Raw genomic sequence first — 72,089 nt, 5'->3', positions numbered from 1 at the left:
GTACACTGGCATCCTGAATCGACCCAATATACTCAGTGACTCTTTGTTCCTCTCGCTGTGCCTGAGCAATCGCTGCATCTCGATCCGCTGTGAGTCTAGCTATCTCCGCTCTAAACTGGTCCTGCTGTCTCTCTAAAGTCTCAATGTGATCCTGCTGACTCGCTATGGTAGCCCTGCACATCTCCATCTCCTCTATCCTAGCTATCTCCGGCTCTATGGATATATCCTGCAATGCCTCATGTTCGCCTGAATCTGGCTCACCCTCGTCACCCCCACCATCCTCGTCTCTGTCCTCATCATCTCTGTCATCCTCATCCTCATCCTCGTCTCCATCCTCGTCATCCCCACCCTCATCACCGTCCTCCTCCTCATCCTCCTCATCTCCCTCCTCCTCTCCTATGAGTGGGAAGTCCTCCTGTCGCCTAGGTATTGGAATGTCTAGATCTGTCAATGGCACTGGCCGCCGTCGTGCAAACCATCTATCATACTCCTCTGTCATCCCAGCGTCCGCCACATCTGATCCCCAATCCCACTATCTCAGTTGTAGCTATGCAAAGTTGGCATAGGCTATGTGTGGCTGAATCATACTCCCCCACTGACTCGTCTCTCTGTGAGATCGGGCAAAGCATGCCATCCTCCTAGGTACATCCCGCGTCTCTCCAAACTGTCATCTGACTCTCTCTGGCAGGTACATCTCAATCACTCTCTGGTGATTCACTGGTCGCCCAATCAGGTACCTCTCCTGTCTACAATACGGTAACTCCTCACTGTCATTTGACCATCCCGGGAAATCACGATATGGCCTCCATATGAACTCTCTCAGTCTATCTAGCTCATGTCGCCAGTATAATATGTATCCAAATGGACCCTGTCTCAGTGCTTTACCATAGCAATACACATATGGTCGGTGTGGTACAACCTGTCTCTCAGTAATCGGTCGACATATAGCTATGTGCTCAAATGCCCATACCTGAAGCAATGTGACTCCACAACTCAGAGTCTGCACTCCCTGATAAGCTATCTGATGCAGCTAAAAATAGAGCATAGCCAGTACACATGGTCCCCATGCATACACCGTGCCCTCTGTCACCATCCGCTCTAGCACCCTTCCCTAGCCAATAGGGAATCCATGTCCTCATCTATCACCTACTAGAAGACATGCTATCACAACTGCTATCACCACATATCATCGGTCATACTTGGAAGCCATGCTCTCCCAGCCAATCTCCCTGTTGACAATGTCCAGATCATCTATGTCGCACTCAAACAGTCTACACAATGCATCTCTCCCTGTCACTGGGTCGTACTCTATCATCTCCCCATGTATCGGAATGTGGAGGATGCGCCATACATCCTCTAGAGTCACTGTCGCCTCTCCAGTCGCCAAATGGAAAGAGGAGGTCTCCGAATGCCATCGCTCTGCCAATGCGGTAAGCAATCCTGTGTTTGCCCTAATCTCGGGCATGTATGTGATGTAATATATCCCCAGTCCTGCTAATGTGTCTCTCTCTGTGCTCCTGAGTCTATGACGTAGCATGAAGCAGTCAAGTCGATTCTCCCGCGTGATCAACGGATACTGTCGACTCTGCATCACAATTGGGGCATCATTTTGTCAATTTTAGGGTTTGCTCCTATGGGTTGCATTTCCTCATTTTCATGTCCAATCAGGGTGTTTTTCATCTACATTGACCTATCCTACCCTTATCCCCCCTTTTCCGATCATTTGCATGTCATTTTGACCAAAACTAGGGTTTTCATACACTCTTGTGCCTGTGTCAGGTAAATTGCACTTGTGTCTTCCTACACAAGCGCAGAACACTTGACACAAGCACAAAATTAGACTACACAAGCGTAGAAGTTAGTTTCTGCATCCCCTGTGGGCCCCGCAATGTCTCGCAAATGCGTCAAATTCATCAAATTGAAAACATAGGTTTTCGAGATACATACCGCTGCTCCTACGTCCTCCGGTTGTTTGAATGTGCGTACACGTTCCCCAAGGTGATCCGCCATTGGAATGTTCACCATCTCTCTGCACGTGTACTTGTCCAGAGCAATAAATCCTCCTCTTTGGCTAGTGCAAATGAGCAATTTTCACCCTCTTGGTCTCATTTATAGCTCTTTGTCATTGCATAGATGGACGTGCGTCCTCTCCATCTTATGTTGGTCATGGTCTTGTGCACCTTAAATTGCTTGTCCTTCATGCATCCGATCTCCGATTGTCAGTCTGTTTGATCCTATCATTTTTATTGATTAATTGGCCTCTTTCCTGCATGTTTCCAGCCAATTCCTCGAGGGGGCATGCATATGTCATTATTATTGTCCGGGGCATTTTCATTATTGTTCTTTGAAACAACGCTTAAAATCGCATTGTCTCAAAGAGGGGCAAAATGTAGACATCTAAAAATGGTCAAATGCTTGCGAGGTCATACTTTAACATTTGCACATTGCCTCATTTTAGGTTTTTGTGTCGCATTAACATTTCTCCTATGATTTGCACTTGATCTTTATCATTTGCGAGCATCGAGTCATTCTTCTGCATTCTTCAATCATCTCATCCTCAAATTTGGTCTTGTCGACAACACTATCCAGTCATGATTTGGATCGATCTTATCCTATTGTGTCAATATGCGTGCTAATTTGTTATCATTTTGGACATCGTCAATCCTAATTAGGGTTTTGTCCTCCTGTCAATCTTGCGATCGATTTGTCATCAATCGTTTCTCTCTTTTCAATCTTATCATTTTGGACATCGTCAATCCTAATTAGGGTTTTCTTCTCTTTTCAATCTTATCATCTGGCGATCGGTTTATCAATCTTGTCATTTTATGATCGATTTGTCATCGATCGTTGTCATGTTCAATCTTGTCATTAGCGATCGATTTATCATCGATCGTGGTCATTTTTAATCTTGTCGTTTTACAATCTATTTTGTCATCAATCCTTGTCTTTTTTGTCAATCTTGTCATTTTGCGATCGATTTGTCATCGATCGTTATCTGCCTCAATTGTGTCAATTTGGATCAATTTATCATTGTTCCTCATCAATTGGCGCATTTCTCAATCAAATTGTTTATCGCATTGGTCATTTATCAATTCAAAATCATGATCGACATTAATTATCTTCAATCAGGACCTAATTGTCATCCTCGCATTGCTAATTCACCTTCTAGGGTTTCATGATTTAATCATTTAACCTTGTGCGTCATTTCTTCCTTTAGGATTAATAAATTACTTATTTATCCTAAGTTTTCTCATTACAATTAAATATTCATTTAATTGGCTAATTATTCCTCTTTGTGAGTGAATTAATTAATAAATGAAAAATTATTGATTAATTCACTAATTTCTAATTTCCTAATTCCTCTTTTTCTAAATTTTCTAATTTCTTAATTCTTAAATTCAATTTCTAATTCCTCCTCTCTCCTAAATTTATGGAAATGACATAGAAATTTGTCATAGAATTTTTCATAAATTGTCATAAATTCTTGACATAGAAATTTGTCATAGAATTTGTCATAAATTGTCATAAATTCTTGACATAGAAATTTGTCATAGAATTGTCATAATCCTTGCATAGCAATTTGTCATAGACATGTCATAATTTTGCTATTATTGATTTGAATTTCTATTTGAATCACTATCATGCTAATTTGTGCATCTCTCCAATTCTTCTATAAATTGGATGATCTTCATCAATCAAGGCTAATTAATAATCCCTAATCAGACTATCGAATTTACGCTTCTAGTACTCTTGAGCTTTTGATCAATGTCAATCTTGCTTTCAATTGTATGTGTGCACTTGTAGGTGAGATCCACAAATCCATTTGAAGAGGAAAGAAGAACAATGGAGCCGCATGGAAGAAGCATCCAAATCATCATCTGGTTTGCATGATATTTGCTTTTGAATGCTTTGTTTTTTATGTCTCTATTGAGTGTGCTTAGGATTAGATCATTGCAATATGTGTTTGTAATTGAGCTAATAATGATTAATATGTCTTTTTATATATTGCTTTGATGATTCCTATTTCCTAACGTACACCAGCTACCAAATCTCTCTTTGCTCTGCAAGTGCTCAAGAATTCTCTTTCGAATGCATTTAGGGTAAAAATAACATAGTAAAACTCACTTTTATCATCTTTACCTACTACATTAATTGCTCAACAAATAGGGTTACTAACCCTAATACACCACTTAATGATACATTCAATATTAACAGGTGTAAAACCAGTGACAAAATTTAGAAAAACCAATGGACAAAGATATCAAGATCTCTCACAAAATAACTCAAAAATGCAAGATTTCTTACCACTCGTCTTTCAAGGGGTCCAGAAGTAGATTTACCGCTATGATCCCCTTAGCCCTGTTGAAAGGCTCAATTCACTGGTGCAAGATTCTCCACACTGGATGAAGGATTGGGTTCGTCTGCAGACATAACATCACTCTTCTTTTTCTAGATTTGATTCATCTCTTCTCTCATTCCCTCAACATTTACCTTCTTCTTACCCTTTTGGTGTACAAAATGATTGATTGGTTTGTTCTTTCTGGTTCACCAAAAAATTTTCATGTGTCCTAGTTTGTGATAATAATAGTAGGCCATTCTGGATGACCTCGAAGATCCTGCATTTCCTTTTCTAGTTCTCCTTCTACAATTCATAGCCACATGACCATAATTGTTACAAATGGTGCAAATGGCATTAGTTACCTTTTCCATATCAAATGGACTAAATCGGTTGACATAGGGTTTTTGCTAGTTCATGTTTCCTTGGTTTTCATATATTCTCCTTTTGTTACCATTAGGTCTTGAATTCATGTGAGGTACTAGATTATTATCTCCATATCTGCATTCAACTGATCTATGTGCATACATGTTGCATGTGAGACAATGACCTTCAAATCTCCTAGATACATACCTAGTAATTGCATTGTAGCATGTATTCTCATTGGGTTTGTTTCTACACACATTTGCAATATGTCTAGGTTTAAGACAGACAAAGCAAATAGGTTTAAAAACACTCTTACCGGTAGGTTTGTTAGCCTTAGGAGCAGTTTTGTCCTTGTGAATGCTGCTCTTTATTCCAAAGGACTCTCCTTTCTCAGATGTGTTAAAACCTAGTCTAGATGTATCTCCTTTCATCCTCTAAGATTGGATCTTCTCATCCAACATAGAAGAACTTTTAATGAGCTTTTCTAGCTTTCCACTAGCCTTAGTGAGTTCTCTAGTAAGATCTTCATTGTGTTTTGTAAGAGTCTCTCTTAGGGATGATTTTGTTTCAATATCTAGCTGCAAAGCCTCTTTTTCATTTTTTTCAGCATGCCAATGCTCATGGAAATTTGCATTCTCTTGTTTGATCCTAGCAATCTCCTGATCTCTTTCTTTGACAAGGTCTTCAACTGCCCTCCTAGCTTCCAACTCTTGGCTTGTGTGGATAGTTAGGGTTGCTAACTCTCTTGTTAGATTTAGCTTCTCACCATTCAGTTTTTCAAGTTCTTCAGCTAATGCATCAATGTTAGCTTCATCTAAAGAACTATTATCAGATATTTCCAATAGTTGTTCAGTCAAATCTCTCCTCTTGACTTGTGAAGCTTTAAATATGACCCTTAGGGTTTCAAGATATTCCTTGGTAGTATCAAGCACTCTAGCCATATCTAAGTATCTCATATCCCCCATGGTGGCTTTAGGGTTTCCTTCCAAATGATTAAGCCTTAAATAATTTTGGCTCTAATACCAATTGATAGACTTATAAAGCACTAAGAGGGGGGGGGCTGAATCAATGAAAGTAAAAACAATAGCACTTTAACACAATGACGGGTTGAGATACTTAACAAGTTTACTAAACCCTATGCATGCAATCCAAAGTGATATTAAAGTAGCCATAATAAGTAAAATATCCACCATAACACAAGTGTTTATACATGGAAAAACCAAATGGAAAAAACCATGATGAGATGGGACTCACAAATTAACTATCTGCAATAATAGATAATTGATCGGTTAGGGTCTAGAAAAATGCTTTGCTAAGAGTGAATCCTGTTAAAGATCCCAAAGCTTTGTTAGGAGCTATACCCTGTTAAAGGTAGTACCCTGTTAGGAGTAACCTCGGTAGAGGATTTCTGAATCCAAACTAATGGATCACCTTCTTAGAGTATTTGTACAATGAAGCTTGTTAGAGCTTACCCAGTTAGGGGATTTGACTGTTGTAGTGATTAGAAAACAACAGGTGGTGTGATCTAATAGTAGCACAACTTGCTTGAATAGATCCTCTTCTTCTCGCTCAAGACTGCATCACCAATTTCATCACTAAAATATTATTCAATGCCTTCAAATTCTATCTTGCATCATACAATGTTATTAAAATTGTTCATCATAATGTCATTATATAGACACTTATATTTCATGTTGACTTAGAAACTATATCACAATTTCTTAGGTGTAGTGTATCTAGACAATCAAACATAAGTCATCATAAATTTTTGCCAAAATGTCAATTAGGGTAACTCATCACACAATCAATGAATATCGGTTGGAACACTGATACCAGTTTTGGAGTTAACCATTATCAACATGTAAACTGATTGTCCTCCATTTGCTTCTTTGATGGATTCCACTGAATCTCCAAGTTGGTGTCAAGTCATTTTTGCATCTACCAGTTAGACACCTCCTAAACCATCTTAAGCTAAACATCAATATCGGTTGCAATACAAGTAACTTTAGATGTAATATCATTTTTTCTTAAGTAATGTGACATTGTGAATATATGTGTGTGTGTACATGTTCCATCAATGACAACACATGAGGTCATCCATTACAATCATCATTAAGCCAACACGGTGATGAGTTATGATCATTCAACTACTGTAATTGTCTTGTAATTTGTTGTAATGATCAGTATGATGGTTTGTAATGTTCTTATATGATCTATGATGTAGATTCATTGTAAGTTAGGGTTATGTAATCGACCTAATTGTAAAGTCTATTTAGGTCAAGTTTTAGAAGGTTTATTGTGTTAGTGATTAGAGAAGTGTGTGTGTGCCGAACCAGATTGAGAAGTCTACATGAGAGAATCAAATTGGAGCTAACAAGGATCTGTAATAGCAAGTTATGAAGTGTTGAGTCCAGATCATTTATCTATTGTTTCCTAATAGTTGTAGCAGCATTAAAATCCTTTAACCGAGTTGATCGTAATAGGCCCTATCTTTTAAATCCCTTCACCATGTGGCTCATTAATTTGGGTTTAAATCCTCTAGTGAGGTTACTCCTAACAAGGTAAAGCTCTTAACAGATCTGTTATAAAATTCCTTGACTGAGTGACTCCTAATAGATTCTTCTCTTAACCGGGCATTTTTGCAAATCTCCTAACCAGGATAGGCTCCTAATAGGGCGCATTTCGAAAGAGTGCATATTTTGTGGGTACCAATTCCCACTGTCATTTTCCCCATTTGGTTTTCTATGTGAAAAATCTGTGTGTTCATGTTGTGGATGGATTTTTGAGCTATGCATTTGATGTCTTTACTATATTTTCTTAATGATGAACACTTAAGTTGCTACCAGTAATGTTTTGGTAAATCTGATTTGGAGATTGTTTAATCAACTACGGGTACTGGTTATGAACTTTTTTGTGAAGTATTTTATAGATTGGTGAAAAGTTGGAGTTTATCCTTACTAGTGATTCACCCCCCCTCTCAGTAATAACCGGATCCTCACAATAATAGTTGGAATGTGAAGTTTGAATTGGATTCTCATCTAGATGTTGTTGAGTCATCCTGGATATTCATCTAGATGTGGTTGAGTTTTTTCCGAACTTACTATAAATAGAATTTTTTGTTAGAAAACTTACAATAACTAGTAATTTCAACATATGTTGTGCATGTAGTTGTGCGAATCATGCTTACTATATTTAGTAAGTAGTTCACAATTTGGACTCTGCAACTTAGTTGCTATATGCTCCTCAAATTCATGTTTTGATGTACAGTTTTGAGATTGTTGTAACTCCATAATTCCTAAGAATCAATATGGAAGACACTTTTCTTGTGATTTTTTCTTGGCATAATTTTACCAAGTTTTTCCATGTAAATCTGTGTGTTATGTGTTGTTGTTCTTCTCTACAAAATTTCTGCACTTGTTATTTTTCTTACATCAAGAAGAGAGATAAGATTTGGAAGTTCAATGCAAGGCATCAAGAAGTTAACAAAGAGTTAAAAAAATAAAATGAGACTATTGTGATTCTACAACTATAGATTAAAGAAAGCAAGAAAGTGGATGAATGTTGAAAGGATACAATCAATAAAATGATAGAAGAATGTGGGAAGTCGAAACAAGAATTATTGAAGCTAAATTCAATCCTCTATCTATCTCAATCATCTCTCACCTATCTATCTATCTTAATCCCCATCTATCTATCTCAATCCTCTCTCTTTCCATCTAGATCTCTCATCTCTCTTTCCCTATCTAGTTCTCTCACCTATCTATTTATCCCCTCTCTAGTTCTCTCGCTCTCTCTTCCCCTCTATCTCCCTCCCCCTTTACCCCTTTTAATTTTGAACTCTATCCCTCTTTTATCTCTATCCCCTCACCTCTATATCTCCTCATTCCCTAGGTCTTTCACTCCCTCCATGTCTACCTCTCCCTCAATCCCCTCATACCTCTCTCTCTCTCTCTCTCTCTCTCTCTTTATTCTTTCATCTCTCCTCTTATCCCTCCCTCCCATTTTTAGGTATCTCCATTATTTTCTTCCCCTCTCCCTCTCTATCTCCCTCTCCCTCATTATCCCCATATCTCTCTCCCTTCCCTAGTAATTCTTATTATTTTTATACTCTCTACACCATCAGTTTTCCATAACACACTCTCTGCCTCTCTAGGTTTCTCCCTCTTTCCCTCTCCACCTCTGTATATCTCCATCCATATCTCATTACCAACCTCTCTCTATCCTCCTCACTCTCTCTCACTCTAGATATCTTATATCTCTATCTAGCCCCTCTGTAGTTTACTCCCTCCCTCTCCACCTCTCTCCCTACCTTCTTACCCCTATCCCTCTCTTCTTGGACTTATCTTTCTCCCTCACCTATCTCCCTCTCTCCTCTCTAGGTCTCTCACTCAATGCATAACTCTCCCTCCCCCCTCCTTATCCCTCTCTTTCTCTTTTTTCTCTCTCCATCCTCTTCTCTCTCATTCTACTAAGTCATCAACTCTCCTCTTCTATTCCCCCTTATCTATCTCACCCCTCTCTTCCCATCTAGGTCTCTAACTTCTCTCTCACCCTCTAGGTATATCATCTCTCTATATTTTTCTCCCTCCATCCTTACTACTCTCCCTTTATATAATATCTTATTCTCTTATTTTTCTTCCCTGAACTCTCTATCTCTTGCCATAGGTCTACCATTTCTTGTACCCTATTCCCTATAACCTATAACCTATAAAATTTATATACACTAAACCCTATATTAGATACATAGAGAGAGTGTAGATGAAGGGATGTGAAGAAATGGAATCAGTGAGGGACATTGAGAGAGAGACAAAGAGAGAGAGTTCATAAAGGTAGAGGGGTAAGGGGGGATGAGTCAGATACCTATAAGGGGAGAGAGAGGTGAGACACTTAGATAGGGAGAAAAAGAAATGACATAGATAGAGGGGGATAGAGAGAGGTGGGTAATGATACAAGGATGCAAAATTAGAGAGGTAGAGAGGGAGGCAGGGAGAAACCTAAAGAGTAGAGAGAGATATTGGGATGGGGAGGTGATGACCTTGAGAAATTAGGGTAAAGAGGGATGGAGGGTGGAGATTGAGAAAGGGAGAAAGGGAGGGAGAGACCTAGAGAGGGGAGAGAGAGGTGAGAGAGAAGAGAGAGAGATGGAAGAGAGAGGGGTGTATCAATACAACCAATACCCTCAACCCTATGTACCCTAAACTATTAGCATTGAGTTGTAGAGGAGTAAGGGGGGATGAGTCAGATACCTATAGGGGGAGAGAGAGGTGAGATACTTAGATAGGGAGAAAAAGAAATGCCATAGATAGAGGGGGATAGAGAGAGGTGGGTAATGATACAAGGATGCAAAATTAGAGAGGTAGAGAGGGAGGTAGAGAGAAACCTAAAGAGTAGAGAGAGAGATTGGGATGGAGAGGTGATGACCTTGAGAAATTAGGGTAGGGAGATAGATATGAGGGTAAAGAGGGATGGAGGGTGGAGAGTGAGAAAGGGAGAAAGGGAGGGAGAGACCTAGAGAGGGGAGAGAGAGGTGAGAGAGAAGAGAGAGAAGATGGAAGAGAGAGGGGTGTATCAATACAACCAATACCCTCAACCCTATGTACCCTAAACTATTAGCTTTGAGTTGTCATTGACGTCAATCGGTATTGTAGGCTACCGGTAGAGGTATGTCACCTGATATGAAGAATATTGAACCAGCATAAGGAAGACTGACATGAAGGCTTGTCAATCGATCCAAAATGGTGGAAGACAAGTAGCTAATGAGACTATCAATGAATTCACCAATATGAGGTGAGATGCATGTGTGTTAGCATGTTGAATGATAATCGGTAGAGAATAAACTGATTTGTGGGATGGCTACCTATTTATGATGAAGAGGCAGAATGTTAAAATAGTCACAAACAACTGGAGGTAAAGATGTGCTACCGGTGTAGTATGCACTACCAGTCAGTAGAAGGAGAAGGTCTAAACAATAAGGGCTTGTGCTGGTATGAGTTTTCTGAATGGTCAAGTTTAAATCAATCTTGTGTCGGTGAGCTGAGTGTATGACCGATGTGATGCCATGTGGAGCTAAGGTGGCAAGCATGCAGAGGTCAGTGAAGTTTTCCATCGACATGGTTGTCGAAATAGTTAGTCGACATTAATGAAACAAACACAAATCATGGGATGATAATAGATTGGTGTGGCTCAAGGAATAATAAATGAAAAAGAAATATTAGGGAACAGTTGGCTCCTTGATCGAAGCAAATAAATCATATTGCAATAGGATCTTGAGAAGGAATCAACTGGGCTATAAATGAGTTGACAAATTTCAAGAACAAAATCATGGTTGGGATTGATATCTTTAGAAAATATGCATTAGATGATGGAAAATGCATACAAATGTATTCCTCCAATGCATGTCATCGATCCAAGATGGATCATATCAGATCGGATGTAGATTTGGTTGGGAGAAGGAAACCCTAACTACCCTTAATTTGAATTGATTTTTGGCGGGAAAGCTCAAGACTAATATGATGACTTGAGATTGCGACCAGTGTTGCGGAAGAGTGAAGGTAAGTGTGAAATTACCGAGAGCCAAAGAGATAAACACTTTAAGTGTTTATGAGAAAAGATTGTACCAGTAAGGAGAAGCAGGGTAAACCAATGTAAGGAAAAAATGAATAGAGTTAGTGTAGGATGCAGAGGTGAAAATCTGAAGAAAGCAACATCTGATAAAGAGTGATCAGTGTGAGATGAATTGAAAAGGTATTGTGAGAGGAGACTTAGAAAAGTTAGAACCAGTAGCAAGAAAGAGTTGCAGAGTGTGTGGAGGAAACAAAGATCAGTAAGGTTGAAACCGACAGAGCAGAATATTGCAAGGTTACAAAAATTCTTTTGCAACAGGGATCTCATTTATATAACTAAGTTTTATATTTTTTTCACCGAGTTGGTGCTTAGTGAAGGGGTTGTAGCTTCTTTAGGCTGTAGCCTATAAATTGTGCAGGGGTTGGTGCCCAAAAATTGTAATAAAATCTTTTACATTGTGAGGATGGATTGGAGAAGAATATCTCCAACAGCTATTCCCACTGAGGTTTTTCCCGCATTGGGTTTTCCTCATATATCTAGTGTTGTGTGATGCATTCTTGTGTATGAGTTATGTTGATGTTATAGAAAATTATTTCACACACTTAGTTTTCACTGTTTGAGCTACTGGTTAGCACTCATTTTTTTTATTATATATTACCGGTATATCCCTATTGAAGAAAAATTATTTAAATCATTGATTCACCCCCCCCCCTCTCAGTGATCCATTGTGTCTAATAATTTGTATCAGAGCCTAGGTTCCCTATTTTGTCAAAGCGTTCTCTAGCTTGGGTAGATCTTGTCAAGTGTTCACAATGGTAAGAAATGAATCTGCCTCCTCAAAAGCCCCTATGTTTGATGGTTTCAACTATGCATTTTGGAGTAGAAGAATGGAAACCTATTTGTCCTCACTAGGTTTTGATGTTTGGATGTTAGTCAAGAATGGGTATATTGTTCCAAATATTCCTCCTACCGATCTAGATGCAAAATGAGAATATGATAATAATGCCAAAGCTAAAAATGCCATTCTTAGTGGTTTGTCTAACAATGAGTTTGTAAAAGTCATGCACTACTCATCATCCAAAGAAGCATGGGATAAGTTGTAGAAAATATTTGAAGGTGATGCTAGATTCAAGGAGGCCAAGTTAGAGACCTTGAGAGCTTGAAGATGAGAGATGAAAAAAAAAATGATGACTATCTCCAAAGGATTGATGAGACTGCAAACACCATTAGAGGTCTTGGAGAAGAACTGAAAGATGAGGTAGTAGTGAACAAAGTACTTAGATCTCTCACATCTAAGTATGATACAAAGGTATTTGCCATAGAAGAAGCTAAAGATCTGAAAACCTTCACTATGGATGAGTATTTGGTTCCTTAACTCCATATAAGATGCAAAATTCAAATAAAAAGGGTGTGAAGAAAGAAGATTATGTCCCCGATGCAACCAGAGAAGACTCTAATGAAATCATGGCCAACTTTGTGAGAAGACTGAAAAGAGGTTCTAGGAAGTGAAAGGGGAAACTACCTTTGAAATGCTTCAATTGTGGAAATATTGGACACTTTTCTACCAAATGTCCTTATGGTGCAGATGATCAATCAAGTGGTAGCAGATCTACTGGTAAAGACAAGAAGAAGAGTGCTCATTGGTATGGTAGAAGAGGAAACTAGAAATAAAGTAGTCTCTACACTCATGAAAATGAAATGTCTGACAATGATAGTGCCTATGATGATTGTTGTAGTGAGGATGAAATCAAAGAAAACCTTTTCATGGCCTAAGATGTCCCAATACAAGAAAAAGAAGTAGAAGAAGAAGGAGAAGTAGATCTAGAAGTTGAACTCATTAGTGCCTTGGATGAGCTAAATAAAATAGGAAGAGATTTGAAAAACATAAAAAGGGTTGCAGTTGAAGAACAAGAGCTGCTGGAGAAATCTCTTGAAGAGTCCAAGAAAACTATTGCAGATCTAAAACTCCAACTAGAAGAAGCTAAAAGGATATGTGAAGTCACTAGTACTGGTCTAAGTGAAAAGGAAAAGGAGCATTAGAATCTGGAAGTAGAAATAGTGAAGCTGTGGAAGGAATTAGAGAAAAGTCAGGAAGAAATAAAAGTGAGAAGTAAATATGAAGGCAACACTGAAGCCCTAGACAAGATGTTGAGAAAACAGAAGCAATCTAAAGATACCAATGGTTTAGGTTTTCAATAAGGTCAAAGTTCAAACAGCAAAGACACATCCGGTAAGGAGATACAATTCACTTCTTCAAATAAAGGTGAGGAGAAGAAGAAATTCATGGTAAGCAAGGATATCGACAAGATGACATATGCAGATGCTACTAGAAACCACCACACAAACCGGTATCCTCAATCAATGTATCATAGACCATATTCAATATACTGACATGTAGATCGAATGAGAAATGCAAGTGTTGATCATGAAGGATTCACCAAAGTTAGCAGCATGAAAGGAAGACCCCTAGTGAGGCATCCATTTGTAGGATCAAGACAACCTAACTGGTATGTTCCAAATTTCCATGGTTATTATCACTGGTGTAGTAAATTTGGTCATAAAATGGCAGATTGTAGGAAGATGAATTTAAATCCTAGTTAGAGTAGAAACTCATTTTCCGCACTACAAAGTATGAATGTCACATGTTATAATTGCAACGATTTTAGTCACAAGAGTTATGAATGTAGGAGTAATATGCAAATGTCCTACATGAATGTTTTGAGCACATCTTACAATGCTAATTTAAAATGTTATAAGTGTCAAAATTTTGGTCACATAGCAAGGTATTGTAAGTTGAGAACTAACAGGCAAAAGAAAACAGTACCAGATGAGAAGTTAGAAATAAAACCGGAACACAAAGTGATAGAAGAGGAAAAGAAAGAAGAGGAAGAGACTTGGGTAGAGAAGGAGAAAAACAAGACAAAGTCTAGCCTAATTGTGCAAACTACTCTACATGCTAAAAGGAGGAACCTATGGGTAGTTGATAGTGGTTGCTCAAATCACATGACCAGGGATAAGAAAAATTTCATCAAGCTTGATGATTGGAATGGTGGTTTAGTCTAGTTTGGTGAAAACTCCTCCATCAAAATCAAAGGTTGGGGTACTTTGAATATTGATGGCAAGCTCAAGGCTCATGATGTGTACTATGTGGAAGGACTGAATCATAACCTTCTGAGTGTAAGTCAGATGTGTGACAAAGGGTACAAGGTTACATTTGACTCTATCGGTTGTTAGATAAGAAAGCAGAGTACCGGTCAAGTTGTTGCAAAAGGAATGTAGACAGATGGTAATATCTACAATCTTAAGGATTTCTATAAGTTCCAATGCATGATGGGACAGGTTGATGAAAATTAGTTGTGGCATCAGAGATTAGGCCATGTGAACTTTGATAATCTGATTAAGATAAGCAAGAACTGCTGTGTGAGAAACATACCTCAGATCATAAAACCGGCAAGCACATTCTGTGATGAATGTGTTAGAGGTAAGAAAGAAAATGTTATCTTTAAAAAAAAGGAATATAACACCTCAAGACCTTTAGAGTTGATACATACAGACTTATGTGGGAAAACAAGGACAAGAGCATTGGTCGGTAAAAGGTATTCATGTTGCTTATAGATGATTACTCTGTTGGTATTTTGGATATGTTGACATGGTTTTGTCATTGATGTCAACACTTGTCATCACTTGTCAACACTTATCAGCACTTGGAGATCTTTGGTTATGTCCACCGGCAAGTCAGAGACTTATGCACAGTCACAGGTATTTGGTTCACTGACAGATTATATTGTTCACCAGCACTTGGAATGACTTGGAGACTACTTGGTTATGTTGAAGACATTATCCAATCACTTGGTTTTGGCGATTTGGTTATTTGTTTATTTAGGTTTGCATATTTGTTGTTACTAGCAAATAGGTCCAGAATATGCCCTGGCAAGCATATTTATTCCAGATCAGCACGACACATTATGGAGATGATTTATTATTGCAAATGTATTGAGACGACATCATGCATCAGATATTGATTTATTTGTAATTGATTTTATTGTAATATCTTTTAGTGAGACAACCTATTCAATTGGTCTTAGGTTATGGTATAAATGTAAGATCTCATTTGTGAGATTGATATGCGATTGGAAAAAGGAATTGTAAGAAGGTATATGTGAAAAAAGCAGAGTTATACATGCAGACATCATTTGAAGGTTGAAGGAAGGTTTTTGTGAAGGCAATCAGAACTAAACCAGTACTGAATCCAGCATATGAAGATGCTATTTTATGCAGTACATTATCATTGGATTTAACCATCCAATTGTAGTCAATGTGACTCTCATTTTGTGATTGAGCAGTGAGCTCTAGGAAGCTGGCCTTTCTGCATGTGCAGAATCCATATTGTACACACATACTATCTGTAGTAGTATCATTTGATTATGGGTAAGGCTTCCCACCGTGGATTTTCCCCTTATAGGGCTTCCACATACAAATATTTCTATTATGTGTTGTGGATGTTATTGTCTTTCTGTTTCATGCATTAATCTTTATTGGTACTGCAATTAACTGATAAAACTGTCTACCAGCATAAAGTTTGGTTTTGTAACATTAAGTGTTAAGTTTTGGTTAAGTTAATTTTGGTTGAATTTATTGGACAACTGATTCACCCCCCCCCCCTCTCTCAGTTGTCTCCGGGACCTAACATACTCAAGAATGACTTTGGTAACCTGCTTGCATGATAAGTCACAAGCATTTCAGAGATTCAAGATTTTTTAGGAAGATGGTAGAAAAAGAAAGTGGGTACTAGGTAAAATTCTTAAGATCAGACTAGGGTGGTTAATTTTCCTCCAATGAGTTTGTTGACTACTGTGAGAGACATGGAATTCGAAGATAGTATTAAGCTACAAGGACACCTCAGCAAAATGGGGTGGTAGAGAGGAAAAATAGGACAGTGAAGGAGATGGATAGGACAATATTGAATGAGGCCAACATACCAGATATATACTGGAAGGAAGAATTTCATACTGTAGTCTAGACATTAAATCAGGTACAATTAAGAGTAATCAGTAGAATGACTCCTTATGAGTTATGGTATGAAAGGAAACTATCACTCAAGCACTTCCAAGTGTTTGGAAGTAAGTGTTTCATCAAAAAGGATGTTGGTGGATTAGGAATTTTTTATTCCCAGAGTAATGAAGGAATCTTCTTGGGATACTCAACCAACAGTAAAGCATACAAATGCTACAACAAGAGATTGAGAAGAGTGGTTGAGAGTGTAAATGTGAGAATAGATGAAGACTCACATAAAGGAAAGTCTGCACCAACATCTTACATTGATGATTTAGATATTGAATATGAAGATCAAGAAGACAATGGACCAGTAGAAGATGCACCAAACAAGATCCCCAACCGATATGTGCAGAAGAATCATCTAGAAGAACAAATCATAGAAGATAGGAATGAAGGTGTGCAGACCAGAAGGAGATTAGCATAGGAAAGTGAGTAGGTAAATTTATGCCTCATGACTGAAGTAGAGACCAAAATTTTTGATGAAGCTAACAAAAGTGAGAAGTGGGTAGATGCCATGGATGAAGAGTTGAGACAAATTGAGAAAAAATAGACTTCGAAACTTGTCCCTAGACCAACAGACAAGAATGTCATAGGAACCAAATGGATCTACCAGAATAAGATGAGTGAAGAAGGTAAGATAGTCTGGCATAAATTAAGGTTATTTTGCAAAGGGTATGCACAAGTGGAAGGTATTGATTTTGAAGAAACCTTTGCATCAATTTCTAGGTTAGAGGCAATAAGAATTTTTTAGCCTTCTTAGCCTATAAGGGATATAAAGTGTATTAGATGGATGTAAAATATTCCTTTGTCAATGGTAATCTTGAAGAAGAGGTGTATATGGAACAACTAGAAGGGTACCTTTTACATGAAGATGAGAGTTTTGTATATCAGTTAAAGAAAGCCTTGTATGGTTTGAAGTAGGCTCCCAGAGCATGGTATTCTTGGTTAGACAAATACTTGAAGGAGCAAGGATTCCAGAAAAGGAATGCAGACAACAACTTGTATGTCAAGGTAAATGGACATCACATGATTATAGTTGTATATGATAACTCAATGATGAACGGGTAGTACCAAACCGATACTGAGAGGGGGGGGGTGGTGAATTAGTACAAACAAAAACACAATCCTAAAACTAGTTTGTCAGCAGACACTGTGCATAGGCAGACAGACAATAACTTCGGTCTTAAATAGAGTACAACCAGAAAAGCCCAGAATAACTGAGACAAGCATAAATCGGTTGACACTTATCTTCTCATACAATCTAATATTTCATTTCCATTTCACCCTAGTGCATGAATAGGTAATCTATCATCAAAAGATATATAAACAGCTAGATCAACATGATTTACCTTCAGACACAAATTACTCAAACCATCACATGAATAACACCACACATGACACACTAATTTTTCATGTGGAAACCCAATTGGGAAAAACCACGATGGGGATGAATACCCACAAGCTATTTTTGAACTCTTTAGAAGTCCGCTCTATTAGGAGCCTTGTCTGGTTAAAGACTTGTTAGGGGTCCCATAGATACTGAGAGGGGGGGTGAATCAGTATCTAACTGGTAATAAGAATTTCTTAAGTTAAAACATGTAGAACATAATATAACAGTGTACCAGTATGCAAGAAATAATGCAATAAATAGAATCAAGAATATCCACATGAAAAATACACCATAACACAAGATGTTTAATGAGGAAACCCGGTGTGGGAAAAACCTCAGTGGGATTTGTGACCCACAATATTCACTCACTAGCCAATAAGAGAATATTACTTACAATAGGGGCCTGCACATGCAGGAAGGCCAACTGCCTAGAGCTCACTACTCAATGGGAAGTCACACTGACTTACAATAAGGATTATACAAATCCAATGACTTGTACTGCTTTACAATAGAATCTTCAATGCCAGATTTAGTACCGATTCCTGCTCTATTCTTTACATATACTCTTTGACCTATATTTCGCACATTAGGTCTGCCTAATATTTTCTTTTATGCTTCTTACATTATTATTACAAATGTCTACAATGATCTCCTTTATATATAAGAGTCATTTTACAATTTGCCAAGTCGGATTACAATAATAAACAAAAATCATGTCGGCCTCTGTGCCGGTATACTTGTTTTCTTCTGTGCCGGTGTCAGTGTCCTGAGTGATCTACAGATGCCAGTGCACTATCTTATCGGTGTAATGCTTTGCTGGTATAATGTCTTGCCGGTGCCATAGGATTGCAAGGTTTCCATCAATGAAAAAACCTTCAATCACATACAATGTCTCATTGGAGTGTGCATATGCCAACAATCTCCCCCTTTGGATTGATGGCAACACTCATGAGAAATTTCAAAACGTATTCAAAAGTGTGCAGTCCAAAAATGTTACCAAAAATGTGAGAGCTCCCCCTAAGCATATGATTCTTGTGTTTTGAACTTTCTCATTCCAGTACTCCCCCTTTGGCATCGATGACAAAGGTTGTCAAGATGTCAGTAGAGTTTGTAGGTTCAACTATCCATAACCTCAACCTTGTAGCTAGGTGGTTATAATCTGAAAAAGATCTCCCAAAATTAAGTTTATACTATCCATAAACTTCTTACTATATTTTATTGTTGTCTCAGTTCTCTTCTCTATACCGGTGAGATGTTGCAAATGCTCTGCCGGTGTTTTGCTGCCCTGTGTTAGTGCCTCAAAAATTTCCTTCCGTGGAGATGCTAAATAGTCCAATCTTGGACTTAGTTTAGATCTCAAATGTTTTGCCTTATTTATTGTCCTTTCTTTCTCCCTTTCCAATTTGAGTAGTTCTTCCTCAAAATTTGCTATCTTCTCTTCAAAAACTGATAGTGAATCAAGTGAGTTGACAAAGTTGTTTGCAAGTTTATTTATCTCATCCTGTGCCTTGCTTATTTTCTTGTCAATATCTATAGTCAAAAAGTTTGTTTTACATGTATCTTTATACAGATTTTTGTATTCTTTCAACAAACTACATAGTTCTGGTAGAAGTGTGTCAAAAACTCTGTTACACTTCTTTATTTCCTCATCAAAGAATTTTTGCTTTTCAATCTCTACCTTATCCTTCACTGAATCTTCCTTTATTTTCTCAATATTTTCTAAAATGTATTTACACAATGTATCCAATTTTCCTAAAGAATCTTTATTATCTATATTATAGTTGGGAGCTATTACCTTCAAAATTGGTATGGAATCATCAATTGCTTTATAAGCCTATGAGCTGCAGTTAGTTATTTTCTTGATAGAATCAAGTAATACCTCAATCATATTTGTTGACTTGAATGTTGATGATGATCCAACAATCTGAGTGCCGGTGGTAGTAACCATGCTTGTATTGACCTCTGGTAGGTCAGTTTGTGTCTACATTTCTTTAAGCACTGGTTTTCTTACTTCACTGGTTACCGGTGGCACTGTTTCCTTATGTACCTGTTCCAGAGCTTTTAGCTTTGTTGGTTTCTCTTTATGTTGTGTTGTCTCTGTTTGTGACTTAGTCTCTACCTTTTTCTCTGTATCTTCTGCCAGTTTTTCTGTTTCCCCTACTATCAGAGGCTCATTAGCCATATCTGACTTGTCAGTTGAATCCTTGTCCACTATTATGTTGATCTTTTGAGTATCAACATTTATAGTACATAGGACTTCAGAATTAGGATTGCTATCCTCTACATCCATATTTTCTACTGCCAGTTGATCTTCAATAGTTGTTGTTTTCATCGGTGGAGGTAGGTTGTCTTTAACTTTGATGCTTGGTGGTCCACCAACTTTGCCTTTCCCCTTGTCTCTGTCTTTCTGATATACCTTTATAGGTTTAGGGTTCCTATACTCTTCTTGTTTTTCTTTGTCAACCAGGAATATATCCCATCCATCTTCTATTTCCTTTGTCACTTCAATGACTCTTCCTGCCATTAGTGAAATATGCCAGTGTGCAGTAGAGGAAATTGACCGGTTTGCTTGAGCAATCAAGTCATCAATTTCCTTTGGAGAGTTTACCGGATATACAACAAGTAGCTTCTCAATTTTTATTTTCTTATCTAATTCTATCACTGCTTGCCTTCTGGCCTCAAGTCTTTTGAATAAATCATCAGGAATTTCATTTGCTACTTCCATCAAAAATTTCTTGTACATGTCCATATGCAATATAACACTGTTCTCAACTTGTTCTTTCTCATCAGCAGTTAGAGTGTCATAGATTTTCTCTATGTTCTTTAGTTTTCCTTCCTCTGTGATTTCATTTAGTAGTACATCAAGAGGGGCCAAGTCTCTATTTGTCCTTTTCTTCTTCTTAGGTGTCAGTTTCTTCTTTGGTGTGGCCTTTCTAACCGGAGATCTTACTGCTTGTTGTTTTTGCCTTGTTATTCTGGGTGAAGGAGTGGTTGCCGATGGGGAATCTCTTTTTCGTACAACTCTTTTAAAATTTGCTGGCATGTCACCTTCCAAAGAGGTACCTACTGGTGATAGGTGAGTTTCAGGTTGTGGAGCTTCCAACTCATCCTCTGTTATGCCAGTTTTCTTCAATACATCTTCCTTAATGGCTTTTGCTTGCATGTATCCTTTCCTTACAAATGCCTCAACCTTCTTTACTCTTTTCTTTGATTGTATTTGGATTTCTATAGTCTCAGCACTACCAAATACTTCTTCCTTAGGTTCATTGGGGGCTTCCAGAAGTGCTTTAGCATATGTTTCAACTATGTGGTCATCTATTTCATAGCCCATATCGGTTACCCAAATTGTCCTCGGGATGACCGCTTCCATCCAGATTTCATCTTTCTTAATGACAAAGCATATATCATCTTTGTATTTGTCTACTATTTTCTGAGATAACCTTATTCTTTTCTTCATTTCGGTCTTTAATGCTTAAAAGAAGTCATTAATATTGTTCTCCTTGTTCTCACCCATGTTATTGAACAGTTCTGTCAATTGCTTTCCTACCGGTATGTCATATCCAAGTTCTTTATAACCTATACCAGGAACCTATTTTTTTATGTGTAGCATTAGGCATACTAACAAATTTCCAAATCTGAAAGTTCCTTTCTTGTCCCTTTTGATTTTTCCAAGGTTGTCAATTAGTTCATCCTTTAACCATTCAAATATGTCAATTTTTGCATTGTCTATTACCATATCATAAGCACTTTTAATGCATAAACTTGAAACTAAATTAAGTCTATTAGCATGAGTGGCTTTATAACCTAATATCATACTGATGAATCTCACATTGATATCTTTTACATCATTAACCCTTAGAGACCTCTTGTCAAATGTTGCACCAGTTAGTTTTGTAACTAGGTCATTGGGAACCTTCTTGGTTTTATCTGGTCTCTTAGCAGTGGTCGGTAACCCTGTGATTGCTTTCACAACTTCCTTGGTGATCTTATGGATTGCATCTAACTAGAAAAATTCTCCATGTACTCTGCTTAAAACTATCCTAATCACATCCTTAGGAAATTCAGGAATGCTAAGGATTTCTATAAATCCTAGGGTTTCAATAATCTTGTGTTCATCTTTAACATTGTCGGTGTTATCACATGATGGTTTTATACATGGTTTTGATTTCCTCATCTCCTAACTCTTCAATGTTGTAGTGGATGTACATTTTGGGGTCTTCAGCATATACAACTCCCTTAGGAATTTGAGAAGATGCACCTAAGGTATCATCCTTCTTGGCTATCTTGGGAACTAACTGAAATATGGGCCTAGTTCTTTTTATTACCTCAACAATAGTAGGGTTTGCTATGTATTTAATTGCAGAGGTGGATGCCATGATTAAATACCTTTTACTACCTTGGTTGGATGATTGCTTGGAGTGTGCTTGCTTCTTGCTCGAAATGCCTTAGCTTGGAATCTTCGTGCTCTCTGAAAATTTGAAATCACAGTGAAATGAAATGGAGCCAAAACCTTAACTTTATAATGTCTTTTCACCATCTACCACATCAATTGCATGCCAGTTAAGTATTCACTTAACATTGTTTGTCGATAATAAGTAATTTTCAACTTCTTATCTCTAACCGAGGGAATAATTAGCACATGTGTCATTAGATTGCCAAAGCCTCAAGGAAATTTTCTTCAATTAGATGAAGAACTTCCTACCGGTGGAGCACTACTCTGTCTTGCCGGTGAAGTATCACTTTGTCCTATCGGTGAAGTATTGGTTGGTTCTACCAGTGGAGAAGTATTCCCAATATTTAGATTAGTTTTTCTAATCCATTGTTTTGAGAATTCTTGCTTAACCTCTTCAACTTTTTCTTTACCTTTCAAGCTAGCACTTTTGTTGTCTACCGGTGTCCCTTTACTTCTACAAAATTTAGCAATATGCCCAATCTTGTTACATGCATAACAAGTTACATTATACTTCTGAATAGCTTTCCCATAACCTATGCCAGTTTGTGATTTGCATTGATTTGATAAGTGTCCAAATCTTCCACAAACATAACATCTCACATTCATTCTGCAGTTTTTAGAGTTGTGACCAATTTTGTTTCATTTTGAACATTGACCGGTGGGTGTGTTGATATTCTGATAATTCCTAGATCTACATTCATTTTCTCTGTGACCATACTTATTACAATTAAATCATTTTCCATTGAATTTATAAGCATTAGGTTGTCTTACCGATTTGCTATGATCCTGAGTATTTGCAGTATTGGAGCTTTCACCAACTTCAAAGCCAATTCTAGAAGTGTCACCTTTAGGTTTTTGATTCTTCAGCAAGGTACCAAGTTCCTTTGAGCTTTTCTTGAATTTTTCTTTGTGTTGATTTGTAGTTTCTAGTTCTCTTTCCAAGATTTCTTTTTGTCTCATCAATTCATTTGAGTCATTCTGAGTATGCATCAGATCTGTCTTCAACATGTCATTTTCATAGCTAAGTCTTGTGTTCTCATTTGCTGCATTACTTAGTCTTCTGGTCAATTCTTCTTCATTCTTCTTCCTATCCTCAATCTCTTTGCAAAATCTCATAGTCATATCTTGCATTTCATGTTTTGTTGTCATGATCTCTTATTTCAACTTGCTTATCATATCATCAATTGATTCCTTTTCATCATTCTCATTTTGCAGTTTTTCACAAAATTCTCTTCTCTTATTTCTTGTAACAATAAAATTTTCTTGAAGTGCCTGAATGATATCCTAAGCTACCCTTAAATCATCTTCTAATTTAAAATTTTTCAATTTCTCTACATCATAGTCTGTAAGAGCTCCTTCAAGTTGCTTCATCAGATTTTCCATTTTTACCGGTGTCAAGATCTTCCTCAAGTTGTTAGGCTTTTGAAAAATAGAGGACCAAGCTCTGATACCAATTGTTAGGGGTCCCATAGATACTGAGAGGGGGGGGTGAATCAGTATCTAACCGGTAATAAGAATTTCTTAAGTTAAAACATGCAGAACATAATATAACACTATACCAGTATGCAAGAAATAATGCAATAAACAGAATCAAGAATATCCACATGAAAAATACACCATAACACAATATGTTTAATGAGGAAACCTGGTGTGGGAAAAACCTCGGTGGGATTTGTGACCCACAATATTCACTCACTGGCCAACAAGAGAATATTACTTACAATAGGGGCCTGCACATGTAAGAAGGCCAACTGCCTAGAGCTCACTGCTCAATGGGAAGTCACACTGACTTACAATAAGGATTATACAAATCCAATGACTTTTACTTCTTTACAATAGCATCTTAAATGCCAGATTCAGTACTAGTTCCTGCTCTGTTCTTTACATATACCCTTTGACCTATATTTCACACATTAGGTCTGCCTAATATTTTCTTTTATGCTTCTTACATCATTATTACAAATGTCTACAATGATCTCCTTTATATATAAGAGTCATTTTACAATTTTCCAAGTCGGCTTACAATAATAAAAAAAATATTATATAACAAAAATCCTGTCGGCCTCTGTGTCAGTATACTTGTTTTCTTTTGTGTCGGTGCTGGTGTCCTAAGTGATCTGCTGATGCCGGTGCACTATCAAGTCGGTGTAATGCTTTCTGGTATAATGTCTTGCTGGTTCCATAGGATTGTAAGGTTGCCATTAATGACAAAACCTTCAATCACATACAATGTCTCATTGGAGTGTGCATATGCCAACAAGACTGATACAATAGGTTCTGTTAGGAACCGATCCTGTTAGGGATCACTTGGTTAGGGATGGCTAGAATACCCGATTAAGGGTTAAACCCTGTTAAAGGTTACCTTGTTAGAGGATTTCAAGAACTCAATGGTTTTGAGTCACCCTGTTAAAGGATTTATAGTAAGCCGGTTAAAGCTACCCTGTTAAGGGATTTCCCAACTGTTGAAGTGGTTAGAGATCAATAGGTATTACAATGATTTGGTAACAACATTCAATGCCAGTGCAGATCTTCTTTAACTCCTCTTCACCTTCTGTACTTACACTCTGCAGGTATCACTTCTCTCTTCCAGTCTAGCAAGAATCATGTATCTCTTCTCTTGGATACATACACACAACTTTTGCCAACAACCTCAGAAAGAAACATAACATCGACCTTATAGGAAATAGATAGGTTGGTAGCATAAACCCTAAACCCTAAACTTGTTAAGTTAAGCAATTCAAACGGTTCAATCCTGACCATTGAGCACATTTCATTAAATGCAATAGTCTTGAGCCAATCTCAAGACGTTCTCCATCATTCATTTTCCACCGATTTCATGGAGGTTGATAACCCATCACATGTTATCACCATTTACAGACTTTGCACATTCCCGAGGTAGATAGGAACAATCTCCTTCATGCAAGATCATTCACGCGCACAAGGCTGACATGGAAACATGATCTATTCTTCGTTACAATGCTAACTCATCACACAAAGTCACTAATTGAGTCATACAGGCTTGAGGCACTTCAACCGGAAACCCTGAAGTTGAGACTACCAACCGGTAGTCATACAAAGCTTCCATGTGTCGGTTCCCATAACCACAAGCCGGTTCACCTTAAACAAACACACCACTTCACTTTGGCATAAATGTCGGTTCACAGTGTTATACCGATTCTTGGTAACATACCAGTTATCACATATATTGGTTCTCTCCTCTTCAACATATTGACATCAATGACAACATACAATGTCATCATGTCCTCATACTGGTTCACATAATGCCAACAATCTCCCCCTTTGACATTGATGGAAATATACAAAGATATCTCTCCACTTCACATATTCTCCCCCAATTTCTGCAGATATCTTCTCCGCTTCACTTCTTCTACCCCTTTGACAATAATGCCAAACTAGAGGAACAAGCTTCCCTGTTCCATTATGTTGCTCCCCACGAGGAGTAGCATCCTTCAACACATCAATCCTGAAGAAAAATTTGACTAGGCAATACTTGACTGATGTGGAGCATATACCTTTAGTTTACCTCCTGAAGGGGAAACACCCCTAATTCACCTCTTAAGTACATAAATGTAGCCTTTGGGAGAGGCTTGGTGAATATGTCTGCTAACTGCTCCTTACTGGAAACATGTTCTGAACCTTTTCCCTCAAGAAATGATACTTAAGCTCAAAGTGCTTGGTTCTAGAATATAAAACCGGATTCTTGGAGATGTTAATTGCACTAGTATTGTCACAAAATATACTTACCGGTTCAGATACAGGAACTTTGAAGCCATTTAATACATGCTTCATCCAAATTGTCTGAGTGCAGTTCATGAAAGCTGCAACATACTCTACTTCCACTGTAGACTGAGAGATACAACTTTTCTTCTTACTCATCCATGAGACCAGTCTACCACTGAGAAAGAATGCACCACTGGTTGTGCTCTTCTAGTCATCCACATTACCTGCCCAATTAGCATTTGTGAGTACTTTCAAGTTGAGATTCGTGCTATATGTATACCACAATCCATAATCAATAGTTCTCTTCAGATACCTAAGAATCCGCTTGACTGCAACTAAGTGGGATTCTCTTGGACTTTTTTGGAACCTTGCAGTAATGCCAACTGCATGTGCAATATCTGGTCTGCTATGCACTATAGAATGCAACTTACCAATCATTGATCGATATTCCTTCTCATCAACCAATGTTGAGTCATCCTCTTTGGATAGTTTACAACTGGTCAGCATCAGTGTACCAACTGGTTTTCTATCTTCCATGCTAAAGGTCTTCAACACCTCTTTGACATACTTGGACTGAGTGACAAAGATTACATCTTTCATCTGCTGAATCTGCAGTCCAATGAAGAACTTAATATCCCCTATGAGTGACATCTCAAACTCTTTCTTCATCTCATCTACAAACTCATAACTCATCTTGTCATCTCCACCAAAGATAATGTCATCAACAAATACTTCATAGATCAAGAACTGATCTCCTTCAGACTTCAAGGAGATATTGCTATCTTCGCTTGTTCTCTCAAATCCAATCTTCACAAGATGGGAATGCAGGTGTTCATACCATGCTCTAGGTGCCTGCTTTAGACCATATAAGGCTTTATGTAGCCTACACACCATGTCACTGTCTTCAGATAGGGAAAACCCATCTGGATGCTCTATATACACTTCCTCTTCAAGTACACCATTTAGCAATGCAGATTTTACATCCATTTGATATACTTTGAATCCTATAAAAGCTGCATATGCAAGAAGCTTACGAACTCCTTTCAATCTGGCTACAGGAGCAAAGGTTTCTCCATAGTCTTCTCCTTCTTCTTGGGCATATCCTTTGCACACTAGTCTGGCATTGTTTCTAATTGTAGCATAGGAAATAGGAAATCATCACAAGCAAGATAAACATACTAATCTAGCCCAATCACAAAAGCACAATTGCAATGATCTATCCTAATTACATCCAATAAAGACATAAAGATAAAACATTCAAAAGTAAATACTATGCAAACCATATGTAGATCTGAATGCTTCCTTCATGCGGCTCCATTGTTCTTCTTTCCTCTTCAAATAGTTTGGTTGTGGATCTCACCTACAAGTGCATACACATAATTGAAAGCAAGTAGACAAGATCTATTGATCAAGAGTACTAGAAATGTGATTGACTAGAAATTTGATAGTCTGATTACCAATTAAGAATCAAGGGATTTGATTGAAGAAATTCATCCAATTTATAGATAAATTGGAGAAATGATCAAATTAGCATGATAATGATTCGAATGGAAATTCAAATCAAGAATAGAAAAATTATGACATGTGTATGACAAATTTCTATGCAAGGATTTATGACAATTTATGACAATTTATGACAAATTTCTATGTCATTTCCATGAATTTAGGAGAGAAATAGGAGGAAATTAAAATTAGGAATTAGAAAAATTAAGAAAATTGGGAAAATAGGAAATTAGGAAATTTAGTGAATTAATTAATAATTTTTCATTTATTAATTAATTCACAAAGAGGAATAATTAGCAATTAAATGAACATTTAATTGCAATGAGAAAATTTAGGATAAATAAATAATTTATTAATCCTAGAGGAAGAAATGACAAACTAGGTTAAATGATGAAATCACAAAACCCTAGAAGATGTATTAGCAATGCGAGAATGACAATTAGGTCTTGACAAAGGATAATTGATATCAATTCGATTTGATTTTGGATTGATAAATGACCAATGTGATAAATGATTTGATTGAGAAAATGCGCCAATTGATGAGGAACAATGACAAATTGATCCAAATTGACATAATTGAGACAGACAATGATCGATGACAAATTGATCGCAAAATGACAAGATTGACAAGAGGACAAGAATCGATGACAAAATAGTTTGTAAAACGATAATATTGAAAATGACCACGATCAATGACAACTCGATCACAAAATGACAAAATTGACAAGAGGACAAGGATTGATGACAAAATAGATTGCAAGATGACAATATTGAAAATGACCACGATCAATGACGAATTGATCGCAAAATGACAAAATCGAACATGACAACGACCGATGACAAATCGATCGTTAAAACGACAAGATTGAAAATGATAAGGATTGATGGTAAATCGATCGCCAGATGACAAGATTGATAAGAGGACAATGATCGATGACAAATCGATCACAAGATTGACAAGAGGACAAAACCCTAATTAGGATTGACGATGTCCAAAATGATGACAAATGAGCATGCACATTGATGCGATAGGATAAGATCGATCAAAATCATGACTGGATAGTGTTGTCAACAAGACCAAATTTGAGAGCGAGACAACTGAAGAATATAGAAGAATGACTCGATGCTCGGAGATGATAAAAAACCAATTGCGTGACATAGGAGAAATGTTAATGCGATGCAAAAACCTAAAATGAGGCAATGCGCAAATGTTAAAGTATCACTCCGCAAGCATTGACCATTTTTAGGTGTCTACACTAATCACTGTGCCATCCTCATTCAGCTTATCCTCATTCAGCTTATTTCTAAAAACCCATTTGGTACCAATGACATTTTTATGCTCCAGTCTAGGTACCAAAGACCATGTACCATTTCTTTCTATCTGGTCAAGTTCCTCTTCCATTGCCTTGAACTAGTCTTCATCTTTATGTGCCTCTTTGAATGATTTAGGCTCAAATTCTGAGATCATACATGAGTTTTCTCTAACCTTTCTTCTTGTAAAGATTCCTGCATCCATATCTCCTATGATCTGCTTAGGATCATGATTCAGCTTAACATACCAAGGAATGGTCTTGATAGATTCCTATTTCTTTTCTTCTTCATCCTCATCTCCATTAGTATCATCATCTACATCTACCGGTGTAGGAACACTATTACTGATACTTGGTTGACTGACAACTGGTTCCCATAAGGTTACAACTGGTTCATTTACCACTTGCTCACTGCCGGTTTCCTCAATTTTCTTAGATGTTTCATCAACTCTTACATTGATGCTTTCCATAATTCTCTGAGTCCTATTATTGAAAACTTGAGAGCTTTGCTCTTGGTGGAATATCCTACGAATATTCCCTCATCACATTTCGGATCAAATTTGCTCTGGTATTCACTCCTCTTGATGTAACATTTGCTACCAAAAACTCTAAAGTAGCTAACCATAGGTGTCTTACCGGTCCAATACTCATAAGGAGTTTTATCCTTACGTTTCTTAATGAGTACCCGGTTCTTTGTGTAGACTCCAGTGCTCACCACTTCTCTCCAAAAGGTGTGAGTTGCCTTTCCTTGAATCAACATAGTTCTAGTTGCTTCAACCATAGTCTAGATATTCCTCTCTGCTAGGCCATTCTGCTGTGGAGTCCGGGGGGCAGAAAGTTGCCTCTTGATGCCATGTTCTTCACAGTACTTCTTGAATTCACTGGAAGTGAATTCCCCTCCTTGATTAGTTCTCAAGCACTTGATCCTTTTACCGCTTTCCTTCTCCACTAATGCTCTAAAAGCTTTGAACTTTACAAAGGCTTCAGACTTATCTTTCAAGAATGTGACCCACATCATTCCTAAGCAGTCATCAGTGAGAATCATGAAGTACCTATCACCCTGCACACTCCAAGTTTTCATAGGACCACACAAATTAGTATGCACAAGATCAAGCAAATTGTCAGCAATGAAAGGTTTACCTTTAAAGGTTGAGGAAGACATTTTCCCCAGTTGACACTCTCTGCACAAGGTATTTTCTGGTTTTCTTAGCACCGGCAACCCTCTAACTACCTTGATCTTACTAGCCTTCACAATGTTATCAAAGTTGACATGGCAGAGTCTCCTATGCCATATCTAGCTATCATCAAATTTAGCCATAAGACATGTACTTATATTTGCATTCTGCTGAAATAGGTTACCTTTGGTCTGCATTCCGGTGGCCACCAATTCACCATTCTTTCCTTTGATTCTACACACTCCATTCTTGAATTCCAGAGTGAGACCACTGTCATTCAGCTGGGCAACACTCAGAAGGTTGTGTCTGAGACCATCAACCCAATACACATTGTCAGCACTACTCTTTCCATTCAAAGAGATGGACCCTCTGCCTTTGACCATACATGGTGCATCATTGCCAAAGTGAACCACACCAGCATCATACTCTTCCAAGGATAGAAACTTGCTCCGGTCACTAGTCATATGGTGAGAACAACCACTATCAATAATCCACTCATTGGAATTATCAAAGTGGGAGACAAGAGCCTTCTTGTCTAACACATCTTCCTTGACAACAACAAACACAATATCTTCATTTTCTTCATCTTCTGATTCCTCATCTATGACACCTTCATCAACTGCCACAAAATAGTTTCTCCAGTTTCCTCCTTTGAATTTCTTGAACCTTTCTAGTTTGTCCTTGTTGTCACCATTAAGACAGTTTAATGCACTATGTCCTATCCAGTTGCAAGAAAAGCATTTGAAATGGAGCTTACCTTTGCATTTGTCGGTTCCTTTAGGAAGTTTCCTAGCAAGAAGAGCTTCAAATGCCATCAGAATCTCCTCATCATCCATTTCTCTACTTTGTCTTGGTTTACCACTAGTGCTAGCTTCTTTTTCTTTTCTGGATTGTACAATAGAAACTTTAAAAGTTGATTCAGTCTTTTGAACACTGCCATCAAAACTATTTAGCTCATAGGTTGTCAACTTTGCAATGATGGAGTCTAGCGATACCTTAGTCTTGTCTATTGATCTCAACTCCTGAATAGCAACAACCCTTATTGCATAGACCAGTAATAAGGATCTCAGGACTTTGCTTACCATAGTGGAATCTTCCATTTTACCACCTGCACTCTTGATATCTCCAACAATAGTTTTGATTCTTATTCCATACTGTTGAATGGTCTCACCTTCAACCATCCGCATGTCTTCAAAATTCCCTCTAAGGCTTTCTTCCTTAGCTTGTTTTACATGCTCATCGCCACCATAGATATTTTAAAGAGTATCCCATACCTCTTTGGGATTTACCTTATCTTTGACATCAATAAACTCAATGTCAGATAAACTACTAATTAGGGCTTCCATGACTTGCCCATTCTCCTGCATCTCTCTCTTTTGGTCATCGGTGAGAGTGTCGGTAGGGGCAACATAGGAATTCTCAACATAGCTCCAGTGTTGAGTACCCATGCTTTTGGTGTATATCTTCATTCTATCTTTCCATATACTAAAATTTTCTCTGTTGAACTTTAGACCTTCCCTCTTCATCATTAGACTGGGATCTTTACCTCAAGCGGTTAAGCTTATAACATAGAGGATGTGGAGGATGCTCTGATACCAATTGATAACTCAATGATGAATGGATTGTACCAAACTGGTACAGAGAGGGGGGGGTGAATCAATACAAATAAAAACACAATCCTAAAACTAGTTTGTCAGCAGACACTGTGCATAGGCAGACAAACAGCAACTCCAGTCTTAAACAGAGTATAACCGGCAAAGCCTAGAATAACTGAGACAAGCATAAACCGGTTGACACTTATCTTCTCATACAATCTAATATTTCATTTCACCCTAGTGCATGAATAGGTAATATATCATCAAAAGATATATAAACAGCTAGATCAACATGATTTACCTTCAGACACAAATTACTCAAACCATCACATGAATAACACCACACATGACACATAGATTTTCATGTGGAAACCCAACTGGGAAAAACCACGATGGGGATGAATACCCACAAGTTGTGTTTGAACTCTTTAGAAGTCCACTCTGTTAGGAGCCTTGTCTGGTTAAAGACTGATACAATAGGTTTTGTTAGGAACCGATCCTGTTAGGGATCACCCAGTTAGGGATGGCTAGAATACCCAGTTAAGGGTTAAACCCTATTAAAGGTTACCTTGTTAGAGGATTTCAAGAAGTCAATGGTTTTGAGTCACCCTGTTAAAGGATTTATAGTAAGCCAGTTAAAGCTACCCTGTTAAGGGATTTCCCAACTGTTGAAGTGGTTAGAGATCAACAGGTATTACAATGATCTGGTAACAGCAATCAATGCCAATGCAGATCTGCTTTAGCTCCTCTTCACCTTTTGCACTTACACTCTGTACTTCTCTCTTCTGGTCTGGCAAGAATCACATATCTCTTCTCTTGGATACATAAACAACTTTTGCCAACAACCTCAAAAAGAAACACAACATCGACCTTATAGGAAATGGATAGGTCGGTAGCATAAGCCCTAAACCCTAAACCTATTAAGTTAAGAAATTCAAAGGGTTCAATCCTGACCATTGAGAACATTTCATTAAATGCAATAGTCTTGAGCCAATCTCAAGACATTCTCCATTGTTTGTTTTCCACCGATTTCATGGCGGTTGATAACCCATCACATGTTATCACCATTTACAGACTTTGCACATTCCTGGGGTAGATAGGAACAATCTCCTTCATGCAAGATCCTTCACGCGCAGAAGGGTGATGTGGTAGCACGATCTGTTCTTCATTACAATGCTAACTCATCACACAAAGTCACTGATTGAGTCACATAGGCTTGAGGCACTTCAATCGAAAACCCTGAAGTTGAGACTACCAACCGGTAGTCATACAAAGCTTCCATGTGCCGGTTCCCATAACTACATGCTGATTCACCTTAAACAAACACACCACTTCACTTTGGCACAAATGTCAGTTCACAGTGTTATACCGGTTCTTGGTAACATACCAATTCTCACATATACTGGTTCTCTCCTCTTCAGAATATTGACATCAATGACAACATACAATGTCATCATGTTCTCATACAGGTTCACATAATGCCAACAGTATATGTGGATGATATTATCTTTGGAGGAGACAAGGACATCATGTGCCAAGAATTTGCAGAACAGATGAAGAAAGAATTCGAGATGTCCATGCTTGGTGAGTTGTCCTATTTTCTTGGTTTACAGATCTCATAATAGGAGAAAGGAATTTTCATATCCCAAACCGAGTATGTGAAAGACACACTAAATAAATTTCAAATGGAAGACAAAAAATTGGTAAGTACTCCCATGGTTACTGGTTGTAAGTTTAGAAAACTAGATGAGTCATCGAAAGTTGAACAAACATTATGTAGGTCTATGATTGGTAGTCTGTTATATTTAACAACATCTAGACTGGATATTCTACAAGTTGTTTGCATGGTAGCAAGATTCTAAGCTGCTCCTAAATAGTCTCACCTAAATGCAATCAGAAGGATCTTCAGGTATCTACAAGGAACTATCAATTATGGTTTGTGGTATCCAAAGGAGACTTTTCTTTGTAGGTTTATACTGATGCAGATTGGGTAGGAAGTATAGATGACCAAAAAAGTACAAGTGGAGGTTCTTTCTACTTAGGAGACTGGTTAGTATCATGGCACAAAAAGAAGCAAGATTCAGCGTCATTATATACTACTGAGGCAAAGTATATAGTAGGTGCTACATGTTTTTCATAGGCTTTATGGATGAAGCAGACAATGAAAGACATACAAGTGGAGATACTAGAACCTATTTCAATCCAGTGTGATAACTCAAGTGAAATCAACATCTCCAAGAATCTAGTAATGTATTCAAGAACAAAGGACATTGCAATCAAGTATCACTTCTTGAGGGAGAAAGTAGTAGACAAGGAGGTCATAGTAGAATATGTTCCAACTAGTGAGAAGATTGCTAACATATTTACCAAGCCACTTCATTTAGGCCCATTTGAGCACTTGAGACAAAATATGGGAGCTATCCCACCATCTAGAAACAATTAAATGCATAGGATAATGTATGATTCAAGGGGAGTCAACCATTTTTACTATCATATGACTCTTGAATCATGAAGCATGGACACAAGGGGAGATTGTGTCCTAATTGGATGTAGTCAAGGGAGATATTATTGGTGTCAGACTAAGGTTCACTTTTCTAATGCTATAAAAGGGGGATAGAAACCAGAAAAGACAATATTGATATCAATGCCAAAGGGGGAGATTGTTGGTATTGAGTTGTCATTGATGTCAGCTGGTATTGTAGGCTATTGGTAGAGGTATGTCACCCGGTATGAAGAAGATTGAGCCGCATAAGGAAGACTAACATGAAGGCTTGTCAATCGGTTCATAATGGTGGAAGACAAGTAGTATGAGACCATCAGTGACTTCACTGGTATGAAGTGAGATGCGCGTGTGTGTTAGCACATTGAATGATAACGAGTAGAGCATAAACCTATTTGTAGGATGACTGCTTGTTTATAATAAAGAGGCAGAATGTTAAAATAGTCACAAGCCACTAGAGGTAAAGATATGCTACTGGTGTAGTATGCACTACCGTTCAACAAAAGGAGAAGATCCCACCAGTAAGGGTTTGTATTGGTGTGAGTTTCCTGAATGGTTGTGTAAACCAATATTGTGTTGGTGAGATGAGTGTATGACCAATGTGATTCCATGTGGAGTTGAGGTGCCAAGCATGCAAAGGTCGGTGAAGTTTTCCATCGACATGGTTGTTGGAACAATTAGTCAATATTAATGAAATAACCACAAATCACGAGATGGTAACAAATTGGTGTGGCTCAAGGAAGAATGAATGACAGATGGGATGCAGATTTGGTTGGTAGAAGGAAACCCTAACTGTTGGTATTTTGGATATGTTGATATGGTTTTGTCATTAATGTCAACACTTGTCAAACACTTATCAGCACTTGGAGACTCTTGATTATGTTCACCAACAAGTCAGTGACATGCACAGCCACTGGTATTTGGTTCATCGATAGGTTATATTGTTCACCGACACTTGGAATGACTTGGAGACTACCTGGTTATGTTGAAGACATTGTTTGGACACTTTGTTATGGTGATTTATAAATTGGTTTATTTGAGTTTGCATATTTTCTATTACTGGCAAATAGGTCCAGGTTATGCACCAGCAAGCATATCTATTCCAGATCAGCACGGTACATCATAAAGATGATTTGTTATTATTGTAAATGCATTGAGCCGACATGATGCATCAGATATTGATTCATTTGTAATTGATTTTATTGTAATATCTTTAGTAAGTTGACCTACTCAATTGGTCTTAGGTTATGGTATAAATGTAAGATCTCTTTTGTGAGATTGGTATAGGATTGGGAAAAGGATTGAAATAAGGTACATGCGAATATAAGTAGAGCCATACATGTAGACATCATTCAAGATTGAAGGAAGGTTTGAAGAAGGAAAATCAGAGCTAAATCAGTACTGAATCTAGCACATGTAGATTCTATTTTGTGCAGTAAATTATCATTGGATTTAACCATCCAATTGTAGTCAGTGTGACTCCCATTTTGTGATTGAGTAGTGAGCTCTAGGCAGTTAGCCTTTCTGCATGTGCAGACTCCATATTGTATACACATACTATCTGTAGTAGCATTATCTAATTGTGGGTAAGGCTTCCCACCATGGTTTTTCCCCTTATAGGGTTTCCACATACAAATATTTTTGTTATGTGTTGTGGATGTTATTGTCTTTCTATTTCATGCATTAATCTTTACCGGTACTACATCTAACTGATAAAACTGTCTACCGGTATTATGCATTAAGTTTTGGTTAAGTTAATTTTGGTTTGAATTTATTGGACAACTGATTTACCCTTCCCCCCTTCTCAGTTGTCTCCAGGACCTAACAATTTGTATCAGAGCCTAGTCCTCTTTTTGCAAAAGTTTAACAGCTTGAGGAGATCCTATGGCTTCTAACTATTTCAAGAAGGATAGTCCTAAACTTGATGGAACTAACTATGGAATATGAAAGATCGGGATGGAGACACATTTGAATTGAATTGGAAAGGACATATGGGATGTTACAAAGAATGGTTATACTACTCCTACTCAAGGTCAACCTAATCCACCAAACTTGGCTAAAGATGAGGAAAATGATTGCAAAGCAAGAGAAGCACTTTTGAGCGCATTGTCAGATCAACAAATCATGGGATTATCAGATAGATCTAATGATAAAGCTATTTGGGACAAATTGGAGACATTGAATGAAGAAGATTCCATAGTCAAAATTGCAAAACTTGAATGCTTCCGGGCCAGGTATGAAAATTTGAAAAATGGAAGAAGATGAAAAGATTTCTGCTTTTATGGAAACAGTAAATGAAATTGTTTTGGGTATACAATGTTGTGGAGGAACCTTAAGTGAAAATGAAATTGTTTCTAAAGTTTTAAGAGCATTGCCACTAGCATATAAAATGAAAGTTACTACTATAAATGAATTGAGAATAATGCCTAATACATCAGTATCTAGAGACACTTTGGTTGGAAAACTTTCAGCTTTTAAACTTGAGGAATTTGGTCCAGTTGCTATAATAAAGATAGATTTAGCTTTCAAAGCATCAGCATCATCATCATCATTTGACAAATCTGATTGGAAAGCCTTTTATGCAAGAGAACTTAAACAAAGTGGGAGAGAAAATAAAGAATTGGAAGAACTTGAAGCACTATTTGGAAGGAAAATACCTAAAGGGCTAGTTGGAAGTAAGTATGAAGGTAAAGCACCCTTTAAATGTTTTAAATGCAATAAATTTGGTCACATGGCACCTATATGTCCTAATAGACATGCAAGATTGAAAGAACAAGCTAAAAGAACATATAAGCCTAACCCTGAATATCAGAGATACAGATTTAAGAAGAATAGAGACAAATCTTGTTACAATGTTGATGAAGGAGTTACTGATGATTCTGATGAGGATCTGACAAACAATGGATGGGATTTTGTTGCTATAACAGAAGATCAACCTACACCTACTGTTCAACCAGTAGAGTAGGCTTTGGTAGCTAAAATTGAAGATAAGGATGAATGGATCATTGATTCAGGATGTTCACATCATATGACTGGTGATAGAAGTAAATTCTTAACCTTTCAGGAATACAATGGAGGTCTAGTGAGATTTGGAGATGATAAAGCTTGTATGATCAAAGGAAGAGGGACTATATCTTTTGATGGTAAGCACAATACTGATAATGTTTACTATGTTGAAGGTTTGAAGCATAATCTTTTGAGTGTTGGTCAATTAGTTGAAAAAGGATTTCAGTTACAATTCAAAAATGGTAAATGCACAATCATAAATAGAACTAGCTTGGAAATTGCAATCGGTAATCAGACTAGAGGTAATAGCTTTCATTTGAATAACTATGAGAAGGAATGTTTGATTTCTCATATTGATGAAAGTTGGCTATGGCATAAGAGACTTTGTCATACAAATTTTGATTGCATTGTGAAAATCAGTACAACTAAGGCAATAAGAGATTTACCAAAGATTGTTAAACCTCACAATCTAGTATGTAAGGAATGTCAATTTGGAAAGCAAGTTAGAGCATCTTTTAAGAGTATTCTAGAAAAATCCAATAATGTTCTTGACTTAATTCATATTGACTTATGTGGTCCTTCAAGAACTAGGAGTTTACAAGGAGAGGTATTTTATGCTAATCATTGATGACTATTCTAGAATGTGTTGGGCTACTTTTTTCAGGGAGAAATTAGAAGCTTTTGGGAAATTCAAACTATTCAAGGTAATGGTAGAGAATAAAACCGGTAAGCAAATCAAATGTTTGAGATCAGATCAAGGAGGGTGAATTCACCTCTAAGGAATTTAATACATTCTATGAAGTGAATGGAATTAGAAGACAACTATCAGGACCCCAAACACCCCAGTAGAATGGAGTTGTAGAAAGGAAGAGCAAAACTGTTTTGGATGCAACTAGAAGCATGATATCAGAAGCAAACCTACCTCATATACATTGGAGAGAAGTAGTGAATATAACAGTTTATGCATTCAACAGAGTTCAAATCAAAGGTGAAACCGGTAAGACCCCTCATGAACTATGGTCTGGTATTACTCCTACTCTTAAATATTTCAGAATATTTGGAAGTAAATGCTATATTAGAAGAGATGATTATATTGGAAAATTTGATCCTATAATTGATAAAGGATTATTTCTTAGTTATTCATCTAAGACCAAGGCATATAGAAGTTTTAACAAGAGATTGCAGAAAATTGTTGAGAGTGCAAATGTGAAGATTGATGAACAGTTTAGAGGAAATTCAAGGTACATAGACTCTGAACCAGCAATAGAGATAATACCAAATAAACCTACAATACCAGTATAAAATGTTGATCCAGTCACATCGGCATCATCTAAGGATTCCATAGTGACTAAGGAATAGCAGCAAGCAAAAACACCCCAGTATGTAAGATTAAATCACTCTGAAGATCAGATAATTGGGAACAAGTATCAAGGAGTTATGACTAGAGGAAGATTGGAAAATGAAGAGGTATGTCTTATTTCTCAAATTGAACCAACATCACTTAATGAAGCATGTGAAGATAAACATTGGATTAAAGCCATGGAAGATGAATTGGAACAAATTGAAAAGAATAACACATGGACCTTAGTTCCGCAGCCTAAAGACAAAAATGTAATTGGAACTAAATGGGTATTCATAAATAAACTTAATGAATATGGTAAGGTAATCAGAAACAAGGAAAGATTAGTGTGTAAGAGATATTCACAGAAAGAAGGAGTTGATTACAATGAAACCTTTGCACTGGTAGCTAGAATTGAGGCAGTCAGATTATTCTTGGCTTTTGCAGCACACAAGAACTATAAAGTATATCAAATGGATGTAAAATGTGCATTTTTGAATGGATATCTTGAAGAAAAAGTTTACATTGAACAACCTTATGGATTTTGTTTAACAGATGACAAAGATATGGTTTGTAGGTTAAGGAAAGCTTTGTATGGACTAAAGCAAGCTCCTAGAGCTTGGTATGCTAGATTGGACAAATATCTCTTGAATATTGGTTACACTAAAGGTAATACCGACAAAGATCTATATTACAAAGTGACTAATGATGACATCCTAGCTATAGAATTTTTTGTTGATGATATAATCTTTGGAGGAGAAGATGGATTATGTAAAGACTTTTCTAACAAAATGCAGCAAGAATTTGAAATGTCTATGATTGGGGAGATTAAATTCTTTTTAGAATTGCAGATTTCATAGACTGATAAAGGTATATTCTTATGTCAATCTAAGTACTTGAGGGACTTACTAAAGAAATTTGGCATGGAGAACTCTAAACCGGTAAGCACACCTATGACTATGACTGATAAATTATCATTGAAGGATGAATCAACACCTATTAATCTGACTAGGTACAAGTCTATGATAGGAGGTTTATTGTATTTGACACAAATAAAACCTGATATTATGAATGCAGTATGTATTGTTTCAATATTTTAGAGTAATCCTAAAGAAAATCATGAATCAGTAGTGAAAAGGATTTTCTGGTACCTACAAGGCACTACAAATCTTGGCTTATGGTATCCTAGAGATGAAAACTTTGATTTATGTGCATACACAGATGCAAATTGGGAAAGAGATGTAGATGACAGGAAAAGTACCACCAGTGGAGCATTTTTTCTTGGCAACAAATTAATTTCTCGGTTGAGTAAGAAATAAAGTTGCACATGTTTATCAATAGTAGAATCAGAATATGTTACAGTAGCAACTAATTGCACACAGGTATTATGGATTAAACAAATGTTGAAGGACATAAAGGTAAAATGCAAGGAACCTATAACTATTTACTGTGATAATTTGGTAGCAATTGATATATCTAAGAATCCGGTATTCCACTCTAAGACTAAACATGTTTCTATCAAATTCAATTTTCTAAAAGAAAATGTTGAAGCAAAAGAAGTGAAATTGGTTTATGTGAATACTAAAGAGCAGATTGCAGATAATTTTACTAAGCCTTTGCCTAAGGAGACTTTTAAATATCTCAAAGAGAAGCTTGGGGTTCTACCCCCACTGGTAGAGACTTAGACAGATGATGTTTTGTCATCAACCAACAGAATTAATAGAGAAATCTTTTATTCTGGCTTTGATGAGGAGAGATACTTCTTAGGGGGAGTAGTTGGTATTTTGTAATGAGTTGGTATTTTTTATTTGAATCTGGTTTTTATATTGCTTTGTTATTTGATGTCAAAGGGGGAGAGATTGTTATGGAAAAACACATTATCCCTTGGGAGATACCATTACTTTGGGGAGAGATTGTTACTCTCTATATCTGTATTTTGGTTTCTGGTTAATGATCTCTTTGGGAGATTGTTGGTTTTTGGTTTTTGGTTTTTGGCATTTCTGTTTTGGTACTTTGATGGTTTTTCCATCTTGTATTGCCATCAATGACAAAGGGGGAGATTGTTGGTATTTTGGATATGTTGATATAGTTTTGTCATTGATGTCAACACTTGTCAAATGCTTATCAGCACTTGGAGAATCTTGATTATGTTCATCGGCAAGTCAGTGAATTATGCACAGTCACCGGTATTTGGTTCACTGATAGGTTATATTGTTCACTGACACTTGGAGACTACTTGGTTATGTCGCAGACATTGTTTGGACACTTTGTTATGGTTATTTTTTCATTGGTTTATTTGGGTTTTCATATTTTTTGTTATTGGCAAATAGGTCCAGGTTATGCACCGCCAAGCATATCTATTCCAGATCAGCATGATACATCATAAAGATGATTTGTTATTATTATAAATGCATTTAGCCGACATGATGCATTGGATATTGATTCATTTGTAATTGATTTTATTGTAATATTTTTAGTAAGCTGACCTACTCAATTGGTCTTAGTTTATGGTATAAATGTAAGATCTCTTTTGTGAGATTGATATGGGATTGGGAAAAGGATTGTAATAAGGTACATGTGAATATAACAAGAGCTATACATGTAGACATCATTCAAGATTGAAGGAAGGTTTGAAGAAGGCAAATCAGAGCTAAATCGATACTGAATCTAGAATATGAAGATGCTATTTTGTGCAGTACATTATCATTGGATTTAACCATCCAATTGTAGTCAGTGTGACTCCCATTTTGTGATTGAGTAATGAGCTCTAGGCAATTGGCCTTTCTGCATGTGTAGACTCCATATTGTACACACATACTATCTGCAGTAGTATCATCTAATTGTGGGTAAGGCTTCCCACCGTGGTTTTTCCCCTTACAGGGTTTCCACGTACAAATATATGTGTTATGTGTTGTGGATGTTATGGTCTTTCTGTTTCATGCATTAATCTTTACCGATACTACATCTAACTGATAAAACTATCTATCGACATAAAGTTTGGTTTACCAATATTATGCATTAAGTTTTGGTTAAGTTAATTTTGGTTTGAATTTATTGGACAACTAATTCATCCCCCCCTTCTCAATTGTCTCTGGAACCTAACACTAACCACCCTTAGTTTGAATTGATTTGTGGCATGAAATCTCAAGACTAAATATGATGACTTGAGATTGCGATCAATGATGTTGAAGAGTGAAGGTAAGTGTGAAATTACTGAGAGCCAAAGAGTTAAACACTTGAGATGTTTATGAGAAAAGATTGTACCAGTAAGGAGAAGCATTGTAAACTAGTTTAAGGAACAAATTGATAGATTTAGCATAGGATGTAGAGGTGAAAATCTGAAGGAAGCAACATCTAATAAAGTATGATCCATGTGAGTTTAATTGAAAAGGTATTATGAGAGGAGACTTAGAAAAGTTATAATTAGCAACAAAGAAGAGTCGCTGAGTGTGTGGAGGAAACACATACTGATAAGGTTGAAACTAGTAGAGCAGAATATTGTAAGGTTGCAAAACTTCTTTTGCAACAAGGATCTCATTTGTATAACTGAGTTTAATATTGTTTTCACTAAGTTGGTGCTTAGTGTAGGGGTTGTATCTCCTTTAGGTTGTAATCTATAAATTGTGTAGGGTTTGGTGCTCCTTTGAGTTGGTGCTCAAGAATCAGGGGTTGGTTCTCCTTGGGTTGGTGCCCTAAAATTGTAATCAGATCTTTTACATTGTGAGGCTGGATTGGAGTAGAAGATCTCCAACAACTATTCTCACCGAGGTTTTTCCCACATTGGGTTTTCCTCATATATCTGGTATTGTGTGATGCATTCTTGTGTATGAGTTATGTTGATATTATAGAAAATCATTTCACACACTTAGTTTGCACTATTTGAGCTACTGATTAGCACTCATTTTGTTTTATATATTACCGGTATAATCTCTATTGAAGAAAAAGTATTTAAATCACTAATTCACCCCCCCTCTCAGTGATCCATTGTGTCTAACATAAACTATCTACCATCAATAATGTACCCTATACCCTAAAATTTATATCCTACAACCTATTACCAAATCCTCTAAAAGGGAGGGAGAGATGATGACCGAGAGAGGGGAGGGAGAGAGAAGAGTAGAGAGGGAAGAATAAAGAGAAAGAGAGAGCTAAGAAGAGAGGGCAAGGTGGGTAGGGAGTGATTAAGAGACCTAGAGAAGGAAGAGGTAGATAGATGAGGGGGAGAGAGAGAAGAAAATAAGAGAGATAAGTTCACAAAGAGAGAGTGGGGGGGGGGGGGGGGGTAAGAAGGTGGAGGGGAAAGAATTAGAGAGGATTATTAGCACCCCTAAACTTAAAATAACCACTACCATTGGATTATGTCCTATTAGTAAGACCTCAAAACCTAGGAACTATGTTTCAAAGTCCTAAGATCTAATTTGACCCAATGCCTTGATTCCTAAGGAATAGATGATATCTATTGGGTGATCAGGTGGTAATAAAAAATCCACACCGTTCCCATTTCCTTTTACTTCCCGGTGTCTGATACTTCCTTATAGGTCGATATTGGGGTATTGGAGAATTCAAAAGTCTTTTGGAGACTTCCAAGTCATCTTGTTGCCGCACATCACATGACTCCCAAGAAAAAAATCAAATGAAGATTCATGAGTACCCTCTTTAATAGTTTATTAAATGGCCAAAGGCATGTAAAGGTGGTAGTGTAAGTTGTAGCGTTTGATATTATCACCTTTTATAGATGAAATTTAACACATTACCCTTTGAAACTTGCCAAAGTAACACATACCATCATGAGCCTCCTTTGTCAAAATGGTTTTGTCTTGTGATAACCAGTTACCAATTGTTAACCTTGACCTAAATTGGTTGCAAAGTGAATGAGAGAATATTATCCAAGGGCTGCATGGTCTTGCATGGAAACATGGAGCTGATTTTTTATAATATAAAAAGATCATCACCCTATTGGGAAAAATTATGGAACAAGCCGAAAATAAAAAACAACATTTGCAAGAAGAAATAATTGCGACAAGAAATCCTGGTAATTAGTTTTTCAGATGATAGAGAAGATGGTTCTCAAAGGGAAAGGTTCGGTGATACAACTAGTTGTTGATTATATGCAAGATGACATCCTCTTTGACCTAACTGACTTTACTCGAGAATACATACAAGACGAAGATGAATTTGCAATACTCTTTGGGTACTAATTGAAGAAGAGATAAAGGTCGAGATGGTTAAAAATCAAATTGCTAGCACAAACCCCATACTTGATGAAGAAGCGTGAAATTAGAGGTTATTTATAATATGCGTTTAGTGTTAATGACATTTTTTTTGGTGATTTTGGTTTTACTAAGGATAATGTTTAAATCGGTCATTTTCAAGCCTATTACTCTTGCAAAAATCATTGCCTTGAAATGAAAAATAGGGTTTTAGTTATAAAAATGAGTAGGAGATATAGTAAATCGGGTGGGAGGAAGTTTTTGGAAAGGCAGACTTTGTATTGTTTTTTGAAAAATTCTTGATTTAATAGATTCTTTTGCTTTAATATCAAGTAAAGAAAATTTTGAATAGTTTTTCTAGATATGACTAGACTTTGTGATATGTTAGATAAATTTTCAATCTTCTTATGATGGTGCTCCTCTATTCAATTTTTTGTGTTCTGAGTTATTAAAGTATTTGTTTCTCCTCCTTAATTTTTATATAGCATTTATCTTTGAATGAATATGGATTAATAGTGGTTGCAGTTAGTAATCAATTGTGAATTTCTTTTTGCATGGTGTTTCTCTCCTTTTTCTTTTCCTTTAAGGCTTTCCAATCAAAAGTCCACCTTTCCTACTTTTTGGTTAAAAGAACACCTAGAAAAACCCCAAATTTGTATCATAGGAGGGAGTTATACCTCTCAAATTCATAGGAAAGTAGAAAAAACACTTGTGACTTCTCCAGTTGTTGTTAATAGTTTGTTCTCTTGTTTGGGCTAAGGGTCAATATTGTTACATTTTAAAGAGAACAAAATTTGCTTACCAACAAGAAAAAAGATATAGAGGTGAGATATCTATAGAATAGGATGAGAGAGGTGAGAGACCTAGGGTGGAAAGATAGAGGTGAGGGAGATAGAGGAAGAGAGAGAGGTGGGTAATGATACAAAGAGGGAGAGGTAGAGAGGTAAACATGGAGGGAAGGAGAAACATAGGCATTGAGAGAGAGGTTGGGAGGGAGAGGTGGTGATCAAGAGAAAAAAAGAGAGAGTGGAGAGAAACAATAGGAGGAAAAGAGATATCGAGGGAGGGAATGTGGTCTAGGGTACACATCACTCCAAGCAATTTTGGTTTGTTCTAAGTCTTTTTGTTGTCTTTCAAGTTGTAATAATGGACCAACCATTTGGGACTCAATAGAGCCATGGTTGAGTTGTCCAAGTTTTTGATATGTTCAGGATGTTGATATCCTAGAAAGTTGTAATGTTGAGGTTGTTACAAAGTCATCATGTAATAGGGTGCAAGGAATTGTTTTAGGTCTCTTAGAATGCATTGAGGGTCTTTTGGAACCTTCAAGTACACCTAGGAGTTGCATCTTAAGGTTCAAAAAATGTTAAAGTTGCAAAGCAACATTTTGCAACATTTTGCAAAAGTTACATTTTTATGTTGGTGGTGAAGAAGTTGGTTCTAACCAAATGAACTAGGTAGTTTAAAGCCCAAGACATCATCATTGTATGGGTTAGAAGATCTGGAATGCAAAAGCAAGTTTTTGAGTTGAAGGAAAATCTTGTTTGACACCGTTTTGGACTATTTTCTTTGTTTTTGTTGCATTGTATGGTCCAGTACGAACTTGTCAGGGGAATTTACTTGCAGGGGATAAAATATTGTTGAGTCTACTTTCCAATAAGGTAGATTAGCAAGTTTCATTGTGTTTGGTTACAAAAATTATGTCCATTCTCTGTGACTGGGTGTAAAACCCTTGGCAACTAGGGTTTAAGCAAGAAATTGCTCTAACCTGAGCATCCACTGATAGCACCAATTGTAATATTGTGGAATTATAGGTTAAGGTATGTAAATATGTTTAGAGTAGATGTTTTGGTTTTGCAAACCTTTGAGATGAATTTACAATGATGCCCTAGGCTCACAACTAGGAGTTGGTGAGACTAGTACAACAAAAGATGTGCGATTTTACAACACATATGGATTGGTAGAAGGTAAGTGGATACATGTTTGGAGACCTGATAGAATTTCCTTTGATATTCCTTGATTGGTTTTTGTATAAGTTTTGACTGGTGAAGCCTTCCAAGACCAAATTTACAAGTCACCCGGGTAGGCCTAAAACCCTTGAAAATAGGACATTTTTTATTACCCAATGTGTACAAACAACCCAAACGCAATTTTTCAATATTGTTTGTAACATTGAAAAGGGTGCTCAAATATGTAATTTATTTGTGGCCTTGTTTGGGTAGATGTGAAACTAATCCCTGAAAACCGCAATAGGAGGGCTAATTGTATTAGGTCTACTTGGAGCCCGATAAAGACATAGGAAGGTTGAGAAGACTTGGCGATGGACTAGAAGGTGATAAAACCCCTAAAATACATGAAAGACGCTATGTAAATGCATTTTGAATACATAGAACAAATTGATGGATAAAGATCCTTAGCAGAGGTTGTTGGAGTACCAGGAAGGTGTGATAGGGATTGAGGTGGAATCCTCAATAGGAAGAGTTGAGTAAAGAACTTATGGCTATACCTTGGAGGAAAGATAAGGTGCATTAGGACTTGGAGGTCTAACTATCAAAACTTATAAGAAGTACCATTGGAAGGGCTTGAGTAGTTAGTAGGTTGGGGTGAGAAGAAGAAAGACAAGTAGGTGATTTGCGTCTATTCCAAGAATCTTTGTGTCAGAGTGGTATCAAAGCCACACTTTTTTAAACATTAGTGTATGTCAGACATTGAGGAATTAGAAGAAATTTCAATGCCTCCAAAGGTAATGACTCTAGAATCCATTTGGCAAATGGTGGCAGAGATGCTAGAAGGATTGAAGGCTCAAGAAGAAAATAAAGAGAGCCTAGATGTTAAGAAGCAGAAGGGGAAGGTTGACACAGAATGGGGAGATGAAACATATGAATAAGTGGAAGATGAGGAGGACCAGACAATAATAGCAATGCCTTATGACCTAAAACTATTCTTGGATGCAGTTAAATCCATTTCCAAGGATAATTTGGATGGATTACCCACCTGGGGAGGAAATCTCAATGGAGAGGAGTTACTAGGTTAGATAGAAGCATTAAATAATCATTTTGATTATAAGGAGGTAGAAGAGGAGAAAAGAGTAAATGTGTCCATGTCAAGATTGAGGGGATAAGCCCTGGTTTGGTGGAACATGATGCAAGAGCAAAGGGTACAAGTTGGCAAGAAAAAGATAACTTCATGGTTGCATATGAAGATTAGGCTTAAAGTTCAATTCTTACGAAGAGATTATGAAGTTCAAATTCACAAGACTGCAAAATCTAAAACAGAGAGAACTAGATGTCAATGCATACACTGAGGAATTCCACAAACTAAGTTTGAGGGATAGGAAGCATGAGAATGAAGTGGAGAAATTGGCAAGATACATGAATGGACTTAGGCAAAACATGCAAGATGAAATAAGCATCCTCACACGGACACTATTCATAAGTGTTTTCAATTGGCATTAAGGGCAGAGGAAAAGAACAAGAGGAGAAGTAAGAAAAATTAGAAGCATAGAGGTGGTAAGAATTTCAGAGGTAGAGGAACCTTTGGCAGAGGGAAGAGTACATCAAGAAGTGAAGAGCATCAAAACCAAGAAGGAAGTGGGGATTCACAAAGAGGAACTTTCAGAGGATCCTCTAGAGGGGGAAGCAATTTTAGAGGCAGGTTTGGAAGCTCAGGGAGAGGAAATATAGTCTTCACTGGTAGGTGTTACTACTGCAACCAAGTTGGACATACCATGAGTAGGTACCCAAGAAAACCCTCAAGTTCATTAATCTCATACATGGGTGAAAGAAGTAATCAATTAGTGCAAGAGGAGGATACTCAAAATATGACCTCACCAATAAACAATGTAGGGTTAGTGACAGGTGGAGAAAATTTGAAGATGAGAAGAACAATGCTAAAGATACCCCAAGCTCAAGAGCCACCACAAAGGAAAAGTTTATTTAGGACCACTTGTAGGTCACATGGCAAAATTTGTAAGGTGATTGTCAATTCAGGTTCCATAGAGAACATTGTCTCAGTTGAAATGGTGGATAAGCTCAAACTGAAAATATTGCCTCATCTCACTCCCTATAAGGTATCATGGCTCAACCGGGGTCAACATATCTTAGTTGATGAACAAGCATGGGTGGACTTTGAAATTGGTGAATACAAAGACAAACTTCTATGTGACATATTGCCTATGGATGCCTATCATATGCTTTTGGGCCGTCCATGGAAATATGATGTGAAAGCCATGTTATCACTGATTAAAAATAGGCTTTTCTTTTTCCATGATTGGCTATGAGTTGTTGAAATTTTGAATAGGGTGTAGTTCCAAATGCTTCAGCTTTGTTCTAGACCTCAAGGGTTTAAGGGTTTTTGATTTTAGATCCTCTTGTGTTCGTTTTAAACCCTCTGGTTTCTAATCTTTCGTTACTTTATTCACTTAAGTAATGGGTCATGGGGTCATAGGAAGTGTCCCCCTTTGTTGTTTGCCTAGGCGGTCATGTTAATTAATCAAAAAATTTATGCCTTATATGTTTTCTCCTAAAGTTGTCAGGCCCAGTAACTAGTGCGCATCTCGCGGATGGATCCACGGCTTGCATTATTTTGCTAGGTGAAATTGCGCATGGTTTAAAACCAACGAAGTTGTGAAAACCACATGGCATGCCACATAGACGGTCCAACTAGTTGTTGACAGCAAGTAAAATGGTGGCGCGTGCCACAAGCCACAACAGTCAGTGGGTCAGGATTAAAGGTGAGTCAGTAGGCCCACCCCTCTTGAGAGCCTTTTCAGGCGGTTAAAAGCAGATCAACTTGAGAGATGATCAGACAACCCGTGCTATTTCGCAAAGGTAAGATGCTCATTCTTTATACCCCACGAAATAGAGAGAGTGCACGAGAGCCATCCACGTGTCATGATGATGACTTGGAGGATATAGCTGTTAAGAAGAAAGTGGGGCCCCGTGGTTTCCTTCCGGCCTATAACAAAGTGACAAGTCAGCTCCGAAAGTGACTAGTCGCCAAGTGTTCACAATGAGTCAGCGGGCCCACCCCTCCTGAAAGCCTTTTCAGGCGGTAAAAGCAAATCAACTTGAGAGATGATCCAATGGCCCACGCTATTTCGCAAAGGTAAGATGCCCATTCTTTATACCCCGTGAAATAGCGAGAGTGCATGAGAGCCGTCCACGTGTCATGATGACACATGGTCTAAGAAGAAAGTGTGGGCTCGCCAAGGTGGAACTTGTGGTATAAAGGAAAGACACGTGGCCAGTGTTAAGTTGACTGTGAAGGAAATTTCAAGGCCAATGGTTAGGTGCCACGTGGTATTATATAGCCAATAGAGAGGCAGGACCCAGCACGGAGCCAAAGTTGTTAGTTAATCTAACGCTCGATCATGTTTCTTTTGATTGGACGGTCGGCGCTATTTCATAGGACTAAGTTGCCCGATAGTTATGCTTTGCAAAGTTGCAAAAGAGCAGAATGAAACACTTGCAGGAATGTTGTGACCCATTGGAGCGAAAAATACGAATTCTTGTAGGAATTCCATTTTGAAGGGACAGCCAAAGCATGTGGGATCAATGTTGTAGTTAAGGCCCAGAGTACAAAATTTGATTTCCTATCAACCGGGTGAAGATATCTTTAAAGGATTTTGCAGAAGAGCAGATGCAGAGTTATTTTCTTCAGGTACAAAGCAAGTTGGTTCAGTTGCAGAGAAAATTCCTTCAAGCGAAGAACAGGTTCTCTCATATTTTTGTGTAAGCAATTCTTGTGTAGTGTTTTAAGAAAGATAATTGATTCATCACAGAATTGTTTAGGAGTGGTATTCATTTATTACATTTTCAAAATGGCTCGTAAAAGAGAATTTTCTGGTAAGGTTAACTATTCAAAGAGGAGTGTTTGTGATGATTTTTTAGAACAGTTGACATTGTCAACTAATCAGGCATCAAAGGCAAAAGAATTAGTACCCAAAGCTCCCCGTTTAAAGATAGGAGAAGGATTATATGACAAGGGTAACTGGTTGAGAGACCCACAGGTTGGATTGTCTGGGTTGGGGTTGTTTAAAGTTGGATTCAGAATGAGAAATTCTCCTGCCCCACAAAACTATATCTAGGAGTTAGATGTCGGGAAGTTAGTTGTCCCAGGGGTATTTATGGACACAGATTTGCTGACCTAAATTGCGCTCAACTATGATCCAATCACAAGAAGCATTCGGGATGTAAATGGGAAAACCCTTGTTGAGATTAATGCTGAAGAGTTCACGACAACTTTTGGGCTTAATGAGTTCACCAATTTTCTATAACCTATAAATTTCACATCATTAGCCCAAATTTACGGCGCTTAGAGGAGTCATCTCAGGAATGGGCCTCTCAAGGAAATTTTTGTAAAAATAGGAGGATTAACAATTGTAGGACCCAACACATAGGAGCCCTTTTGATTAAGTATGTTCACCCTGAGGGCTAAAGGAATGTATTGGGCACTTTGCCAAGTTTTGGGAGAAGAGGCTGAAGCAAATATGCAAAATCATTACTTGTTAATGATCGCTCAGATTTTGAATCCTTCTCTTGCAATCACATTTGATTATGCCTCTTATATTGCTGATGCTATTCATGGAGGGTTAATAGGAATCAAGAATGGAAAGGTGGATAAGCCTTTTGGATGGTACTCACTCCTGATGCATCTTTTTCTCTTCAAAGGTGGTGATTACTTTGCCAGTGGACTGGACCTTGTTAAGGAAAAGGAAGGAGAAAAAATGCTGGTACAATTATGGAGTACTCTGTTGTCATGGGACAGAGAGGATGCTAGTTTTTTGAAGTTTGATAAATATTTTGCATCAAAGATAAGAACTCTCCTTTGCTCTGAGAACCCAAGAATCCCCTAAGTTCTTCTGGAATTCATGAGACCAAAAGAATTAGCAGAGAACATAAAAATTGTTCATAACTGGGGTGACATTTACTTGTATCCAGTCTCCACAGTTTTCAGAGTTTTTGGTTTCAGGGGCACCCCATTTTTGTTACCTTACCAAGTCCCTCTCAAAGTTGGAATCACGGAGATCCTTAGACAAATTGGTGGCTTGCAAGAGGCAGAGTTGACAGGCAGGGGTAAAGGGACTATTTTCCCTGTAGCTACCATAGCTCACCAATTTGTAATAACAAAAGGAGGTTGGAATTACTTTGAGGATTTCCTCAAGACTTATCATTTGTCCACTGCAGTGTCCAGGTGTGCTGATCCAGAAGACTTCTTCAATGGTATGTTTAGGAAGAAGGTAGCATGCAGAGGTAGGCCTCATCAATTCTAGTTTCCTGAAGACCTCATCAGAAATGAGTTTGATCTAGAGTAGCAGGAGCTAAGGAAAGAGAAGTGGGTGGCTCATAAGAAAGCCTTGGATTTTGTGCATCAATTTGATGCTAGCTATGACCCATTGTCTAGTTTTTTTCCACTGGAAGAGAAAATAAAGTTTTTGATTGTTTGCTTTGAAAATGTCATGTAGATACTGAAGGAGAAAAGGGAAGCTGTAATTAAGAGCAACCCTGAGAAGGTAACAATGATCCTTACTAGATCAACTTCCAGCAAGGCAATCCCTCCTGGTGATTACACACTGCATAAGAAATTAGGTTATAGTGTGCTGGTGCCTACAACAGGGGAGCCCTCTACCTCCAAAGGAAAGAGGAAGATACAAGATGTCATTGACATCCAAGAGAGCCCAAAGAAGCAAAGGGTGGGGAAAGAAATACAATCAGATACACCTTTGTATTCCCCATCCCAATCCCCTATCCATATAGGAAATGAGCAAGCAGTAGCTGAGCAACTCCGACAATTGGGTAGTCTAGGGGAAATTGCATACACCTATGATGAAGTGGAGGAAGGGATGCCAGAAGAACCCATTTCTCTTGAAATGGATATTACCTCCACTGAACGTAAAGGCCAGGAGTGGGATCCTGAGATAAAGCAGGCAAGTAGTGCCTTTCTAGCTGATAACAATTTTGTCACATCAGAAGCATTTATGCAATTTATATGCAAACAACACATAGATAGATATAATGCTAGATGTGAAACAAGAAAGGCTGAGCAGCCCAATAAAGATCCAGCCCTGGTGGAAAAAGAAATAAAGCAAGAGATGATGGAAGAATTCAAAACCATCACCCCTGAGTAGGGAAGAGATATGGTAGCACAAGCTGGAGTGCTTATATTACCCGAATGGGATATTGCAGATGCCCTGGTACTAGATGTAGTAAGGAAAGTAACTAAACCTATGGAGGGGGTTACTTTCAATAAGGACAATGTTGCACTTGTCATGTGGTCTCTCAAGAGAAATGAGAGTAAGAAAAGCAAAGATAGCCCAGGGTAAAGTTACCTCAGTGGAATGATGGTGAAGAGAGTACAGAGTACAGGGGTAGTAGAGGCTTCTAGCACTGTGTTAGAGACTACGAAATTTAGTGTTGCAGTAGCAGAGAAGGAAGCCAAAGAGAAAGAGGCCCTCCAAATTAAGTTGGAAATAGTTTTGAAGGCTTATAACAATGCTAAGGAGGAGGTAAGAGGTAAGGATAGCATCATTTCCAAATTGCAGAGTCAGTTGACTGGACAATACCATCAAGGTGAGTCTTCAACACTGATGATCTCCTCTTCTCCTGCAAGACCTCCACCTACCAGCCCTATCATTGAATTTGCACCATCTCCAGCACCCTCCAACTCTCAAATGATTGAAATCACTCCCCAAGAATTAGAAAATTTGAAACAGGCTCAGGCCTTATATGCAAAGAAATATGAGGAGAAAGTAAGGGCCACAATTTCTAGTTTTGCAGATACAATAAATGCCTCATTGCTCTACAACAATGTAGGTAAAATTATGGAAATATGGAATGAGCTCAGGAGAGACAAGACCATTTTGACGCCTATTTTTGACAGATGGAGGCCTAGGGAGCAAGATTTAGAGTTTATGTGTGTATCCTGCGATGAAGCAAGGGCCAATCCCATCATTAAATCCACTTCTGATGTCGCTAAAATCTTAATACAATTAGCAGCAGAGGTGGATAATGTGGATAGGAAGGTTAATCTGTGCAAGAAGGAATACACTGACCAAGTTTTTGAGTTGCTCCCACGAGTTTTTGCTAGCTCGGATCAGTTAAAAGACAAACAAATGTGGGTTAAGGAGATAGAAGCTAAATTGTCAGCAAGAGTTAAAGGAATTATTGATCTTGATGATGCTTCTTTCTTTGTTGTGACAATACAAGAGATAGAGAAAATTAAGTCACATTATGCTTTTCTCAATTCAGAAGTCAACAAAATGAGAAATTCTTGGAAAAGGTTGACTAAGACTAAAGATAAAGTGATTAATTTCTCATGGCCGACAGAAGAGGTGTATGGTGAGTGGACAATTAAATATGCCACCCATGATTCAGAATAGTTGGAGAGCGCCCCTGAAAAGGTAGAAGAGGTTGCAACTGAATAGCTTGTTGAAGAAACCGTAGAGGCCGGAAAGAGTTTGTAACTACTTTTGCGAAAATTTTGTAACCTCTTTATTTTGAAAGAAATGCTTGTAACAAACTCTCCTCCAGAAGTCCTAAGCTTTGGGCATCCATGTTGTTATAAATGGATACCAGGACGAGAGGAAGAGAGATCGCAAAGAATTGTAAGAAAAAGCTGCAAAAATTTATCTAAGCTTTTCTAAGTTTAATGGAGAATCAAAATTTCTTGTAATATTTCTTGAACCAAATATCAATATACAGACCATCGGTTTTGAGTAAAGCTCTATGTTGTCTTCAAGTGTGTTTGCAAATTTGTTTACCGTTTTCATTCTGAATAATCCAGGGTTGTTTTGTTTGAGTGGAATTGTAAAGCAATTTTAGTAGAAGTGTTTGTTAGCTTTTCTCTTTAGGAGGGAAATTAAAGATGCGGGAATCACTCATACCGGTAAACTCTTTTGGAAGAGACTTTGAATTTTGATGATCATAGCTTAATTTGGGATGCGTAAATTCTTGTAGGTGTCAGGCATATACAAGGATTAATAGAGACCAAGCCATTGGGAAGCATAAAATGTTTTGTTTGAGAAGTCTTAATTGAGTTTAGATGACTCTGTGACCTTGGATAAGGCACTGGTACTGATTGAAGTTGTTTATTGCATGTTTTGATGATCAAAATACTGAATTTAAGTATAACTTCCATTATTTGTTTTCAGTTGATTTCAAGGTGAATAAATCCACTGATTTTCTGGACTGGTTTACTGTGGGTTTATGTTTGAAAGTGTGAATTCAATTCACAAAGGTATACCCACCTGGGCTCTGAGTAAGCCCGAAGTGTTGAAGGTTTAATCAAACCTTGTCATATGTTGTCTTGAGAATTTCCTTATCTTTGATGTCTTTTCTGCACCAAGCTTAAATCATATTATTTTAAGGATGTTAAAGGGAATCAGATTTTGAAGACAACAAAAGTGGCGACTCTACTGGGGACAGTTACAATAAAGATATAAACACAGATTTGTGTTGAGGCTTACAAAGAAAATTGTTGTGTGTTTGTGGATAAGATTGCTTGTTTTCATTATTCCCATAGTTTTGTGGGTGGCGACTCTGTTACTTTTGAACCAATCCTTGTGAGATACAAATTTTTCTAAAAAGGAAGACAAGTGAGATGCAAGGAACAAAAAACACAAGATTATTCATGAAGAAACATCCTCGTGAAACTTTGCAAGAAGGTCTGCCAGAATAGTCACGGAGAGGCCAAAAGAGATCTGTGTTGCATGAGCCATCAAATGCTACTTGGGTGCAGAAAAACAATAATACTGGTAAGATGCCTGATCAACCTGTCTATGCAAAGTCTAATTCATCTTCTAGAGATTCAGAGCATGATATTTTAGGTTTCCATTTGGGATTGTTTGGAGATATTAATGATGCACCTATTTTAAATCAAGATTTATCTCAGGCTAGTGTTTCTGCAAAAGATAGAACCAGTTCAAATGCAATTAGGCATTATGTTCCTAGGATAATTGATGGGAACATTAGTCTGATTGACATAGATCAGGTTAATGCACATAGATCAGGTTAATGCATCAAACTCTGAAGAAAACTTCCCTGATGAGGATAAAGTGTGTCAAGAGATTGAAGATTTAAATAGAAGAGTCCATCATTTAATATCCTTAAGAGCCCAAAAGGAGGCAAATAAGGAAAAGGAAGTTAAAGCCAAACTAATGGAAAGAGATAGGCTTCTTAGACAAATAGCTGATCTTGAAGTACTTGCAAAAGAGAAAGAAAAGATTGACAAGGAAGGCCCTGTGATTAGAGAAATTCTAATCCCCAAAACTAAACAAGCTTGTAAGTCAGTAGCCTAGCCAACTAGGGAAGTATTTAATGACTCGGTTTCCTAAATCCAATCTAGATAAAGGAAAATAGAAATGGGTAGATGATGGACTAGAATCTAAAACTGCAGAAGAGATCTCTCGTAGGATTCTAGCATATGAGAGAGAGATGGAAAGGATGAGGAAGGAAAAGGAAGACCTCCAAATGGAACTGGAAAAGGCTGAGTTAGAAGCAGCGAATCAAAAAGTAAAAAGAAAGATTAATTACTTAAAGGCTCCCCCTATTACATTCCCATCAGAAGATCTTAGCAAGCCTAATCCCCAACACATTTCCTTTCCTCAGGCTAATACTCAACCTACAGTACATGCTAATATTGCCTCAGTAAGCCAAATACCTGTGAATAAACAGTACACCCAAGCACCTCAATCTCCAATCCCAAAAGCTAAAATGACCATGGGAAATAATAGTGCTATTACCCCTTTTCAAAGAAGGCCAATTAATCTAGAACAATATAGGCAATTGTTCTTTGATGGGATCCCAGGATATCCAAATCATGTTCCCACTGAGTTAAGAGACAGACTCCATAAATTTGCTGGGAACAATGCAATTAGTGCTGAGGAACATCTGAAATCTTTTGGGGATCTAATAAATGATTATGAGATAGTAGATGAAGATGTTATTATGAAACTATTTGTTCAATCCCTGGTTGATGATGCAAGAGATTGGTATAGGGTTCTTCCAGTAAATAGCATAGGTTCATGGGAAGATTTTAAAAATTGCTTTCAAGAGCAGTATGGTGACAAGACTAATGTGAGTTTCATGCTAAATGAGTTCAACAATATTAGAAAATCTGAAAATGAAATGGTCACTGATTTCAATGCCAGATTCTAGAAAGCCATGCACAGATTGTATCAAGTGATGAGGCTAGATGATAACATGTGCCTTAATACATATTACAATGTATTTGATTCCAAAATGGCCTATATCTTGAGAGATAAAAATCCCCATAACCTGAGAGATGCTTTTAGAATTGCCATAAATGTAGAAAGTAATAGAAAAGCATCTGGAAAATTAGGAAGAAGGACTGATGGTAGATTATGGCAAGAAACCAAACAACAACCTAATAAAGTTGCTAAAGAGGATGATAAAATAGAGAAATTTGTTACTGCTATGAAAGATTTGACTGCCAAGGTTAACAAAAATGATAAGCCTCATTATAACTGGCAAGATAGGCCTCCTAGATTACATGATATGCCATATAATACCAATTGGAAGGATGGTAAACCCCAAATTGAGAAGCCCAAAATTGCCCAAACTCAAGACACACCAGATCCTTTGAAAGGGAAGACTGTTCACAATATAGAAAATACTCCCTGGTGTATTGATTGTGATGGACCACATTCTCCTCATCAGTGTGCAGTGGCTCAAGCTCTGGAAGAGTCTATGAGACCAGAAGCAGAGCCTGACATTAATATGTTTGAAACCATTGTAGAAAGTGATGAGGAATCCATGCAAAGTGAATACAGTGATGTGCTGGATAGTGAAAAGCTAGTGCAAGGACAGTTAGCCTTAGGTTGGCATCCTACATTGAATGTGGTAATAATTGAAGATGAAGAGGTTCATCTTAGGAGGCCTAGTGAAGAAGAAGTTAGAAATCTCACTAAGGTTGCAATTGCCAAAGCAAAACATAACTATAATCTGAGAAGCACCAAGAGAGACACTGATCAAGGTGAGCCAGGTTCTATGTTTGTAAAAGAAGTCACAAAAAGGGGGGCATCAAGCAGTGCTTCTACTTTTCCTAAGGTCAGTCAAGAAAAAGAGGAACAAGTTAAAGATGTACCTAAAGGCATAGAGGATAAAAATGTTGGTGATGTGCAAGGAGTAGAGACAGTGAAAAGGGCAAATCAATTCAAAACAAAAAAAGTTAGGGTTAATAATGAAAAATGCAATAATTCTACATTTGATATGGCCCAAGCTTTAACTCAAATGAAACTCACTATTCCATTAGTAGAATTCCTAAAGATTAAAGAACATAAGGATGCAGCTTTGTCTTTATCCTCTAGTATATCTGATAGTGACACAGTATTACCCACTGGTTTAGCTAAAGTTGGAAAGGATCATGAGTTCTGAACCCCAAAGGTTTATGTTGGAACCACTATCACTCAGGAGCCTTCTCAGGTAGATCCCTTCTATGTTACTTTATTAGTCAATAACCGGTTGATAAAAAATTGCATGATAGATTTAGGAGTTGCTGCTAATGTAATGCCCTATGGTGTTATGAAAGAATTAGGGTTATTAGTAACCATTGTGTATGGGAAATGCTATGCCATGGATAACAGAGAAGTACCTGTGATAGGTACAATGAAAGATGTAGAAGTAAAAATAGCAGCATTTCTTGAAGCCACTTACAAGATGGATGTTATTGTTACTGACAATAAACCCCACTATGGTATGTTACTTTCCAGACAATGGGCAGCAGCAGTAGGGGGAAATGTTCAACTGGACTTATCTTATGCTACCATTCCTATTGGTGGTAATCAGGTCAAATTATATAGAGAGCCACGAGCTCCTAGGGTAATTGAAAATGTAGACCCTAGTATGCTTAATTGTATGATTGATGTAGATTTAGATAATTTTAGACTTCAACCAATTTCACCTCAATTGAAGAATACTGACCCAATTGTAGTCGAGCTACAAGCACAACAGTATGGGTTGTGGCATATGTATTTTGATGGAGCTTGCTCCAAAGAAGGATCTGGAGCAGGGGTTCTTTTTGTGTCCCCGTCAGGTATAACTTTTAAATACTCATTTTTATTGGCATTCCAGTGCACAAATAATACTGCAGAGTATGAAGCCCTACTACTAGGACTTGAGGTTGCAAAAAGGCATGGAATCCAACTGTTGAAAGTAATGGGGGATTCACAATTGGTTGTCTCTCAGGTGAGATCTAAATATGCATCCAAAAATGATAGATTGAAGCAGTATAAGCATGCTGTTTGGGATGTTATTGAGCATTTTGATGCATTTTCTATTAATTGGATAGAGCGAGCAAAAAATATTATGGCAGATTTCCTAGCTAATGTTGCTTTGAAAAATGATGATGCAACGCTAACTGGTATTTCCATTGTGGAAATAAAATCTAGGCCTGCTATTCCTGATAATGTGTACAATTGGCAAGTTTTTGCTGATGATGAAGACATTCTTAGGTTTATTCAATGTGTTGATGATTATGACGGACAAAAGATTGATTGTAATGCATTGGTGGAAGTGGTAGACAATAGAGAGACAATATTTGGAAATGATGTTGTCCAGTTGGAAACCAATGAAATACCTAAAGGGCTGGTAGAGCTGGAGAGCATGTTTAGTTATAATGATAGTCATTTACATCAGTAGTCTACCACCAAGTTGGAAGAGTTAGAGGAGGTAAACCTGGGGACAAAATCATCCCCTAAGTTGGTATATATTGGAAAAAAACTACCCCCTCATGTCAGGACTAACCTTATTAATTTATTGAAAAGGTATAAACATGTCTTTGCTTGGTCTTATGAAGACCTAAAGGCGTATAGAAAAGATCTTTTTCAGCATGAAGTTCCTTTACTTCTAGATGCTAAGCCTTTCAGATAGAAACGGAGGCCTATCAATCCCTTGTTAGAAACTAAAATGCAACAAGAGTTGACCAAATTGAGAGAAGGGGGGATTATCAAACCAATAAGGCATTCTTCATGGGTCTCCAACTTGGTCCCAGTGAGGAAGAAGAATGGAGACATCAGATTGTGTGTAGATTTTAGGAATCTAAATGTTGCTTCCTTGAAAGATAATTACTCATCCCCAAATATGGAAGCTATGCTACAAAGAGTGACAGGATGTGATCTTTTATCCATGATGGATGGTTTTTCAGGATATAATCAAGTGTTGGTAAAGGAGTCTGAATAGTTTAAAACAACTTTCACTACTCCATGGGGAACTTATATATATGTGAGAATGCCATTTGGATTAAAAAATGCAGGAGCTACATTTCAGAGAGCTATGGATGTAGCTTTCAAAGAATTCATAAACATCATCATGGTGGTTTATCAAGATGATTTAACTTGTTTCTCTAAGAAAGTTGATGATCATTGTGGGCATCTAGAGAAGGTGTTCAATAAAGCCTTGGAGTTTGGTGTGTCACTGAATCCCAAGAAATGCCATTTTGGGGTCACTAAAGGAAAATTACTGGGACACATAGTCTCTAAGGAGGGGGTGAGAATAGACCCTGAGAGAATTGAAGCAATCAATAGGGTGTCTGAACCTAAAAATGTGAAAGGTATCCAATCCTTTTTAGGTAAAGTAAATTTTGTCAGGAGATTCATTGCAAACTTCGCAGAGATAGTGAAGCCTATCGTCAAATTGCTTAAGAAGGACACAAAGTTTCATTGGGATCAAGAAGCTTCAAAAGCTTTTGTTGAGATTAAGAAGTCAATCCAGGAAGCACCAGTGTTGAAATCTCCTGATTATAGTAAGCCTTTTTCTCTGTTTTCTTTTGATTCATATCATATGGTGGCTGTAGTATTACTACAAAAGGATAATGAAGGATATGAACATCCCATAGCCTTCTACAGTAAATCTTTGTAGGCAACAGAACTAAAAAATGAAACCATGGAAAAACAAGCTTATGCCCTAGTTAAAGCTATTAAGGCTTTTAGGCCATATTTAGTGAATGCAAATATCATTGCCTATGTCCCACATGCTGCAGTTAAAGATATTTTGTCTCAATCTGATGTTACTGGAAAGAGATGCAGATGGATTAATAGAATTCAAGAATTGAACTTGGAGATAAAGATCACCAAATTGGTGAGAGGTTTAGGTTTGGCTAAGCTCATGACTGAGTCAAATCTCATGAATGTAGAAATACACAATGTTGAGATTAGAGATGCTTTGGTCACTAGTATTAAGAGGCAACCCTAGTACACAGAGTTAATTCAAGTCTTGAGAGGTGATACACTCCCAGAAGAAATGACATATAATCAGAAAAGAACTCTAAAACTCAAGTCCCAAAAATATGTGCTCATTAGGGGTGATCTTTTCTGGAGAAAAAGAGATGGAGAGTTACTAATGTGTTTGGATGAATTTCAAGCTAAACAGGTGTTGAGTAAAATGCATGATGGAGTATGTGGAGGTCATTACTCTGCTAAGACTACTGCTGGTAAGATAATACGGGCTGGGTATTATTGGCCCACCTTATTTAAAGATACCCATGCATATGTTCAGAAATGTGACCCATGTAAGAGATTCTCATCCAAGCTCAAGTATGAAGGAGCCTTACCCCTAAATCCAGTCTCTTTAGAAGCTCCTTTTGTTCAGCGGGGCATTGATTTTATTGGAGAAATTGTTGAGAAGTCAGGGAGAGGTCATGGATGGATTATAGTGGCCACTGATTACTTCACCAAATGGATAGAAGCCATCCCTACAAGAAGAGCTACTAGTAAAGTTGTCATTGATTTCCTGATGGATAATATTGTAACTAGATTTGGAACACCTGCAAAATTGGTGATGGATAATGCCATGTGTTTCAGATCAGAAGAGTTTGTAGGCTTTTGTACTAGTCATGGTATCCTTATGTCATATTCTTCACATTATCACCCTCAGGGGAATGGACAAGCAGAATCCAGCAATAAAAGCTTGTTGAATATCATCAAGAAAATCCTAGAAGAGAATAAAAGATCTTGGGATCAAAAGTTGAAGTTAGCTCTATGGGCAGATAGAATGACAGTTAAGAAATCCATTGGAATGTCACCTTTTGAATTAGTTTATGGTGCTCAAGCCAGATTGCTGGTAAATAACCTTCTTCCAGTGTATAAGTTTTTGCAAAATGAGGACATGGAGGTATCTGAACCGATGGAAAACAGAATGATCCAAATTATAGAAATGGAGGACCTTAGGGATTTTGCCCATAAAAAAAATCAAAAGATCCAGTTACAGTCAAAGTATCTTTTTGATAAAAGGACATCACTAAGGAAGTTTCAAATTGATGACATGGTTCTTCAGTGGAATGCAAAAGGACAGGATAAGGGGAAGCATAAGAAATTTGAATCACTATGGATTGGCCCTTTTGTGGTTTGTAACTTAAATGGTAAGGATTCATATTTCTTGAAGAATATGGATGATGAAATGCAGGAATTTCCAGTGCATGGACAATTCCTGAAGCATTATTTCTCTTAATGTCCATGCACGGTAGGTCCTTTGTTTGTACATACTTTGTTCCTTTCCTACTTTTCTATTTTGTTTTGTGTTTTGGTCTGTTTCTCTAGAGTTTCTGAGTTTTCTTGTGTTGACCTTGTGATCAACCATCCCCAGTCAGAGCCGTTGTTATCACTGATTAAAAATGGGCTTTTCTTTTTCCATGATTGGCTATGAGTTGTTGAAATTTTGAATAGGGTGTAGTTCCAAATGCTTCAGCTTTGTTCTAGACCTCAAGGGTTTAAGGGTTTTTGATTTTAGATCCTCTTGTGTTCATTTTAAACCCTCTGGTTTCTAATCTTTCATTACTTTATTCACTTAAGTAATGGGTCATGGGGTCGTAGGAAGTGTCCCCCTTTGTTGTTTGCCTAGGCAGTCATGTTAATTAATCAAAAATTTTATGCCTTATATGTTTTCTCCTAAAGTTGTCGGGCCCAGTAACTAGTGCACATCTCGTGGATGGATCCACGGCTCGCGTTATTTCGCTAAGCAAAGTTGCGCATAGTTTAAAACCAACGAAGTTGCGAAAACCACATGGCATGCCACATAGATGGTCCAGCTAGTTGTTGACAACAAGTAAAATGGTGGCGCGTGGCACAAGCCACAACAGTCAATGGGTCGGGATTAAAGGTGAATCAGCGGGCCCACCCCTCCTGAGAGCCTTTTCAGGCGGTTAAAAGCATATCAACTTGAGAGATGATCCGATGGCCCGTGCTATTTCGCAAAGGTAAGATGCCCGATCTTTATACCCCATGAAATAGCAAGAGTGCACGAGAGCTGTCCACGTGTCATGATGATGACTTGGAGGATATAGTTGTTAAGAAGAAAGTGGGGCCCCGTGGTTTCCTTCCAGCGTATAACAAAGTGACAGGTCAGCTCCGAAAGTGACTGGTCACCAGGTGTTCACAATGAGTCAGCGGGCCCACCCCTCCTAAGAGCCTTTTCAGGCAGTTAAAAGCAAATCAACTTGAGAGATGATCTGACAGCCCGTGCTATTTCGTAAAGGTAAGATGCCTATTCTTTATACACCACGAAATAGTGAGAGTGCACGAGAGCCGTCCACGTGTCATGATGACACGTGGTCTAAGAAGAAAGTGTGGGCCCCCCAAGGTGGAACTAGTGGTATAAAGGAAAGACACGCGGCCAGTGTTAAGTCGACTGCGAAGGAAATTTCAAGGCTGATGGTTAGGTGCCATGTGGTATTATATAGCCAATAGAGAGGCAGGACCCGACGCAGAGCCAAAGTTGTTAGTTAATCTAACACTTGATCAAGTTTCTTTTGATCGGACAGTCGGCGCTATTTCGCAGGACTAAGTTGCTCGATAGTTATGCTTTGTGAAGTTGCGAAAGAGCAAAATGAAACACTTGCAGGAACGTTGTGACCCGTTGGAGCGAAAAATATGAATTTTTGTAGGAATTAAATTTTGAAGGGACGGTCGAAGCATGCGGGATCAATGTTGTGGTTAAGGCCCAGAGTACAAAATTTGATTTCCTATCAACCGGGTGAAAATATCTTTAAAGGATTTTGCAGAAGAGCAGATGCAGAGTTATTTTCTTCAGGTACAGAGCAAGTTGGTTCAGTTGTAGAGCAAATTCCTTCAAGTGAAGAACAGGTTCTCTCATATTCTTGTGTAAGCAATTCCTGTGTAGTGTTTTAAAAAAGATAATTGATTCATCACATAATTGTTTAGGAGTGGTATTCATTTATTACATTTTCAAAATGGCTCCTAAAAGAGAATTTTCTGGCAAGGTTAACTATTCAGAGAGGAGTGTTTGTGATGATTTTTTAGAATAGTTGATGTTGTCAACTAATCAGGCATCAAAGGCAAAAGAATTAGTACCCAAAGCTCCCCGTTTAAAGATAGGAGAAGGATTATATGACAAGGGTAACTGGTTGAGAGACCCATAGGTTGGATTGTCTGGGTTGGGGTTGTTTAAAGTTGGATTTGGAATGAGAAATTCTCCTGCCCCGCAAAACTGTATCTGGGAGTTAGATGTCGGGAAGTTAGTTGTCCCAGGGGTATTTATGGACATAGATTTGCTGACCCAAATTGCGCTCAACTATGATCCAGTCACAAGAAGCATTTGGGATGTAAATGAGAAAACCCTTGTTGAGATTAATGCTGAAGAGTTCAGGATAGCTTTTGGGCTTAATGAGTTTAGCAATTTTCTAGAACCTATAAATTTCACATCATTAGCCCAAATTTACGGCGCTCAGATTTTGAATCCTTCTCTTGCAATCACATTTGATTATGCCTCTTCTATTGTTGATGCTATTCATGGAGGGTTAATAGGAATCAAGAATGGAAAGGTGGATAAGCCTTTTGGATGGTACTCACTCCTGTTGTATCTTTTTCTCCTCAAAGGTGGTGATTACTTTGCTAGTGGACTGGACCTTGTTAAGGAAAAGGAAGGAGAAAAAATGTCGGTACAATTATGGAGTACTGTGTTGTCATGGGATAGAGAGGATGCTAGTTTTTTGAAGTTTGATAAATATTTTGCATCAAAGATAAGAACTCTCATTTTCTCTGAGAACCCAAGAATCCCCAAAGTTCTTCTTGAATTCATGAGACCAAAAGAATTAGCAGAGAACATAAAAATTGTTCATAACTGGGGTGACATTTACTTGTATCTAGTCTCCACAGTTTTTCAGAGTTTTTGGTTTCAGGGGCACCCCATTTTTGTTACCTTACCAGGTCCCTCTAAAAGTGGGAATCGCGGAGATCCTTAGACAAATTGGTGGCTTGCAAGAGGCAGAGTTGACAGGCAGGGGTAAAGGGACTATTTTCCCTGCAGCTACCATAGCTCACCAATTTTTAATAACAAAAGGAGGCTGGAATTGCTTTGAGGATTTCCTCAAGCCTTATCATTTGTCCACTACAGTGTCCAGGTGTGCTGATCCAGAAGACTTCTTCAACGGTATGTTTAGGAAGAAGGTAGCATGCAAAGGTAGGCCTCATCAATTCTAGTTTCCTGAAGACCTCATCAGAAATGAGTTTGATCTAGATTAGCAGGAGCTAAGGAAAGAGAAGTGGGTGGCTCATAAGAAAGCCTTGGATTTTGTGCATCAATTTGATGCTAGCTATGACCCATTGTCTAGTTTTTTCCCAGTGGAAGAGAAAATAAAGTTTTTGATTGTTTGCTTTGAAAATGTCATGTAGATACTGAAGGAGAAAAGGGAAGCTGTAATTAAGAGCAACCCTGAGAAGGAAAGAATGATCCTTAGTAGATCAGCTTCCAGCAAGGCAATCCCTCCTGGTGATTACACACTGCATAAGAAATCGGGTTATAGTGTGCTGGTGCCTACAACAGGGGAGCCCTCTACCTCCAAAGGAAAGAGGAAGATACAAGATGTCATTGACATCCAAGAGAGCCCAAAGAAGCAAAGGGTGGGGAAAGAAATACAATTAGATACACCTTTGTATTCCCCATCCCAATCCCCTATCCATATAGGAAATGAGCAAGCAGCAGCTGAGCAACTCCTACAATTGGGTAGTCTAGGGGAAATTGCATACACCTATGATGAAGTGGAGGAAGGGATGCCAGGAGAACCCATTGCTGCTAAAATCGATATTACCTCCACTGAACTTAAAGGCCTGGAGTGGGATCCTGAGATAAAGTAGGCAAGTAGTGCCTTTCTAGCTGATAACAATTTTGTCACATCAGAAGCATTTATGCAATTTATATGGAAACAACACATAGATAGATATAATGCTAGATGTGAAACAAGAAAGGCTGAGCAATCCAATAAAGATCCAGCCTTGGTGGAAGAGGAAATAAAGCAAGAGATGATGGAAGAATTCGAAACCATCACCCCTGAGTAGGGAAGAGATATGGTAGCACAAGCTAGAGTGCTTATATTACCCGAATGGGATATTGCAGATGCCCTGGTACTAGATGCAGTAAGAAAAGAGACTAAACCTATGGAGGGGGTTACTTTCAATAAGGACAATGCTGCACTTTTCATGTGGTCTCTCAAGAGAAATGAGAGTAAGAAAAGCAAAGACACCCCAGGGTCAAGTTACCTCAGTGGAATGTGCAGAGTACAGGGGTAGTAGAGGCTACTAGCATTGTGTTAGAAACTATGAAATTTAGTGTTGCAGTAGCAGAGAAGGAAGCCAAAGAGAAAGAGGCCCTCCAAATTAAGCTAGAAATAGTTTTGAAGGCTTATAACAATGCTAAGGAGGAGGTAAGAGGTAAGGATAGCATCATTGCCAAATTGCAGAGCTAGTTGATTGGACAATACCATCAAGGTGAGTCTTCAACATTGATGATCTCCTCTTCTCCTGCAAGACCTCCACCTACCAGCCCTATCATTGAATTTCCACCATCTCCAGCACCCTCCAACTCTCAAATGATTGAAATCACTCCCCAAGAATTAGAAAATTTGAAACAGCCTCGGGCCTTATATGCAAAGAAATATGAGGAGAAAGTAAGGGCCACAATTTCCAATTTTGCAGATACAATAAATGCCTCATTGCTCTACAACAATGTAGGTAAAATTATGGAAATATGGAATGAGCTCAGGAGAGACAAGGCCATTTTGACGCCTATTTTTGACAGATGGAGGCCTAGGGAGCAAGATTTAGAGTTTATGTGTGTATCCTGCGATGAAGCAAGGGCCAATCCCATCATTAATCCACTTCTGATGTCGCTAAAATCTTAATACAATTAGCAGCAGAGGTGGAGAATATGGATAGGAAGGTTAATCTGTGCAAGAAGGAATACACTGACCAAGTTTTTGAGTTGCTCCCAGGAGTTTTTGCTAGCCCGGATCAGATAAAAGACAAACAAATGTGGGTTAAGGAGATAGAAGCTAAATTGTCAGCAAGAGTTAAAGGAATTATTGATCTTGATGATGCTTCTTTCTTTGTTGTGACAATACAAGAGATAGAGAAAATTAAGTCACATTATGCTTTTCTCAATTCAGAAGTCAACAAAATGAGAAATTCTTGGAAAAGGTTGACTAAGACTAAAGATAAAGTGATTAATTTCTCATGGCCGACAGAAGAGGTGTATGGTGAGTGGACAATTAAATATGCCACCCATGATCCAGAACAGTTGGAGAGTGCCCCTGAAAAGGTAGAAGAGGTTGCAACTGAACAGCTTGTTGAAGAAATCGTAGAGGCCGGAAAGAGTTTGTAACTACTTTTGCGAAAAGTTTGTAACCTCTTTATTTTGAAAGAAATGCTTGTAACAAACTCTCCTCCAGAAGTCCGAAGCTTTGGGCATCCATGTTGTTATAAATGGATACCATGACAAGAGGAAGAGAGATCACAAAGAATTGTAAGAAAAAGCTGCAAAAATTTATTTGAGCTTTTCTAAGTTTAATGGAGAATCAAAATTTCTTGTAATATTTCTTGAACCAAATATCAATATACAGGCCATCGGTTTTGAGTAAAGCTCTATGTTGTCTTCAAGTGTGTTTGCAAATTTGTTTACCATTTTCATTTTGAATAATCCAGGGTTGTTTTGTTTGAGTGGAATTGCAAAGCAATTTTAGTAGAAGTGTTTGTTAGCTTTTCTCTTTAGGAGGGAAATTAAAGATGCGGGAATCACTCATACCGGTAAACTCTTTTGGAAGAGACTTTGAATTTTGATTTTCATAGCTTAATTTGGGATGCGTAAATTCTTGTAGGTGTCAGGCATATATAAGGATTAATAGAAACCAAGCCATTGGGAAGCATAAAATGTTTTGTTTGAGAAGTCTTAATTGAGTTTAGATGACTCTGTGACCTTGGATAAGGCACTGGTACTGATTGAAGTTGTTTATTGCATGTTTTGATGATCGAAATACTGAATTTAAGTATAACTTCCATTATTTGTTTTCAGTTGATTTCAAGGTGAATAAATCCACTGGTTTTCTGGACTGGTTTACTATGGGTTTATGTTTGAAAGTGTGAATTCAATTCACAAAGGTATACCCACCTAGGCTCTGAGTAAGCCCGAAGTGTAGAAGGTTTAGTCAAACCTTGTCATATGTTGTCTTGAGAATTTCCTTATCTTTGATGTCTTTTCTGCACCAAGCTTAAATCATATTTTTTTAAGGATGTTAAAGGGAATCAAATTTTGAAGACAACAAGCCTATCATGATGGAGAAAAGAACAGTTATCTCATCACCAAGATTGGGAAGAAGTATCAAATGGATCGATTACCTGATCCAAAGGAGGAAAATAAAGTAGGGTCAACTATTATGTTCATGAGAGATAAATAGTTCCTTAATGTGTTAAAGCAAGAAGGTCATCAGGGCCATGCTATAGTGTTAAAGCCTAGATGAAGTTAAGGCACATCCAATGAGTGAAGTGCCTCAAGAAGTGCAAGGTTTAATAAAGAAATATGCAGAAGTTATAAGAGATTACATGGTTGATTCTTTGCCTCCAATGAGAGATGCAAACCACCAAATAGACTTGATACCAAGGGCAAATCTTCCTAACAAAGTTGCTTATAGAATGACTTCTAGCCAAAATGAAGAGATCACCAAACAAGTGCAAGAGCTCTTAGACAAAAGGTTTATTAAAAAGAGTTTGAGTCCATGTTTTGTTCCTACTGTACTAGTTCCTAAAAAAGGAGGAAAATGGAGGATGTGCACTGACTCAAGAGCAATCAATAAGATCATTATAAGATACTGGTTTCCCATGCCAAGGATAGAGGACCTATTGGACAAACTAGGTGGACCATGGTCTTCACAAAGGTGGACTTGAAATTTGGTTATCATCAAATAAGAATCAGACCTGGAGATGAATGGAAGACAACATTTAGACCTAATGCAGGCCTATATGAGTGGTTGGTGATGCCTATTGGTCTTAATTTTTGATTTCTTTGTTTTCTCTACTAGGATTTCACACCTCTGTCGCTCATGGAGAGAATGATAAGAAATAGAAACAAGAGACAACAATTGACAAGGTTTAAACAGAATACCCTCTACTCTTTAAGCTTCCACTTAGCTTAGGCACGTATACCTTTAGGATCACTCTTTGCAATTGAAGATTTATAGAAGACTAGTGTCAGCTTCTGCAAACTCTACAACTTTAAACATGACTAGACATAAAATAAAAGAAACTCGTATTCATTTTCATTGATCATCAAGAAGGGCAAGAACTTCAAAAAACTATACCATTGCCTTATTCGAGATTCAGAGTCATTCAAAATTGGATAAGAAATATCAGAAGAAGATCACATACATGCCATTACATTCATTTAACCAAATTTATATATGCCTGACATATATAAACCCTCACCATATGCTAAACCCAGTCATCGAATTCAAGTAGAAATCACTTATTACCAACGAAAAATAATTTAAGTATATCTAATTCCCCTCCTTGAGAGAACAACCTAAACATATCTTCATAAATTTCTTTGCAAATCATTAAATTAAATAATCCTAAATCATCTAATCAAAATGGTAACCAATCTCCCATACATGAAGACAACAAGAATCAAGACTTGAAATGTTCTGGTCTGTATATTATTATTCTCTATCAATTTCTACATAACTCAGAATGATCTTCAAAAAACCAGAAAAAAACCCTAAAAATATTTTGACAAAGTTTTCTTACATAATTCTTGTGATAATTTCCTAAGTGGTCCTAGTATCCATTTATAGAGATATGGATGCAACAATCTTCAAAATTTCCTAGAAATAGTTTTTTATAACCATAATTCCCTTTCAAAAAAGGGTTACAATGCTTACTAAAGGAAACAAGAGGAAAACCAATTAGTTAACTAGCTAGAGGAAAAGCCCAAAATACTTCTCAATATTCATAGGTCGAGTGTCAGGTGTCCTCAATTCCTCAAAAATCTGATTAACTTAAAACAAACAGTTGCAAGGGCTAACCACTTCTAGCTTCCTGAGGGTTGTTACATGCTGCAACATTAGTTGACTCTTCTTGAGCCTCCGCTTCTTGCATCACATATTTATCTTTCCATTCTTTGAACATATCATCACTAGGCCAAGAGAAGTGAACAATTTTCTTTTTCAACTTATTTACTCTTTTCCATGTATTCCTTAACTACTTAACTTCAGTTTCAAAAAAACCATAATGTGACTTTATATTTTCAATTTCCTCAATTGTTCGAATGAATAAAGATGTATCATCTGAATTGATGACATCATTTATCCATTGAGATAATTTTTGGCCTAACTCACCAAGCCATACTTCTTCATCTTTTAACTTGCTGGCGCTAACAAAACCTCTTGGGAAAAGCTCAAACTTCTGGTTAGCATATTCTTTTCTATACAACTTTTCTCTCCATTCTAGGCTACCACTTTCTTCTACCAATCTGGACATACCTTTTACTAATTCACAGGTGGATTTAACAATAGCACCAGCATCTTCTTGGGATAAGCACATGAGTTCTAAATCAACCTCCCTAGCCATCCATTTATTCAAAATTGGCTCTAGAATAGCATTGTCCTCCTTCAAAGCTGTCAACATGCTCAAAACTCCTTTCATATATATATACAGAATAGAAGCCCCGACTATGTAAGCAAACTTAAAAATTGTGCCCCTGATCTTCTCCTCATATTTACTTGCAAACATGGCCTGAGCCAGCTTCAATTTTCCCATTTCATCCCGAATAGTCTCAGTAGATTGGAAACTGGGAGTCATAGGGGAAGGGGGAAACTCAATGATTGGAATAGTAGATGGAGGTTTAGCTGGAGAGGAGGCAATCATCAAGGTAGAAGATTCATCTTTTTGATGTTGCCCTACTATTTGATTCTTCAATTTTGCAATTGTACTATCCTTTTGAGCTATTTCAATTTTAGCTTCATTATAGGCTTTAGGATTAACTCCAACTTTACCTAGAGATCAACCTTTTCCTTGGCCTCTTTCTCAGCTAGAGCCATATTGAATTTTGCGGATTCCAAAATTGTACTAGCAACCTCCATCACCCTTGTGTCCTTCAATCACTTCGCAATCATGCCTCTAGAATAGTTGGACTCTTAGGAGTCTTTCCTCTTTTTTCTCTCCTCCCTTCTTAATGACCACATGACTAAGGCAAAATGATCATTACTATAGGTCACTCCCTCTAGGGGCTTTGTTTCCTTCCTTACTACTTCAAGAATTAATGCATCTTCTATGTACCATTTAGGGAGAATGAAAACTCCAGCTTTTGCAATCATCTTCCTTCCTTGCTCTGGGGTAATGGTCTCAAATTTTGTCAACATTTCTTTCTTTACATCTGCCTCAACCACAGATATATCTTTGTGAGGACATTCATTTTTCCTCTTCTCACATCTTGCCTTGAATTGTTCTATATTTTTTCTCCAAACAAACTACAAAAAGGATCTTGTTTTGACAAAACTATCAGCTGCCAAAAACTCCTCACTGGCCTGCTTAATGATAGGGTCTAGTTCTTTACCTATAAATTCCTCTATAGTCAAGTCCATTTGGGCACTTGTTGGTTCCTCCAACATTCCTTCTTGCAACTCTTCATTTGTGTAAGCAATTTCCCCAAGACTTCCTAATTGCAACAGTTGCTCTACTACTACTTGCTCATCTCCTACATGTATTGGGGATTGGGAAGGAGAATAAAAAAGCTCACTTGTTTTCACTTCCTTCCCTACCCTCTACCTTTTATGGGAATCTTGGACCTCAACCACATCTTCTATTGCCCTTTTTCCTTTTGAAGTAGAAGGCTCATCTCTTATCGGCATTAGTACACTACTTTTTTACCTTTTATGAATTACATATTCACCTGGGGGTATCACCTTGTCATAGGTAGGCTTGGCTAAAACTAGTTTAGCCTTTTCAGGATTAGCTTTCATCACAACCTCCTTCTTCTCCTTCAAGGTTTGCATTAAATCGTCAAAATAAACTACCAAAAACTTGATCTTTTCTTCAAAAAGATGAAAACTAACTAGGGGATCATAACTGTTGTCAAAATGGTGAATGAAATCCAAGGTTTTCTTGAAGGCTATCCATTTTTCCTTCCTGACTTCTTTCTCATCTAAATTGAACTCATTCCTTATTAAATCCTCAGGAAAGTGAAACTGGTGGGCCTTACCTACACATCTGGCCCTCTTCTTAAACATACTATTAAAGAAATCCTCTGGATCAGAAAACCTCGCCACTGTAGTAGATAACCTATATGGCTGAAAGAAATCATCAAAATGTGTCCAAAAACCCTTGGTGATTACAAACCAATGTGCTATGGTAACAATTGGGAAAAATGTTCTCTTCTACTTATTTGTCAATTTTGCTTCCTACAGGCCTCCAATTTGTCTCAAGACCTTTGTAATTCCTATCTTCAAAGGGACTTGATAGGGGAGCAGATATGGAGTTCCTCTAAAACCATAAACTCTAAACATAGTGGAGACTAGGTACAAATATATATCACTCCAGTTGTGTACAATTTTGATGTATTTAGCAAATTCTTTAGGCCTAAGGAATTTAAGGAGAGCTTTAGGAATCCTAGGGTTCTGTGGGTACAAAAGGATTCTAAGCCTAGATGCAAAACATCTATTAAAATTTAAGTAACTTGCATCCTCTCTATCCCAAGACAAAGTTGTGCTCTATAACTGAATAAGCATCTCCTCCCCATCCTTTTCCTTGAGTAGGTCCATTTCATTAGCAAAATATTCAGCACCTTTGAATAAAAACACGTGCATGAGGAGAGAGTACCATCCAAAAGGTCTGTCCACCTTAGCATTCTTTATCCCTATCAATCCCTCATGAATGGCATCAGTGAGATAAGGTGCAAAATCAAAAGTTACTGTTAGAGATGGCTTCAAAATCTATGCTATCATGAGCATATAGTGGGTTGGCATGGTAATTTCTGCATCTTCCCCAAGAATTTGACATAAGGACCAATACATTCCCTTAGCCCTCAAAGTAAATAATTTTAATGAGAAAGGTTCTATGGTGCTTGGGCCTACTACTATCAGTCCTCCTATTTTGGCAAAGAATTCTTTCAAGGGGCCATTTCTGAGGTGATCTCTCTGTGCAAATAGACATATGCAAATGCTGTTAGAAATCAACGTCCAAATCGATATGCAGAAATGAACCGGAGGCCATATTTCATGCATAAATATGCAAACTCAAGGAAGAATGCCAGAATTG

The sequence above is a fragment of the Cryptomeria japonica genome, chromosome 5, assembly GCF_030272615.1.
Source record: "Cryptomeria japonica chromosome 5, Sugi_1.0, whole genome shotgun sequence".
In the NCBI taxonomy this organism is placed as follows: domain Eukaryota; kingdom Viridiplantae; phylum Streptophyta; class Pinopsida; order Cupressales; family Cupressaceae; genus Cryptomeria; species Cryptomeria japonica.
Note: the sequence above shows the minus strand (reverse complement) of the source record.